The sequence below is a fragment of the Budorcas taxicolor genome, chromosome 18, assembly GCF_023091745.1.
Source record: "Budorcas taxicolor isolate Tak-1 chromosome 18, Takin1.1, whole genome shotgun sequence".
NCBI lineage: Eukaryota > Metazoa > Chordata > Mammalia > Artiodactyla > Bovidae > Budorcas > Budorcas taxicolor.
Genome location: NC_068927.1, coordinates 12,522,657 through 12,593,741, shown reverse-complemented (window position 1 = coordinate 12,593,741; position 71,085 = coordinate 12,522,657). Strand labels below are relative to the sequence as shown.

Sequence of the window (71,085 nt, the reverse complement as noted above, 5' to 3'; positions counted from 1 at the left end):
GACTCTGAAAACAGAAACCCTTTGGCAGTGAGCTGGGTGCCTGGCTAGGGTGGTTGAAGTAGCTTTACTTGTGTATATATGTATGTATTATTTTATTGAAGTATAGTTGACTTACAATGTATTAATTTCTGCTGTACAGCACAGTAGTTCAGTTATATGTGTATGTACATTCTTTTCCATTATGGCTTATCACAGAATATTGAATACAGTTCCCTGTGTCTACTGTAGGACCTTGCCCCTACCCTCTCCCTCTGACCCCCTTGGTGAGCTGGTACCAATACGGCCCTGGCTGGAATGTCCTTCCCCTGCCCCTTTCTTCTGAATCAGTCTCAGAGAATTCTTAACACCATAAAGGAAAAAAGAATTATATCAGTGATGCCAGTTGGCAAGTGGGGTGGGCTCTGGTTGTTACCCATCTGCTTGTGCTCAGATTCATTCTTCACTTTCTCTGTGTCCTAGAAGTCTGACCCTGATGGAAAGCATCACCTGGGCTCCCTCCTCTGTGACTTCCTATTGGGTTCAACCAGGGGGAGGCACCAGATGGAGACTGGAGGGCAGGAGGAGAGAGGTGGGGAACTCCCTATAGTCCCTAGATTCTCTTCAGGGACTTCCCTGCTGGTACAGTGGCTAGGACTCTGCACTCCCAATGCAGGTGCCCCGGGTTAGATCCCCGGTTAGGAAACTAGATCCTACATGCGCAACTAACGGATCCTACATACAGTATGAAGCCACAACTCCTGAGCCCCTGTGCTTAAACTACTGAAGCCCGCACACCCGAGAGTCTGTGTTCCACAAGAAGAGAAGCCATCGAAATGAGAAGCTCACGCACTGCAACTACAGAGTAGCCCCCTGCTCACCGTGACCGAAGCCCGCGTGCTGCAATGAAGACCTTGTGCAACCAAAACTAAAATTAATTAATTTAAAAAGGGACCCTGCATGCTGCAATGAAGACTGAAGACCCTGAGTGTCCCTCCTAAGACCCAGTGCAGCCAAATAAATAAATGTGTTCTCATGCTCAGTCGTGTCCGACTCTTTGCGATTGCGTGGACTGTAGCTCACCAGGCTTCTCTGTCCATGGGATTTTTCAGGCGAGAATACTGGAGTGGGTTGCCATTTCCTCCTCCAGGGGATCTTCCCCACTCAGGGACTGAACCTGCAACTTCTCTGTCTCCTGCATTGCAGGCAGATTCTTTACAGCTGAGATACCCGGGAAGCCCTAATAAGTAAATAAGTACATAGATAAATACATACACACTTATTTCAAAAAATAAATCTCTTCAGAATCCATCTAATGTCCCTTCTGCTTGCTGTCAGCACTCTGACTCCAAACACTGGGAAAATTTGCCTTTCAATCTATTTATCTGTCAGTTTTCCAAAATGGCTTATAGAATAATCTGCTTTCTCCCTCATACTGTCAACATGGAGAACCTGAACTTCTGGTTTAAGGGGAAGAGAAACCTGAACCCTCCACCTTACATGGTAGGAAGTACATGAGGATGTACAACCAAAAGACCTGGCACTTGTCCTTAAATGTGTGTGGCAATGTCAGCTCGCTGAGCCTCAGTCTCCCCACCAATAAAATGGGTATAATAGAGTGACCCTACCAATCAGCCTGTAGCCAGCAATATGTCTAGTATTGTGAGATCACAGAAGGAATATTTATTGAATGAAAGAGCACATGATGACCAAGTAATATGAGCTAATACACACACACAAAAGGCACTTTGAGTTTCAAAGCTTTTAATTTTTTTCAAAGCTTTACTTGAGTTTCAAAGTTTTAATTTTTATAGTTATTTTTTTAAGACACTCTCTTAACTAGCTTTCATTTAACTGACTCACTAGGTTAATGAACTTGTCCTATTTCTTCTGTGAAACACACGTGCACACTGAACTCTCCACCCACATACTTCTTTCTCACCTTTCTCCTCTACCCTTAGGCAGAGTCAGTGTGTTTGCTCCCAAACTTGTGTATGGCAGTTATGTTTATTATCATCAATTATTGATTCCATTAAATGTTACAGAAATCATGGAAACATGAGGGTAAAAAGAAAGAATATTGTCTCTATGAAAACTGAAATGAAACTTGGGAAAACTTGAAGCCACTGATTAAGGAAATTGACACCAAATGAACTGTAGAAACCAGGGAAGAGAAGGTGGAAGGGACTGTGAACTCCAGGTAAAGGGCTTCACTCTGCACATTGATGGTTTTGAAAGATTCTTTAGGTTCTCTAACCACCATAAAGAATGGGAAACAAGAAATCACAGTAGAAAGTTATAGAAGGTCCATGCAAGAAGAAAGATACGGGGCTATAAACAAGGATGAAATAACGCCATTTGCAGCAACATGGATGGACCTAGAGATCATCACACTAACTGAACTAAGTCAGAGAAAGACAAACACCGTGTAATATCACTGATCTGCAATCCAAAAAATAATACAAGTGAGCTTATTACAGAACAAACTCAGGCATAGCAAATGTATAATTACCAAAGGGGGAGGAGGGATAAATTAGGGATTTAGGATTACAGATATGCACTACTATATAAAACAGGTAAACAAGAACCTACTATCTGGTACAGGTAACTATATTGAATATCGTATAATAATCTACGATGGAAAAGAATCTGCAAAAGAGCAGACGCAAATATAACTGAAGTACTTTGCTATACATCTGAAACTAACACAATATTGTAGATCAACTATACTCAATTAAAAAAAAATGCACTAGTGTATTTCAGCCAGCCTGTGCTCAAAGAAGAACGTATACATATACTTGCTGCTGCTGCTGCTGAGTCTTGTCAGTCGTGTCCGACTCTGTGCGACCCCATAGATGGCAGCCCACCAGGCTCCCCCATCCCTGGGATTCTCCAGGCAAGAACACTGGAGTGGGTGGCCATTTCCTTCTCCAATGCTGGAAAGTGAAAAGTGAAAGTGAAGTTGCTCAGTTGTGTCTGACTTTTCGGGACCCCATGGACTGCAGCCTACCAGGCTCCTCTGCCCAAGGGATTTTCCAGGCAAGAGTACCGGAGTGGGTTGCCATTGCCTTCTCTGGCAGGCTGCTGTTACGGGGTGCTAAAAGCCAAAAAGATGCTTATTTTAACAAATACCACAGAAAATTGTGGCTTTTTATTTGCATGTTGTTCACATTAATTTATTCCTCTCTATAGACCTTCTCTGGATAATAGTTGCCCTTAGCCAGCATAAAATAAACACTTCAGGAAAAATTTTATTTGACCCTGAAATTATATTTTAAATGTCCTAGGGAAAATTATTGTTTAAAGGAATTAAATGATAGCTTTTTGTTTGTTTGTTTGTAATGGAACCAAAAACCAAAATTTTCACATATTCTATTTGCTTAAAGTCAGGCGGATCTATATACATGTTCCTGTCTTTGAGAAACTTACAGCCTGTGAACAACTAAACACATCACACCACACCAGGGGAAATAAAACAGGTTTTCACAAAGCAAGTTTAAAAGTTTAACTGATAATACCGGATCCCCTGGGTTACTGAAACTTCTTTGTCATGTCAAAAGTAGAAGCTAGTTCAAAATAGCAACGGTCACTAGATCAAGAATTAACTCTCACAAATCCTTTGCTGTGATGGGGAGCTCACTACCTCCCAGGAAAGCCAAATTCAGTTCCATCAGAAAAGAGTTTTCTTCTCCTTTTTTTTAAAAATCAGTATATTTTGAAAATTGAAGTGTAGTTGATTTACAATGTTGTGTTAATTTCTATGAAGGAAAAAGAGCTTCTTTATATTGACTCCAACTCTGTCTTCGTGTAACTGGGTTAGATCTGCTCCCAGGAGGGTCATATAAGACTACCTTCAGGACTTCCCTGCTGGTTCAGCGGTCAAGAATCCACTTGCCAATGCAAGGGTTGTGGGTTTGATCCCCGATCTGGGAAGATCCCACATGCCACAGAGCAATTAGGTCCAAGTGCCGCAATTACTGAGCCTGACCTCTGGAGCCTGCGAGCCACAGCAAAAGTCACCACAGCGAGAAGCCCATGCACTGCAATTAGACAAAGAGAGGAACCCCTGCTCGCTGCAACTAGACAAAGCCTGTGCGCAGCCACAAAGACCCAGTGCAGCCAAGTCTGTCTTTCTTTCTATTTTTAAAAGAACACTATTATCTGCTGTAAGAGGGACTTCCTCCCAAGTGAAGGGGCAGTTCCCCTATCCTCCACAAAACCGCTCTCCTACAGGATAAACCACATCTGTGGCTTCTCATCCCTCCCAGTGTCTGCTGGGGTCCTCCTTTAAGCACAATCCCCACATTAGAACACAATTCTCAAGGCGTGGTCTGACCAGCTCGACCATGTCTTCTTCCCTGGTTCTGGACATTAGAACGCCTCCTCCTAACTACCCTCCGCCTCCTCCTAACTACCCTCCGCCTCCTCCTAACTACCCTCCTTGACCCTGAAGGGCTAGGGGGATGGTGGTGGAGTGGGAGAAGGGGGTCCCCCTTGCAGGTTGCTGGGTCTGATAGTGGGAGACCCTGGTGAGAGAGTGGAGGGCAGGAGGGAAGAAGCGGCAGGGGTATTTCTACCCCTCTCTGGAGCAGATCTCCAGTAGCCATGCCTTCTCTGAGCTGCAGAATCCCTTGGGTAATCTCAGCTCTACTCTAGTGTCCCCCGACCCTGTCTCTCTGACCCAGGGCTGGTCACCCATCTCTCGGCTGTGGCTGATTTCTTGGAGTGCTTCACCAACCTGCTGGACTTCTCTGCTCTCTGCTGTAGTCAATATCCTGCATTCAATTCTTCCTGCTTATATACTCCTCCACTCGCTGAATGAGAGCTATATATACAGTTTCTGTTTCCCGGTGGAGTTTTGTGCGCTACTTCTAGTAAGGCAATTTAAAGTTTCATACTGATTGGAAAGGGGAGGGGGAGGGTGGCTGGCACTTAAAATATCAGCTGCTTTTTGGGACTTGCCTGGTGGCCCAGTGGTTTAGACTGTACTCCCAATGTAGGGGGCGTGGGTTTGATCCCTAGTCAGGGAAGTAAGATTCTCATGCTGCATGGGTGCGACTAAAAAAAAAAAAATTTTTTTTTAAATAGTTGCTTTTATTGCCTTTGATATGATTTTCCACATGTGGTCCTCACTTCATGGAAGAGGAGACTGAGGCTCAGGAAGGGAATGGCAGAGCCAGGGTTTGGGAGAGAAATTTTCTGAACCTTCAGCCATTAGACCACAGTGCCCCACTCAGAGGCTTGGACCCACCCTGCCCTTACTCACTGGTAGATAAAATCCTAGATCACGTTGCCCTTCCAGTGTCTTCTTGCTGGATTGCTGGAGTCCAAGCGGAGTTCTCTCTGAGTGACTCACAGTTCCTGAGAAAGACCATTTGGGAGGAGATAGGTATTACATTCCCTCTGTCAATAGCTCACCACCTTCACTTCCCAAAAGCTCCAGGGGCCCTCTTTTCAGAGATTTGACAATGAGTGAGCTCAGCACCGATTCTATAAATACCTTTTTCTATAAATATCTGTTCCATGTAAGGCACCTGCTTCAGAATGACAACCACCTTGCTGAGAACAGCAAATTTCAGGCTTATGTTTTATTTCCATCTCTAATTACAGCTGAGATGGGATTTCTTTCTTCCTTTCCTTCTTTTAACGTAGAGCCCCAAGGAAAATGTGGGATCCAGGACACTGACCTTCAAAATTCTGTAGGTTATTATTTGCAATGACAGAAACAAAGTGCACGCAAAAATGATGGTCTTAAAAAGTCAGCACAGTGTTTCTAGCATGGAGCACACATAGCTGAGTTACTCTGGGTTCGTTTCACCGTGTCCAGACTCTGCCTCTTCCCGGGGAGGCTCAGACCCCTGCTGTCACGCCGCCTGGGTTCTAGCAGTGTCTCTGCAAGGTTCTTGCTGTGTGACCTGGGGAGATGGTGCCGCCTCTCGGCGCTTCAGTTCCCTCCTTTATGTTGCGGCGGTCAGTGACACTGTCTTCTTGGGCTGCCGTGAGAATCACTTGATGGTTGTATAGCACTTAGCATGGTGGCCGGCGCGGAGAACACAACCCATAGGGAGCTGTCACTCACTCTGCATGAGTGCTAAGTCTCTTCAGTCGTGTCCGACTCTCTGCAACCCCATCGAAGGTAGCCCACCAGGCTCCTCTGTCCGTGGGATTCTGCAGGCAAGAATACTGGAGTGGGTTGCCATGCCCTCCTCCAGGGGACCTTCCTGACCCAGGGATCGAACCTGTGTCTCTCTTGTCTCCTGCGTTGGCAGGCAGGTTCTTTACCACGGAGCCACCTGGGAAGCCCCCTGATTACTATCCCTAATACTGCATAGTATAGTTACTATATCATGAATAGGGTATATAGGTGCTGTATTAATAATATATCAATATAAATTATATAAGTTGCCCATCTGGCTTAATGGTGGCCCTCAAAAGAGGCAGTACTAGTGAATTGCTGGGGAACCTGCCTGCACTGGTTTCTGACCATTGTCCATTTTCTGGGTCATTAACAGACTTAAAAATTTATTTGTCTACTGTCTCATTCAGAGAAGGCAATGGCACCCCACTCCAGTACTCTTGCCTGGAAAATCCCATGGACGGAGGAGCCTGGTGGGCTGTGTCCATGGGGTCGCTGGGAGTTGGACATGACTGAGCGACTTCACTTTCACTTTTCACTTTCATGCATTGGAGAAGGAAATGGCAACCCACTTCAGTGTTCTTGCCTAGAGAATCCCAGGGACGGGGGAGCCTGGTGGGCTGCCATTTATGGGGTCGCACAGAGTCGGACACGACTAAAGCAACTTAGCAGCAGCAGCAGCAACTGTCTCATTGCCCCTCATCGCTCGCTGTCTCCTTCTTCTCCCCTGCCTAATATCACAGGGCTAGGTCCTAGCTTGTCCCATTTATAAAAATATTTATTTATTTATTTATTTACTTGGCTGCACTGGGGCTTGGTTGACATGTGTGGCATGTGATCTTTAGTTGTAGCATGTAGGATCTAATTCCCCAACCAGGGATCAAATCCGGACCCCTTGCTTTTGGAGTGCAGAGTGTTAGCCACTGGATCACCAGGGAAGTTCCCTTCCTTTGTGTATTTTTATTATTTTAAAAACTAATTTTATTTGTTTATTTTTGGCTGTGCTGGGTCTTCATTGCCGCATGAGTTTTTCTCTAATTGTGGTGAGCGGGCTTCTCCCTGCGGTGGCTTCTCTTGTTGCGGAGCACAGGCTCCAGGGCACAAGGGCTCAGCAGTCTCGGCTCCCGGGTTCCGGAGCACGGGCTCAGTAGTTGTGGCCCACAGGCTTAGTTTCTCTGTGGCATGTGGGAATCTTCTGGGATCAGGGATCGAACCTGTGTCTCCTATACTGGCAGGCGGATTCTCTGCCACTGAGCCACCAGGGAGTCCCCTTTCAATATTTTTAAATTTGGTTACCTTTTATTTTTATTAAAACATGCCTGAATTCTACTAACTCTGGGCTTTCCCAGCACAGAGTCATTGCTTTCTCTCCACTGCCCAGGCCTATTTGAACTGAGTTTTCATTTGGGCTTCCCTGGTGGCTCAGAGGATAAAGAATCCCTCTGTAATACAGACAATGCATACAGGAGAACTGGGTTGCATCCCTGGGGCAGGAAGATCCTCAGAGAAGGGAATGTCTACCCACTCCAGTATTCCTGCCTGGAGGATCCCATGGACAGAGGAGCCTGGTGGGTAGAGTCTGTGGGGTCACGAAGAATCAGACATGACTGAGCGACCAGCACTCACGCGTTAACAAGTAAGAAGACTATCCATGCCGAAGTGGCTTGTCTCCCTCCAAGACGGTGATTCCCATGAGGGCACCGAGCATGTTGTCTAGTTCAAATATGCATGCAGGCAGCTCTTACATGTAACATTGTTACTGCTCAAGTTTAAGAATCTAGAGATGAGATTTCACAAAAAGATTCAGATTTTTTGCTTTTCTTAGACAACTGGAAGGCTTGGCCTCATCATGCCAAGATTCCTGCATAGCAACTGGGACAGATCTGAGAACCAGTGGCCCCCTTTAAAGGGCAGTTCTGAAGATGAAACTGACACCCAGAGGAGAATGACCTTCAGGAAAAAATGTTCTTGGACTCTGTACTTGGCTCATTCACATTACGTGCCTGCCCCCTACAGGCAAGTGTGTTTGTGATCCCTTTACACACAATGGGCCCAGTGCCAGGAATAAGTGAATGAATGGATGGATAGATAAGTGAATGAACAAATGAATGAATTTATACCTGCTCTCAATTTTTTTGTTTTGGTCCCACCATGTGGCAAGTGGGATTTTATTTCCCTGAAGTGAAGTCGCTCAGTCGTGTCCGACTCTTTGCAACCCCGTAGATTGTAGCCTACCAGGCTCCTCTGGCCGTGGGATTTTCCAGGCAATAGTACTGGAGTGGATTGCCATTTCCTTCTCCAGGGGATCTTCCCAACCAGGGCTCGAACCCGGGTCTCCTGCACTGTAGACAGATGCTTTACCGTCTGAGCCACCAGGGAAGTCCTTTATTTCCCGAGCAGGGATCAAATCCAAGCCCCCTGCACTGGAAGTACAGATCTACTGACCACCAGGGAAGCCCCTCTCCCAATTCCTAACAGAGTAGCTAGCATGTTGCTGCTGTTGTTCAGCCCTTAAGTTGCGTCCAGCTCTTTGTGACCCCATAGACTGGACTGCCAAACTCCCCGTCCTTCATTATCTCCCAGAGCTTGCTCGGACGCATGTCCGTTAAATCAGTGATGTCATCCAACCATCTCATCTCTGTACCCTCTTCTCTGGCTGCCCTCAATCTTTCCCAGCATCTGGGTCTTTTCCAATGAGTCAGCTCTTCGAATCAACTGGCCAAAGTATTGGAGCTTCAGCTTGAGCATCAGTCCTTCCAATGAATATGATCTCCTTGCTGTCCAAGGGACTCTCAAGAGTCTTCTCCAGCACCAGAGTTTGAAAGCATCAATTCTTCAGCACTCAGCCGTCATTATGGTCCAACTCTCACATTTTTACATGACTACTGGAAATACCATAGCTTTGACTATATGGATCTTTGTGATGGTTTGGCAAAATGATGTCTCTGCTTTTTATTACACTGTCTAGGTATATCATAGCACATAATATATGTCAAATATTTTGATTTGATTTTTTCTAAAGAAACGTGAGTTTGATTAGATTGATTTTTATATTGTGTGGATCTCAGATTTAAACAAATATTCACACAGCGCATTTATTACTGGTGTGCAGTTTATTGTTCTGCCTTAGCTGGGCATGTTGACCTCACAATGCTCAAAATCAGGTTTTGTTTACACTTTCAGTCCAGTAGAGGGCGACAGCAACTACGAATAGGAGAAACACAGTTAAAGGTGGAACCGTCAAGGCACCCAGGCAGGGTCCCTGAACTCTGGAATCAAATTCAGACTAGAAACCACTTTGTTGTTGTTGCTTAACATTCTTAATATATAGTGCATTCATATGCTCAAAAACAGAACAGAATAGGTAGAGGTAAAATGGTATATGGTGAAATCTCTCTCTTCTCCTCTTCCCTTTGTACCTGGCTTCCTTCCTCATCTCCATCTCAGGTACAACTCTTTTTATTTTTCTTTTGTGTGTTCTTCCAGAGGTATTTATGAATGAACACAAATATCTCTGTACTCCCCCGACTTTAAAAAGGTAGCCGCACAAGAAGGTGTTTTGGGCATACTGTTCTGGACTTTGCTTTGTTCCATCATGATGTAAACTCTCTATCATTAATGTTCTATCATTAATGTAGACTGTAGACCTATCAGTAACAGTGCATAGAGAGAAGCCCCCTACTCTCTTTGTTTTTCCAGCTTCAGATTTCTCCATGGCACACCTGTATCATTATCTCTTCATCCAGCCTCCCATCAATGGGGGACTTCTGCTACTAACAATAAAGCTCAATGATTCAGTTCAGTTCAGTTGCTCAGTCGTATCTGACTCTGCGACCCCATGGACTGCAGCACTCCAGGCTTCCTTGTCCAACTCCCTGGAGCTTGCTCAAACTCATCCATTGAGTCAGTGATTACTTGAATGATGATTACTCAATGATTACTTGACTGTGTCTATAGCAGCAGCCATCAGCTATAGTTGCACATGAAAATGATGAAAGGGGATTTAAAAAATCCCACCCCTTAAGTCATACTTCAGATGAACTACATCAGAATCTCTGAGTGTAGGACCAAGGCACACGGGGCGCCCTATGTCCTGTTGATGTTTCTAGGGGAAACTGGCCAAGAGCACAGAGATTTGCAACTTTGCTAGGTATTGACAAGTGGCTTCCATGCCTGGTTGTGCTAACTTGCACTCCCACCAGCTTGTATGAGATGGCCTGGGTCTTCATGGCTTCATCAACAAAGCATGCTTGTCAAATTTTGCTCTTTGCTAAACTGTTAGTTTTTGTTTTTTGTTTTTTTTAAGTTATCTCAGTTTTGCTTCAATTTGCATTTCTCTTATTAGGGCTTGAGATTGAGCCTCTTCTCATTGTTTAAGAGTCTTCTGATCTGTCTGGTCATATCCTGTGCTCACTTTTCTTTTCTCTCCCTTCTCTCTGGCTGTGCCACAGGGCTTGCAAGATCTTAGTTCCCCAAACCCAACCCTCCTCACCTCCCCAGGAGTGGAAGCATGGAGTCCTAATCGCTGGACTGCCAGGGAATGCCCTCTTTTTTCTAGGTTGGTTAATCTACATGTCAGTGAGATAAATTCTTCCTGATTTGAGTTGCAAATACTTTCTACTGCTCTCCTGCCTTGTTTTGTTTTCTTTTTTTTTCCCCTTGAAGAAGACTTTTTACATATCTGAATGTATCTATCTTTCGTTATGGCTTTTGGATTTTGAGTCATGGTTAGTTTGGTTTCCCATTCCAATCTTATGAAGCAAGCTTCCCATGTGTTCTTATGGCACTTTTGTGGTTTCCTTTATTTACAGGCAAATCTTCGATCCTTTTGGAATTTACCCTTATCTGCAGTGTGAGGTATGGATCCATCTTTGGTTTGATTTCTAATAGCTAATTATCTCAGTATCTTCATCAGGGAGTAAGATAGGAGCTGCTTGGAGCTGTATCCAACTGGAATTGTTTTTGCCTTTTAATTTATAGCAATACCAGCTCCTACTTTTCCCACTCACCTTCCCGCATGTGTCTGTTCAATGCTTGATTGATTTTTGTTTGTTTAGCATTGAGAATTAATTTTATTATTAATTAAACATTGTCCCTGACCTTTGGGGTTTCTATTTACGATTTATTTTAGTTGATAACCACCAACAATGACCTTTTGTTGAATGTCTAACATATTTGTTTACAAGTTTCATTAAACATTAATCATAAAGCAAACCTATGATGTCAGTTGTAGTGTTGTTTAGTCGCTATGTTCGACTCTTATGTTGTTGGTACTATTACTATCCCATTGGAGGAAAGTAATCAGAGAGTTTTTGAGGCTTGTCCAAAGGCCCACAGTTAAAAAGAGGAAACACTGGATGCAATTCAAGAGCCGAGTCTTGGGGGATTGAGCCTTTTTACTTGCCTCAACCCTGTAACTGGTCTTTGTGGAATTATTGCAGGAGGGAATGAATGAGTGAGTCAGTGAGGGAAGGAAGAAGACAGAATGAGTCAGCTCCTGCCCTCAGTGGAACCCAAAGGGGGAGATAAGATGTGAATGCAAATAACCAGAGCACAAATTAAACAGTGATCCCACCAGTGTTTTGGAAGCAGTCCACTTTCTATCCCCTCCTATTTAACAATTTTACTTCTTTCCAATTTCTCCCTACCTAGAAACCACGGAGCCCAACATTGGGGTGGGGCAGTTTGATGCAGTAAGTCACCCATGTGGAGCTTCCCTGTGGAGCTCTGCAGCCCAGGAGCCCTGGTGGGGAGGAGGGAGGTAGAGGAAGGGATAGGGAGGAGGGGGGATGCAAAGTGAGAGAGAGAGGAGGAGAGAGGACAAAAGCTTGAAGACAAGGAATAGGAAGGAGGTAAACGGAGTTGTTGTTTGGGGGGGATAAGGAGGACTAGGGGTAGGAGATGGGGGAAGGGAGGGGAGGTGGGAATAGGGAGGCAGGAGGGAGAAGGGCTTAGGGAAGTGGGAAGAGCAAGGGGAGGAGGTGAGGTGAGGAGCGGGTAGTGAATGAGGAGGGAGACTCAAGGAGGGAGGAAGAAGAGGGACTAGAGAGAGGGAAAGGAGAAACGGGGCTTGGGGAGGAGGAAATGGGGGAGGAGTTAGGGGAGTGGGAGCACAAGAAAGGGTTGCGGGAGGGAGAAGAGAAGAGGAGGAAGGAGAAGAGGGGGGAGGGAGAAGAAGAGGGGAGGAGAGACGGGGAGGAGGGCGAAAAAGCCCCTCTCTCCAGCCCCCTTCGCAGGGTTGCGCAACCCACTCGGGCTGGGATTGGCCGCTGGCGAGTAAAGACGCCACGCCCCCGATACGCGCTACGACCAATAGCAACAGGGGGCGGGGCTTAATGCGTCCTGGATGGCCAATGGGCGAGGGGGGCGGGACTGCGTGGCCTGGGTCTGGCTCGCGCTCCTCGCGCATTCGGAGCCACCGCCGCTCTCGGAGCTCGGAGCTCGGCTTCTCTCGCTGCTGTCGCCAACCGCCCGCCCGCCCGCTTGCCTGCCCGCCTTCCGCGCGTCCCCGCCCCGCTCCGCTCCGATCCCTGCAGCCGGCCCCAAGCGCGCTCATCTGTCGCTGCGAGCACAGTATCCCCACTGCGGCCCCGCGGCAATGGCCACCAAGATCGACAAAGAGGCTTGCCGAACGGCGTACAACCTGGTGCGCGACGACAGCTCGGCCGTCATCTGGTGAGGAACTTTGCATTGCTCTTCGAGCCCCGCTGCCTGAGCTCGCGAGGGGCCTGGTGCGCTGAGCCGTCTTCCAGACGGGACGGATTAAGGGTCATCCCCGTGCGGTCTCCCCGCAGCCTTAACCCGGGACAGCGTGGAAAGCCAGCGCTGGCTTTTCGCTAGCCAGAGCATCTCTTAGATTGTTCTGTGGAAGCTCGGCACCGTTCAGGCACCAACGCTGATGTGTATGTGTATGTGTGTGTTTTTCTCTTCTCCCAATCCAAAGGGTGACTTTTAAATATGACGGCTCCACCATCGTCCCCGGCGAGCAGGGAGCGGAATATCAGGACTTCATCCAACAGTGCACAGGTAGGGAGACACGCCTTCTGGGGGACTCCCGGTCTTTTGGAACAAGGTCAATGCTAGGGAGGAGCCTGAGGCTACCCTGGGCGCCCCCAGCGCTGGAGGAACCAGATGGGAGCGTTCTAAAGCCTCCACACGCCTTCTCTCCTCTGGGCATCCAGAACAACCAGAGGTGACCGGCAGCCTCCTCCCTCGCACAGTAACCTTTTCAGGCGGGACAGCTTCTTTGCCCCCATGGTCACTAGCTTTCCACCGTTAACTCACGGAGTTCCATACTTCAGGGTCCAGCCCTCCCGGGTTTCCCCTTTCATCAGTCAGAGAGCCAAAATAAAAACAATCCTGGTGCTTATTGAAGGAGAAAGGAATGGTTAGCGACAGCCCCCTCCTTTCTCCTGCCATCATTGTCCATGTGCTGGTGATGTGTTTTTGTTTGTAGGATATAGAGCAGAATATGAACACGTACATACCATATGATCCCATTTATGTGAAATTTTAGAAAAGGTGAAGCTAATCTGCAGCGTGAAAAGTCAGAAGAGTGGTCCCGCTTGTGGGTGGCTAGCCACTGACTGGGAGAGGCACATGGAAGGAGGGGTGGGGTCTCAAGGGGTTGGGAATATTCTGTATTTTGAATATTCTGTATTTTGGGAGGCAGTTACACAGGTGTGTACACATAAGAAATCTGTCAAGCAAAATCTTTAGGATTTGTAAACTTTGTGCCTTTCCCTGGGTTGCCTTGAATCATTAAGTGGAAAAAACACATGCATGTACAACCACAACCTCCAATCCTTGCCCCCCAACACACACCACTGAAGCAAAAGGCCCAGCATCACTGGTAATAAGGCCCTTTAAAGCTAAGATTGGAGGACGGACTCTTTTTCTGGGCTCTGGGCTCTAGCTTGGAACTAGATATTTTCAGACAAAGGCAGTACGGCCTGAAAGTTAGGGTGGGGACCTAGAGTCAGCATGGTGGGTTTGAATCCCCTTGTGGCCGCTTTCTAGTTGTGTGGTTTGGGGCAAGTTACTTAACCTCTCGGGGCCTTGGTTTCCTCCCCTGTAATCTTAGAGGGCTGTCGAAAGGATAGGTGAGTCAGTGCCTGTACAAATGACATGGTTGTTTGTGAAATAAAAAAAAAATACAACACTATGCTCAAGATCACGCAACGGCCCCTTTTCTTAATTCAAATGACTATTTTGAATTTATTCTAATTCAAATAATATCTATAAAGTGTCTGCTGTGGGCTGGGTGGTGCTGAGATTTACCATCCCTGCCCCCCCCCCCCCCAAAAAAAATCTCCCAACTAAAACATCTCCCAGAGCTATCTCTAGACCTTCACTTACTGCTTTTGGACAGGATTGTTTAAAATGTTGTTTAGTTCAGTCGTGTCCAACTCTTCTGTGACCCCATGGACTATAGCCTGCCAGGCTCCTCTGTCTCTGCAATTTCTCAGGCAAGAACTGGAGTGGGTTGCCATTTCCTTCTCCAGGGGATCTTCCCGACCCAGGGATGGAACCCAAGTCTCCTGCATTGGCAGGCAGATTCTGTACCACTGAGCCATCTGAGGAACCCTTTGTTTAAAAGCAGATGTGTAAAGTACTATCACAACTCACATCTGCTGAGGTGCACAGGGCCAGGATTGAAAGCCAGGCCCCTGACTCAGGAACCCTGTCTCTCAGCCACCTCTGTCCTTTCACCACCGTGATGCCTGCTTTCACAAGTGGGATAAGTGCAGACTCCTGGGGTTTGGTGTATAACTGGGAGGTTCAGCAGTATTTTTTGCCTTGCCGGCTCTGAGCTTTTCTCACAAGCCAGCTTCCTTCCTCTCTGGACAGTAAAGTAGCAGTTTCCTCCTGCTAGCCATCCATCATCCCCACCCCCAGCCATCAGACTGGGGTCTTCTCCTCTCACCCACCCCCCAGCTTAGGAAGCTATTGTTCTGTCCATTGAATAGGAGAAGGTGACCCCAGGAATAAAGAGCATCCTGTGAGTGGATTCTGAATTGGGGAGGCTGTGGTCAGAGAGCACTTCCTCCCTCCCTGGGGCTTTGTGGTTTGCTACTCCATCCCTTCCCCCAGTGATAGGGATGGCAGTGGGGAGGGCCTGGTGGGAGAACTAAAAATGCTTTCCCTGCTGCTTGTTGAGATTATGAATGGGCCGTGGGATCTGAAGGCTCCGTCTGCTCTGGCTGGAAGTCCGCCTTCCTTCCCCAGCCATCTGTTGGACAAATGTATAGGCGAGCTATGGTTGCCGTGTCTGCTCCTGTTTGTCTTAAGAAAGCCTGTTCCATGCTGCCACTGTGTCCTCCTAACCCAGTGACCAAGGATTCAGAACGCTGACTAGTAACTTTCTACGCGCAAGTCACTGCACTGGGCACACCTTGTCTCCGTTTCTGAGCTTGCTTCCCTTCTGTAGGTGGGGAAACGGAACCCAGAGAGGTTAAGTGACTTGCCTGCAAGTCACAGCAAGGTCGTGGCAGGCCCAGGCCTTGAACCCGGGCAGGGTGGCTTTGAGGCCTGTGCTCTTGACCTCTTCTCACTGAGAAAGTGGTTTAGAGGCTCATTTCTGAGTCGTGGAGCATCTTTGCTGTACAGCAGGTTCTGGTTGGGGCTGGTGGGATTGTTGGCAGTTACAGAAGGCACGTTGGCCCATTCCTGTGATGCGGGGAGGCCTCTCCGTGGCCCTCATCTCTGGCCAGGTGTCCTGACAAGCCAGAGGGTCTAGTGCTCTTGGTCTGGCATAGCTTTCCTATTTCCAAACCTCTCACAAGGTCACAGGGGACCTGGGAGCCTAAAAACAGTGCCTGGTCACTCCTCTGTCTGCCCTGGGGGAACGAGGGGGTTGGAGGGCCCCCCTCCACCCCCACTGTGGGCTTTCTCTCCTCCTTGACATCCTCACCCCCCCCACCCCCGTCCTTGCTCTGAAATACTCTCTTTGGCCCCTCCTTTGCCCTCTGGCTACTATCTTCCTTCTGTCCTTCCCCTGGGTTCTTCGGAATGGAATCTGCCCATTAAGCCTCTCCCTGTCACCCCTCCTCCGCCCCCCAGGCTGGCCTGTCCTTGTCCCCAGGCGCTGGTTCCTGAAGGTCACGAACTGGAAGGTCGCTGGGCCTCCCGTGTCCTCCGGTTTCTTGCTGACAGGATCTGGAGCCCTCTGGGCCCCGCACTGGCTCTTCGGGCGCCGGCCTCACCTGGCCCCTTCCTTCTGTACTGGCTGCTCCATCACCGCCTCTGCTCTTGCTTCTTACCCCAAACTTCAGTCCCTGTGGGATGGTTGGATCTGTCAGGCGCAGTGAGAGGAGCCCAGTGCAGTTAGCTTACCCACTCTCCCAGCCCTGAAGAAAAGAAATCAGTTTTAGCTTCTGTGGTTGGAAAGTCCAGGTAAAGTACTAACTGCAGTTAAGGCTGTCCGAACTCACCCCCCTCTCCCAGCCCTGTTTTCTTCCTTGATTGCTTGTCTTGGGGGCAGGAGGGCAAGTTCTCCCTGAGCGGTGACGTGATAACCTCTAACCAGCCAGCTTCCAGGCTTCGGGGAGGAGAGAGAGACCGACTGCCACCGATTTCCACAGAAGTCTCCAGACTGACACTCTAACTGGGTTCATGTGCGCATGGGAACTAATCCCTGCGATTCTGGCTGACTCTACCTGGATCAGTGCCCATGCCTGGAGTGGGGGAGGGGCACCCCACCAAACCAGGAGACAGTGGGGGAGGGGTAGCCCCACCAAACCAGAGGTAGAGTCGGGGAGGGTGGGTTCCTAAGGGAAGAGTGCAGGCGAGGGCATGCTGCTTGCAGAAGAGGGGCAGACCCAAAAGAGGCCCATGGCCGCCCTTTATCGCAGCAGTCTCTCAGCCCATGGTCTTTCTTGTCTTAAATTCATTCTATCCCCCTCCACCCCCCAAAATGGGAGTGAAAGTGAAATTGCTCAGTCCCGTCTGACTGTTTGCAACCCCATGGACTGTAGCCTACCAGGCTCCTCTGTCCATGGGATTTTCCAGGCAAGGGTACTGGAATGGGTTGCCTTTTCCTTCTGCAGGGGATCTTCCCAACCCAGGGATTGAACCTGTGTCTTTTGAATTGGCGGGTAGACTCTTACCACTGAGCCACCAGTGGTAAGCCTACAAAGTAACTTTTCCTAAATCGTGGGTCTCCTCAAGTTCCTTCTCTGCTCATTAACCATCTGTAGCTCCCATCTGCCCACTAAGTACAGGCTATCTACTTGGCCTTCCAGTCTGTCTGTCCCCAGCTGCATCCCCTGTGCAGTAGCTCCCACAGCCTCCTTTGTGCACCTGCAGCCTGACCCTGTGTAACCTCTCAGCCTGCAGGCCAGTGATTCCCTCTGGGTGGAATTCCTCTCCCTTGTATCTGTCCATCTGAGACTGAGCCAGCAAACCCACCTAGTGCAATCTCTTCTGTATTTCAACAGCCAGGACCTTTGGAATCAGAGAAATTCTAAATTCGCACCCCAACTCTGTCTCTTGCCATGTGACCTCAGGCATTTCTTTGTCTGTGCCACAGTTTTCTGGTCTGTAAAATGGGGGTTCTGATGGTGCCCGCCTCTGATGCTGACTGCGAAGGTTCACTGAAGTTATATGTCTAAATGGAGAGCCCAGACATAGTGATGCAGTTGGCTGTTGTTACTGTTACTTTTCTTTTTTTAACTCTCCTAGTCACATTGGTTGTTGTTACTATTACTGTTTATATCACTATTTCTGTTCTCCTAGCGTTTAGGATGGAGAAGGCGATGGCACCCCACTCCAGTACTCTTGCCTGGAAAATCCCCTGGATGGAGGAGCCTGGTGGGCTGCAGTCCATGGGGTTGTAAAGAGTCAGATACGACTGAGCGACTTCACTTCCACTTTTCACTTTCCTACATTGGAGAAGGAAATGGCAACTCACTCCAGTGTTCGTGCCTGGAGAATCCCAGGGACGGGGGAGCCTGGTGGGCTGCCATTTATGGGGTCGCACAGAGTCCGACACGACTAAAGCGACTTAGCAGCAGCAGCAGCAGCGTTTAGGATGACAGTGTCCTTTCTGCTCTGAAGTTTCTTGTGCATGCCCTAGCTCAGCAGACAGTCAGCACTCAACTCTGAGTTCACTTAGTAGAGGTGCTCAACCCCAGACTGGCACACAGTAGGTGCCATGTGGGCATGCTTGAGACCTTTGACCCAGGTCTGCATGCAGTAGGTGGTCAGTACAGGGTAAGAGGTGGTTAGCACAGTGGTTAAACGTCTAGGCTGCTTTAGATGGTCTGGGTTCAAATGCTTGCCAATCATGTGACCTGAATTATTCACCTGCTCATCCTTTTGCTATATATAATGTGATTATTAGGAGGATTAAGAAAGCAAGCTCATGGTGCCAAGGTCGCAGTCCGTTCTCCATAAATGGTAGTCACTGTGATTGTCATTTCATTGGTGGAATTTAACTGATGTGGAAGTAAAGTATGTGACCAGAGAGATGAGGGGAGGGAAGAGATGATGGGCAATGGGTACTGAGCTGTCTGGAGGGTCTCTGGTTGCCCTGACAGAGCCATGGGGAGTGGGGAGGAGCCAGGGCTAAGCTGGGAAAGGAGAAAGGAGTCATTTGCCAGACTGCCTGGCGGTATGATCTCTCTGATCTCTGTAGGAAGGGCTTACAGATCATGTGTATGTGTTGGGTCAATGGCTCAGGGTGTCTGTGAAATGTTTTTTTCCTTCACCTTACAAGTAGTACAGGTCTGTGGCAGAATATTCAGAAAGCAAGATTAAGCAAAAGGAAGAGAATAAAAACCAGATATAATTCAAATGTAGTTTAACACTCAGAAATTTGTTCCTTCATTCATTCATTTCCTCCTTCCTTCCTTCGATTGACTACTCTGTAGGTTACTGTTCTAGGCACTGAGGGTAAATCTAGAAGCAGAGAAAGCCCCTGTTCTCATGGTGCTGATGTTTTATTGTCATCGTCCAGCCCTTAAAGTGGCTCCTAATCTATCTCTTGTATAAATGTAACATTGTTTAACAGATCTTTGACTGATACACTGACCCCAAAATACTCTGTTGCAAGCATTTTTATTTTAGAAAGAAGCTAGGCATCTGGGAATGAATCCAGTTTTCTGTTGGTACAGATTTTAGAGCCAGTCAGTTACGAGCATCGATGGTAGAGCCAGGGTGTCTTGCTTTGACTCGTAGCCTTGCTGTGCTGTGTGACCTTGAGCAAGTCTCCCAGATTCTCTGTTTCTTCATCTGTAAGATTCAGTTAGTGATTGCACACAGGGTACAGGATTGCTAAAATTGAGGATAAATTGACATGATACACATAAAGCTTATAGGCAATGCCTACTGTACAATGGGTGCTCAATTAATGTGGTTATCAGTAACACAGAACCTTGCAACTGCTGCTCAGGGACTGAGTTTGGCAGCGGGATGGTTAAGGAAAATGGGGGTGTCTTTACTGTTAAAGGCAAAAACATTCATTCTAACGCTTGTTGAAGAACAGTAAGGCAGAGACTTCCCTGATGGTCCAGTGGTGAAGACGCCCACCTTCCAATGCAGAGGGCATGGGTTAAATCCCTTGCCGGGGAATTAAGATCCCATATGGTGCATAGGAGAAGGCAATGGCACCCCACTCCAGTACTCTTGCCTGGAAAATCCCATGGATGGAGGAGCCTGGTAGGCTGCAGTCCATGGGGACACTAAGAGTCGGACACGACTGAGCGACTTCACTTTCACTTTTCACTTTCATGCATTGGAGAAGGAAATGGCAACCCGCTCCAGTATTCTTGCCTGGAGAATCCCAGGGACAGGGGAGTCTGGTGGGCTGCCGTCTATGGGGTCGCACAGAGTCGGACACGACTAAAGCGACTTAGCAGCAGCAGCAGCATGGTGCATAGCGCAGGCAAAAAAAAACCAAGAACAATGAGGCAGACTTTATTCAGAGGACTATTGTGATAGGTGTAGGGACCACTACAAGGGAGAGAGTTCAAATTCAACTCTGAACACCACAAGGAGAAGTGGGAATTTGGAATCAAGGAGCCAGGTAGGGATCAATGGCTGGAAAGTTACCAAGAGGAAGGGTCTGGGGTGAAGGGAGAGCTGGCTAAACTGACTTAACAGGATTCTTGCTGAAGGCATGCTGGGGATCAGACATCACCGGGGAAGAGTGAGAACAAGGAGTCTGATTAGATATTGAGGGGTGATCAGATATGGCGGACAGGGAATTCTGGCTCAGTTGACTTGGTGGGATCCTTGCCAAAATCAGTGAAGGCCGAGACGAACACAGAAGTCCAGAAGTTGAGACCCAGGTGAAAAAGAGTTTAGGAGAGCGTGGTTAGAGTTCAGTCAAAGAGAGACTCTTCGCTATTATTGCAAGAGGGACAGGTTGGGAAAGAGACAAGTTCGGCCTCTGCGTGTGCCGCTGTGCAGCACGCATACGTACGGCGGTCTCTCTATTTTGCTCTTCTGCACTGGACTTTTTTCCCCCAAGCTGCACATATGCATCTTTTTCCCCTCTAGCTTTACTCAAATTTCAAAATTTTAGTGAGAAAGGAAGGAGAGAAATTATCTAGTGAGTCAAAGGGAATATGAGGTCAGAAGAAGCTGTAGAGCTGTGACAGGGCTTTGGACCTTGTAAAGTGCTAAACAGTCCGTCTGTCATGCAATCAACAAACGGGGATTGATTGACACATCATTTCTGTTGCTCCAGAAACAATGCTGGGTGGTGATTCTTCAGTGGTACCTGAAGTGCTCTGGAAACATTATTTTCACAGTTTTCTGCAAAATTCAGTCTCCTGCTGCCTTCTTGGCTCATGCATGTGTTGTTGGGGGATCCTGAGCCGCGTTGTGTGGCTTCTTTGTGTCATAAGATGCGTAGGCTTTGTAACAGCTCTTCTGGGTGATATCTCCATGTGCTGTGGAGTTTGTGGCCATACCTCCGTGGAGAAGGTTGCTAGATATCCCTTTTCCTGCTAAGTAGGGTGTCTCTGCTTCAGCGAAAGTGTTCAGTTAGTTGAAATGAATTGAGTTTTCCCTCCTTGAAAGTCTTTAGACATTAATGCAAACTTTTAGAAATTATTGCTGGTGAATCATGTAGATGTTACATCCATCTCCTCATCTCCCACCGTTTTTTCACCTTGTTACATCCTGGCATCCCACCACCCCACATCTGGAGCCTGGCACCCCGTGCCCAGGTCTTCGGTCACCTCCTGGTGGCCACATGGAGTGGACGTTTCTTTGTATTTGTTCACTTTCTCTCCTTCTAGCCTTCGGCAGTGACGGCTAGTTACTAAAAACGTGGTTTTCCCTTCCGTCTGCTTCTGTAGTGCAAAGCTCACCTACTTCTCTTTTCCTGTTTCTCATCTCCTGCTCTCACTTCCGTCTGCTGGTTCTGCTTCCCTTTCGTGCCCCAGAAGTGTGGGTGTTTCCCGGGCGCCACCCACGACCCTCGCTTTTCCTTCTCCGGAGCTTTTCTTGAGTGCCAGCCCTTTGCCCAGGACTGAGTTGACTTCTTCTGAACCTGGTGAGCTTGCAGTCCAGGTAAGGGTGGGGAGGTGGGGAGAGCTTGTCTCTCCCCTTAACCTTTTGTCGCTTTTGCCCACAAGGTCCAAATGCTTAGAAATGACCCAGAATGCTTGTTAGGATGGGATGCTCAGCAGCTCACCCCTCTCATGCACATCCCAACACATGATTCTGACCCCATGGATGCCAACTGCCCTGCACTAGGTAGGCGCTTTGCATGTATTAGCTCATCTAATTTTTCTTACCCGTGAGTGGTGTGTATGTAATAAGAACAATGACACCAGGGTAGGAGTCATCTCCATTTTACTGATAAGAAATCTAATTGTTTCCTCAGAGAGTCCAAAGTCACTTGTTAGACGCACGTATGACCGAGAACAAACTAGTGGTTGCCAGTGGGGAGAGGGGAGGGAGGAGGGGCAAGTGAGGGGTGTGTCCTAAGTCACTCAGTCGCGTCCAACTCTTTGCAACCCCATGGACTGTGGCCCGCCAGGCTCCTCTGTCCATGGGATTCTCCAAGCAAGAATACTGGAGTGGGTTGCTATTTCCTCCTCCAGGGAATCTTCCCAACCCAGAGATCAAATCCAGGTCTCATGCATTGCACGCAGATCCTTTATCACTGGGGAAGATAGGGGTAGTGGGAGAAAAATGATTATTATGGGATTTTATGACATCATGTGGGAAACTTTTGAAGATTGTAAAGCACTACAGAACTTAAAGAATCTTTCATTCAATAATAAAATAATAAAAATTCACTTGCTTGTGATGGTTCAGTAGGTAGAGAAATTGGACTTTGAATCCAGGTCTGTGTCTGAGGCTGCACCGCCCTGCCCTCCCCCTTCCTTGGAACTTGTGCACAGTTTTCCTTCTTTTGGCGTGTCCTCATCTGTCTTGCTTTCCTGGAGGACTTCTATACATCCTTCAAGGCCCAGTGTAAATATCCCCTCCACTCAGATGGCCTCCTTGCCTTTGTGATGTTCATCCCATTCTGCGGTGATTATGTGTGCATCTGTTTCTTCAATTCAGTGGTGAGATCGTGGAAAGAAGGACTTTTGTCTCTCTGGTGGTGGTAACCTCAGTGAAGCATCCTCACCCCTCACGGTTACCTAGTCCTAATCTCTTTTCCCCCAGTGGTTGTGTCACTCTCTTGTGTGGACCCAAGTCATGGGTAGCAAGCCCTTAGCAACTCCCCAAGCTATATCCAAAACAGGAGCTTTCGGTATCTGGTGTTTGACTCTGCTGCTAGATAGAATCTGAGCTCCTGGGGGTAGAAACCTGGTTGGCCTGGTTCTCTGCTGTACTGTCAGCACCTGGAACAACACCTGATCTCCCCAAGTGTGTGTTGAATAGATGAGTGAACACGGTCCCCTGAGATGTTTGAGAGCTGAGCTCACCCCTGGACAGTCCACCGTGCCCTCTGCCAACGTAACAGCCCAGTGGCCTGTATGGAGAGTCTTTAGGTGCTGAGGCTCTGAAACCCTTGTTCCCCTCTGGCCTCTGGCCCACATTCCTGCCCTGGAGCCCCTAGGTGTTTTCCTCTCCAGCTGAATTTGATGCCTTGGCTTTTCGGATTCTGCTCATGGCCTCAGCAGGGCCAAGTCCCCAGAGGCTTGTGTGTAAGGCAGGGCTGTTAACCTTAGCATTTTGTGTTTTGTTTCATCAGTGCATTTGAAATTAACTTGCCTGACATCCTGTTTTAGTTCTGGGCTTAATTTCCGGTCACCTGTCTCATTTTTCTTCATGCACTTATTCTTTTGTTTAATCATTTGTGCATTTCTGTAACTGTCCTTGCCAATCATAAATTATCATAATCCTTAAAAATAATGACTAACACTGGGCTTTTATTGTGTCAGAAATTGTGCTGAGGTCATTGTATCAGTTTCCTGTGGCTGCTGTAACAAATGACCACAGACTCAGTGGTTTAAAACAACATAATTTCTCGTCTTAGAGTCTGGAGGGCAGAAGTCCAAAATCAACCTCACTGAACTAGCATAAAGGTATGGGCAGGACTGTATTCTTTCCAGAGGTTTGAAGGGAGAATCTGTTTCTTTGCCTTTTTTGGCTTCTACAGGTTCTGCACCCCTTGGCTTGTGGCCCCTTCCTCCATCTTCAAGGCCAGCAGTATCTGGATGAGTCCTTCTTATGAAGTCATCTGATTCTTCTGCTTTCCTCACTTTCATATTTGAGGACCCTTGTGATGACATTGGGCCTACTCTAGTCATCCAGGACAATCTCCCCATGCTGAGACCCTCAATTTAATCACACCTGTAAAGTCCTCTTTGCCATGTCCAGTCACAGAGTCACATGTTCTGGAAATTAGAGTATGGACATCTTTGGGGGCCACTGTCTTGCCAGCCAGAGTCATTTAATCCTCACTTTATTTCGTGACACCATGGGCCCATGTGGTACCAGGGTCCTATTGTCATTCCCATTTCACAGACAGGAAAACTGAGGCTCAGAGCTGAGAAAGCACCGACCCTGGGTTGCGTGGGGGTGGAACCGTGTTCCTTACCCAGTGTCTGCCCTTCTGGCCACCACTCCTGACACCCTGCTGCTTCCCAACACGTGGAGCTGAAATTCTTTTGAAACAAGGAGGGAAGACCATGGGCGAGCTTTTTTCTTTTTACCCCTTCTCCTTCCTCCCCCAGTTTTGTTGAGAAATAATTGGCGTGCACTACTGTATGAGCTTAAGGGGGTACAGCATGATGGTTTGGTTTCCATGTATCATGAAATGATGACCTCAATAGGCTTAGTTAACATTCATCCTTTGATATAGATACAATAAAAAGAACAGAAAAAATATTATTTTTCTCCTTGTAATAAGAACTCTTAGGAGCTATTCTCTGAACAGTTTTCCACAAGCTCTTTTTCTGAAAGCCAAGGGGCAGCCTCTGGCTGGAGGCACATTTCTAACAATACACAGCTCAGAGGTAATTTTTCTGCCTTTGTTCAAGTGGAAAACCTGTGATGGTCTCTGGGGAGCAACACTGCTTAATCAAACGCCTCCATTTTCCCTAGGAAAGATTTCTGACTCTGCTGCTTTTGACTGAAAGGATGGCCCTTGGAGGTCATCTGATCTGACCTGGAAGTAGTTTTCTTCCCTTTTTTGGGCTATAATTCTACCCTGACTCTAGAATGGAGTGTATTGTTTAGGATTTGAAAATAAAGGAAGCTGCTGGCCAGGGGCCCCTCTGGGTCACATGCTGGGGCTTCTGGGGAGGAGGGAAAAGAGTCAGACTTTGTGCAGCCCCTGTGAGCCCCCTGCCTAATCAAGGAGGGCCTGTGTTCACTCTGGTGAGCTCTTATAGCCCTGAACTGGAATGCCACTTGCACTGTTTTTTAAATTTTATTTATTTATTTACTTTTGGCTGTGCTGGGTCTTTGTTGCTGCAGCTACATGCAGGCTTTCTCTAGTTGTGGCGAGGACGGGCTACTCTCTAGCTGGGGTGCGAAGGCTTTTCATTGTGATGGCTTCTCGTTGTGACGCATGGGCTCCAGGTGCATGGGCTTCAGTAGTTATAGCATGTGGGCTCCGTCGCTGTGGCACACGGGCTTAGCTGCTCTGTGGTATGTGGGATCTTCCCGAGCCAAAGATTGAACCCATGCCCACTGCATTGGCAGGTGAATTCTTATCTATTCTTATCTGGACAATCAGGGAAGCACATTAAAAAATATATATAGTGAATATATATATTGAATATATATAAAAATATATTGAAATATAGTTGATTTACATCACTTGCTCTGTTCTTGATTTGGCAAAATCTAACTGCTATGTGTTTGATTTGGGGAAAGTAACTTTTCTTCTTTGGCACTTTGTTACACTCATTATCCAACAAATGTACATTGAGGACCTACTATGTGCCAGGGACTCTGGACACTAGGAAAGTTGAGCGATCCAGATCACAGAGCTTACATTCACAGAAAATGCAAGGGAAGCTAATAAACAATCTAGCAAATGTGATCATTTCAGAATGAGATGAGTGCTAAGAAAATGAAATGAAGCAATGGGCCAGAGACACATTGTGGGGAGGCCGCTGTTAGCCAGGGTGGTCAGGGGAGGCCTGAAATGGAGGGGACACGAAAGCAAGACCTGAATGAAAAGGAACTGGGCATGCAGGTACCTGGGTGAGGAGTGACCTCAGCAAAAGGGGAGGGCCTCAGACCATGCATCCTGTAATGGTCCAGCTTCCAGGATATGTAAAGAACTCATACAACTCAACAAGACCGGTAACGCAAGTGGAAAGTGGGCAAGGGATCTGAATGGACATTTCTCCAAAGGAGACATACCACATGGCCAGTAAACACATGCAGAGATGCTCAGCATCAGTAGTCGTTAGGGGAATGGAAATCAAACCACAGTGAGATGTGACTTCACACACACTAGGGGGCTGTGATAACAGGTGTTGTAAGGTGTCGCGAGTCAGAACCTTCGTGCATCGCTGTGGGGAAAGAGAGCTGGTGCAGGCACCGTGGGAAACAGTTTGGCAGTTCCTGAAAGGCTAAGCCTAGCTCTTTCACGCCTTAGTATCTACCCGAGAGAGATGAAAACACACAAAAACTTGTGCATGAATGTTCACAGCAGCATGATTCACAGTTGCCCCAAAGTGGAAACCACCCAATGTTCATCAACTGATGAAGGGATTCACAAAGTGTGGTCCATCTGTTAGTGGAATATTAATCACCCACAAAAAGGAATGGAGTACTGATTCATGAGACAACATGCTGCTGCTGCTGCTAAGTCGCTTCAGTGGTGTCGGACTCTGTGCGACCCCAGAGACGGCAGCCCACCAGGCTCTGCCGTCCCTGGGATTCTCCAGGCAAGAACACTGGAGTGGGTTGCCATTTCCTTCTCCAGTGCATGAAAATGAAAAGTGGAAGTGAAGTCGCTCAGTCGTGTCCGACTCCATGACCCCATGGACTGCAGCCTACCAGGCTCCTCCATCCATGGGATTTTCCAGGCAAGAGTACTGGAGTGGGGTGCCATTGCCTTCTCCAAGACAACATGGGTGAACCTTGAAAACATATTGCTGAGTGAAACATAATGCTGAGAAGTCAGATGTGAAAGGTCGCATGTCGTGGGATTCCATTTATTTCAAGTTTCCAGAGCAAGCAAGTCCATGGAGATATAAAGCAGGTTTAGTGGTTGCCAGTAGTGAGGATGAGGGACAAAGTGTGACTATTCATGGGCACCAGGTCTCCCTTTGGGGTGATGAAAATGTTCTAAAATAGACAATGGTGATGGTTGCACAACCTCATGGATATACTAAAAACCAGTGAATTTTACACTTAAAAGGGGTGAATTTTATGGTTTGTAAACCTCTCAGTTTTAAAAAGTAAAGAAGAAAAGGGGTGGGAGGAGGGCAGAAATCCAGCAGGGTGATGGCCTCGCAGTGTGCAGGGAATGGGGTCAGAGGTGGGGCTCAGGGCCATGGCCACGACTCTGATTTTGCCTGAACAGCCTGCATTTTATTCCCACAACTTTTGTCCACGACCTTGTGGAATTTCGCCTTTGGCCTTCCTGTGGTTCATTACCAGGTTGGCATCTCTGGTTTTGCCATTTTCCTCTTCATGTCAGACTTGCCTTTCCCCAGGGCGGCTGTGCAGGTCCGTGTGCTCCACATGCGCTCAGCCCCGCCACGTGCTCGCACGTGAACTCGCTCTCCGCGTGAACTTGCTCTCGCACGCTCTCGTTTCCCGCCTCCTCTGTGCGCTCCGCAATTGCCGTCCACATCCTTATCGTCACCCTGTACCATTTTTAGTGCCTCTGGCTGTGTGCCAGGTTCAGTTCTGAGCTTTCCTTTCCACAATTCAGATGAGGATTGATGACGAGACCCGGCACCAGTCCCCACGGCCGGGTTTTCATCTTCGAGTCCAGTGCCTGGCACTGAGCTGGTGTCCAGGGGGGTATTACGTGGCTGGCAACCTTTCCTCAGAAGTGGGTCCTTAAAATGGGAAAGCCTGTCTTGGATATTCATGTGGGTTAGTAGCTATGTGAATCAATGAAAGAGTGGGATGAGTCAGCTGTAAATGTGTGGGCGAACTCAAGGGCTGCAAGTGTCAACAGCCACAGGGGGGTGACACCCACTTGTGTGTTTGTCCCCACCACGCAGGGGGCTCTGAGACAGGGACTGAGAAGCTACCCCTCCCACCCCCAGCTTAGAACATGGAGGATCAGAGAGGGGATGCCATGGGTCCCTGGTCACACAGCAGAGAGAGGCAGAGCCAGGGCTTGAACCCTGGCCTCCTGGCTCTCTGAGCTGCTGAGGGCTGGTGTCTGCTTTGCTCTTGTGGGGCACCATGCTTGGTGATGCGAGCAGGGAAGGGAGAGAAGAAGCCCCACGTGATGCAGGCATTGCTAATCCTGGCAACACTGTGGTGTTGGGCTGCCCTTCCCATGCACTTTTATTTACAGGGCACCTTTGTCCAGATCAGTCAATTGCTACCTGACAGTTCTCATCTGATTATTTCTGCTGGTCTCTTCATTAGAAGGCACACCTTTAAAATCCAGGGAGGGGATTGGTTTTATTCTTACAGGACAGAATCTCCCACTGAAGTGACTCAGCTGAGGACTGGAGACTGAAATGCTTCTAAGCTCCTAAGATAGGTGGGCAGAGGCTCCTCATTTACTCAAGAAATGTTTATTGAGTGTGGGCAGTGTGTCCATTCTTAGGTACCATTCTGGGTCCTGGAGATGTCCTCCTAGGGGACAAAATGCTTGTCCTCCTTGTGTAGGGATGAGCATACTTCAGGAGCCCTAAGGGATGTCATTCTGAGCCATTCAACACTTGTTTTACACCCAGTAATAATAAGCCAATTATATGCCTCTCTAGCCTGTGGCAAGTCACAAAGAGAGCAGCTGGTAGAGGAAGGCGTTTTGAACTTGCCCACTGAAGCTGGTGCTCTTGTCTTTGGAGTTCTGTTAGAATTTAGCCCTTAAGTTGTTAACATAGCCCACTTCTTTCCTCTTTACCCTGTTAGCTAGATGAATTCTAGGTCATCCTTCAAGACTGAGATCAAACATCACGGCCTCTGTGAAGCCTGCCCTGATCACTGCCCCCCAGGCAGAGTTAATTTCTTTATTTCTTTGATGTTCCCCTCTGCCTTGTGATGCCTTGTGGTCATGGTGCTAACTTCACTGTATTCACATGCTTAGTTTTTCTTTTTTGGCCCTGCTAGATTGTGTATTCTTGAAGGGTTCGGATTGTATCTTATTCAGCAGTCTTTGAACCACACATTGTCAACAAGTGTTTGTCAAACGACTAACAGCAACGGAAGAAACAGAAAAACGATACGAGAACGCAGAGCATGTACCCCAGGGCACTTAGTGCTCAGGCAATCAGGCACTGAATCCTTCAGTGTCTCTAGAGTGTCTCCTTGTCAACGAGGCCATGGCCATCGTGTACTCATAGCCTCCAAAAACTGGTTGCAACCACTGGTTCTCTAAGTCAGGAGATGCAGTTGGGTGTAGCACACCGACTTCCATTTAAGGAAGTAAAAGTAATCACTAAAAAAAAAGTTCTGGTGCTTTGTCACTGGGGGAAAACCTTTAGCTGTCCTGATCGGTTCAGTCTCCAGATCGGGTCCTTCCCTGAGGGTTCTACTGAAGTAATCATCTTTCTTTTCCTCTGGCTATCCTGTACTGCATTTTCTTGTGTTCTGTGTCAGACTAGGAAAGCGGGGTCATTCATTTCACAAAAATCCAGTGGGAAAGGAGTCATTTGAGATATCTCCTGCTTTGAGGAAAGGTGGGACAAAGAGTCAGTGTGCATGGGCTGTGAGAGCTCATATGCAAGGACTGTGTACACATCCATGGAGCCCTTGTCCTCTGTGTCAGAGAGGGGCCGTTTCCCCCGCTTCCAGGTCCTCATCTGTGGCTGCCTGGGCTCCCCTGTCAGCAGCCCACTGGAAATGATGCAGCTGTGGCTTCTGTCCAGCTGTCCCTCCGCCCCAGGCAGCAGGATGTTTGAATTCTTTCCTGTTTCCTTTCATGCCCACTCTGGGGAGCTTGCTTGGTGGAAGCTGACAGCTCAGCTTTTTTGGTGTGTGGGTTGTTTTCTTCCTTACTGAACCTTGTTTGCATAACTTCTTAGGGAGTCTATATAAGGTAAGGGCAGCTTCAGCCCGACTCTGGGGCAATTTCCTGCTGTCTCCTTCCCCCTTTCTTTTGTCTTGCTCTGAACTTCAGTGTTGGCTGGAAATTATGAGATGGTTACTTCTCTCCTTCTTTTTTCTTTCTGTTGACCGGTAGATGTTTTGTTGGGTGCCTGCTATGTGCTTGGCACTGGAGATGTGACACGAATTGGACAGGTATGGGAGCAGCTAAAAATATCAAAGGACGTGCCCCCAACCTTTTGCTTAGGTTCCATAGGGAGTTTACTAGGCTATTTTGGTGGTGGAGCAGTTTTGTTTTTTGCTTGTTTGTATTTCTAGTTATTCTACACCTCATATGTGCTTTGTGTGTAATGAAAAAAAGTTGCTCAAAACATTTGCAGAAGTGTGAGAGCGTCACACTGCTTGGCGCGTGGCAGCATCTCAGTCTCCTTGAGGATTTGTCCTCTGGCCAGTGCCAGCTGTGGGAAGAGGCAGAGGGCAAGACAGGTCTTTTGGGGAGGAAGATGAGGGCCCTGGACCCATGTGGATGCTACGTCAGGGTCGCCATGGCGAGAATATTGAGTGTGACGAGGCAGACTCTGCCCCTCAGTGATTGCGAACCTTAGGAGATTTCCAGTGTGGCTGGGAGGTGTGGAGGAGGGCAGGGAGTCCTCGAGAGCTCGGTGGGGATTGTGTGTCGTTCGTGGTTTGGGGGACGATTTTTAGAGCAGCTCATCCCTGAGGCCTTGATGATTCCAGAGACAGCTGACCTCCCTTTTTTCTTCACTCTTCCCATGCCCTCTGTGGTCACGTCTCTCTCTTTGTATCATTCTGTGTCCTTCATATCCCCTTGCAGGATCGAGGAGGGAGACAGAGGAGGGAGGGGGAGGAAGGGGCTGCAGAGGAGAGAGCACCTAGCGACCACTGCTGGCGTTTCTGAGCACAGTTCTGCCAGGCAGCGTCCCAAGAACTTTACATGCAGTGACTTTATGCTGCAGATTAATGTATTTAATATGGGATGACGAGAAGCCTTGAGAAGAGGAACAGGACTTTGAACCAAGTGGGCCCTGTGTGGGGTCTCTAGGTCCTGGGGGTCCTTAGGGCTGTGGGATTGGCTGGTGCAGGAGATGTTTCACACTGATAACCCATCCTTGACCTGTGGTGAGGCTACGTAGACCAATGAAAGGGTCAAGTTCTTTTGAGAGGGGGCTTCTGTTAACACCCTATAAGGACCATCTCTTCATGGACAAGACTCTTCCTGGGCGGGAAGGGGAGAGTGTCCACAGCCCTGAATTGAGGCCACCACAGTGAGGGCCCAGAGGCATTGCCCACAGGGCATTGACAGTCCTCAGGGATGGGGGTCCCGACCTTGTTTTGTCATTGGTTGATGGCTCCCCTGAGATGGGGCTCTATGTGGTTTTGTGATGCATTTGGGAATCCTTGTTAGTGATGGCTTATGTCAGTAGACACGCAGAGGTCACCGAAAAGCTCTGTTACTAGTGCCGTGATTCAGCAGCCCTTTTTCTAGAGACCACTCTTCTTTGTCTCGGGCTGTGGGGTTCGAGGGGAGGGAGAGTCTCTGGGGGACAGTCCCGGTGGTCTTTGATGGTGAGATGCTCAAGGAACCATGCCTCGAATTCTATAAATTACAACATTGAGAAGACAGACCATACAGGAAGCTCCTTTGTATGATCACTTCCTTAAAATGAAAGGGTGTGGGTGGGGAGGATGGCGGTGGGGCTGAACCCTGGGCATTTCAGCTTTTCCGCCCACAAGACCCTTGTCTCACCCTCTTTCCCAGTCAGGGGAGAGCAGGTCCTCCGAGTTGAAAACCCCATCTTCTAGTCTCCTCACCTCATCCTCTAGGTCAGTGGTTCTCAGGCTATGGAGGCATAAGAATCTCCCCCAGGGTCTCTTTGAAACTCACTTCTGTTTAAAAATGGCCCCATTCCTAGAGTTTCAGAATTCAAGTCTAACGAGTTCCTGGGAAATGATGTTGCTGCTGGTCCGAGGAACACACTTTGAGAGCTGCTGTTCTAGATGGAGCCAGGGAAAAGAGATGTCTGGTTTCTTGTCACTTCACCTCTCTGAGCCTCAGTTTCTCTATCTGTGAAGTAGGATTGTGGGCAGTGCTGACCAGACGGAGAGGCTGGGATGAGAAAATGTGCAGTCACACATAAATGCTTAGGATGGCACCTGCCACACAGTAAGCTCTCAGTGAACAGCTTCTGTTATCTTTAGGACCCTCGTTGGTCTTATCTGTGCCCCCTAATGCTTGGCACTGTGCTTGGCATACAGTAGGCCCTCAAGAAATCTTCATGAGACGAGCGGTTCCATGACCATGTGCCTAGGAGGGCCCCTACTTTGAGACCCAGCAGAGTGAACGTTAATTGGTGGAGGCAGAAGGCCAGCTCAGAGGCTGGAAGGCAAGGAGGCTATCCCCTAGGATTTGGCAGCGAAGGCCACTGTGGACCTCATTTCACCAGACAGGTGGGGAGAGAAATATAGTCACCAGCCCCATCAGCCAAGCCTTTCACGCTCTTTCTTTTTCATTTAACCCTCAATATGCCTTATGAGATATATGTGACCCATTTTGCAAATGAGGAAATTGAGGCTTAGAGGCATTCAGGAATCTGGTCTTATCACAGAGCTGGGACTGAATGGGGATGAGTTTCCAGTGGATTCCAAAACTTGGACTCAACCCGATGCTGTAGACCAGAATGTTGAAACTGAATGGTTTAGGGGGCAAGCAGGTGTAGACAGCTGTTCTGGGACCTCTCTCAGAGGGGGCTCAGGGTGTGTCCTCTGATGTGAATTCAGGGCCTGGGTCCCCCCATTGGGGTTATCCAGAGCTGTACCTCAACTCCCCTACCCCTTCAACCCCAGACTGGAAAGATGTGCCACTGAATCCCCCGAGTGCCACCCCGGGGGTGGCAGTAACCTCAGGACCAATCTTCTAGCCAAGTTTGCTGTCCTAGTGTGTAGGCGCCATCACATACATTCACACTCATCTCATGCATGAGCATGCACACACACACAGACGGGTGCACACAGACACGCTTCATATACATGTATGTGATGAGGTCAAGCTCTCCCTTCCAGGTGATACACCCATGCGCACATCCGTGTTTGATCTGCCCAGTTTGTTCAGAGGAGGGAAGTTAGTGACTAAATGAGAACTTCCTCCTGCGTTGACTAGCTGGAGGTCAGATGGGCTGAGAACCTCCTTCAGGAGGCTTGGGGGCTGGAGGTCTGTGTGGGCAGCTGTGCAGAGGTCTCGCAGACCAACAGGTTTTTCACGTCAGACTTTCCGCTGACTTTTCAGTGTCATGCCACATCCCGAGCAGCGGACATTTGTAAGCAAAATGTGACCCTCGGATTTTCAAAAATGTCAGCAATCTTCTCGGCCAGACCATTGTCAGATAAGCACCAAACAGCCATCCAGGAAAGTGGTCTCTCCTGCTGTGATAATTTAAATGACATTGGCCTGCAGTCCTGGAAGATCTTACGGCTGGCCGTGTCCTCGGGGGTGGGGGTAAGGTGTCCGTCCTGTGACAGGTCCTAGGCTGGTACTTGGGACACACGATTTGTAACTTTCTCAGTGGCTTTGGCCAGGGACGGAGCAGCTGGGATCCAAGTGTGGTCACGGGATCCCAAACATCCAGACTGACCAATGAGGTAAAGGGAAATAGAGTGGTTGCTGTGGAAACAGGCTGCAAGTTCTTTTGCTGGTGTTGTCTTGGCATTAGCAAGTCAGGAGGCATCAGATGTGTGGTCCGCCTCCCCTTCAAGTCAACGCTGCAATTTAATTAAACACTTTGGAACTGCTTCTCCTGTTCCTCCAGCAACACTACTCAGAAGAGCGTGCTGGCTTCCCAAACGCAGCCTCTAGTGCCGGGAAATACCGGGGAACGAAAGGGCTCCTGTACTAGCCGTGCGTGGCTGTGTGAGTTTCAGTTCCTCAGCCCCACCAGCCCTATTTCCTGTGCTCACACCTCACCCACAGCTCCACTCCAGGGAGAAGGTTCTACCAGGTCGGGCCAGACAGGTTTCGCAGCATCCCATTTTATCCTCATGGCTGATGTAGAAGAGAGGTATAAAATCACCTAATTTGGAAACATCCCAGAAGTCCATCAGTGGATGCATGGATGAATAGAACAGAATGTGGTCCATCCATACAATGGAGTATTATTCAGCCATAAAAGGAATGAAGTACCAGAATTCCCTGGTGGTGCAGTGGATAGGAATCTGCCTGTCAATTCAGGGGCGTTCAATCCCTGGTCTGGGAAGATCCCACATGCTGTGGACTGACATGCCGTGTGCCACAGCTGCAGAGCCGGCGCTCTAGCACCTGTGAGCTGCAACTACTGAAGCCGGCAAGCCCTGGAGTCAGCACACTGCAACTGCTGAATTCTGTGCACCTAGAATCTGCTCCACAACAGGCGAACCCACCGTGATGAGAAACCTGCACACCACGATAAAGAGTAGCTCCTGCTTGCCGTTACTGGAGAAAGCCCTTGCAAAGCCATGAAGACCCAGTGAAGCCAATAAATAAATAAAACCTTCAAGCTATTAAAAAAAAAAAAGGAATGAAGTGCCGATCATGCTGCCACATGGATGAACTTTGCCAACATGCTGAGCTGAAAGAAGGCAGACACAAAGACCACATAGTGTAGGGTTCCTTCCATCTGTGAAATGTCCAGAGAAGGCAAATCCAGGGACAGAAAGCAGCTGAGTGGTTGCTTAGGACTGGGGGGATGGGGGAATGCTGAGGAGTGATGGCTGGTGGGTAGGGGGTTCTTTTGGGGGGCGATGCAGATGTTCTGGAATTAGACTGTGGTGATGATGGCACCATATTGCGTATGTCCTAAGTGCCACTGACTTGTATGCTTTAAAATAGTTAAAATGGTGAATTTTTTGTGGTGTGACGTTTACTTCCATAAAAGAAAAAATGGGGAGGACCAAAAAAATCACCTCATTTTTCACATGAGGCCAACTGAGGCTCAGATGTTTGGGGATTAAGTCAGGTTCCTCAGGGAGTTAGAGATGGCACTCATGTTGTCTCCTGTTCCCAGACTTCTCCTTCCTCATTTCTCACAACCAGTTGGTCACTTGTTGTTTGGTTGCTAAGTCATAGCTGACTCTTTGTGACCCCATGGACTGCAGCACAGCAGGCTTCCCTGTCTTTCACTATCTCCCTGAGTTTGCTCAAACTCATGTCCATCAAGTCAGTGATACCATCCAACCATCACATCATCTGTCACCCTGTTCTCCTCTTGCCCTTAGTTTTTCCCAGCATCAGGGTCTTTTCCAGTGAGTCAGCTCTTTGCATCAGGTGGCAAAGTATTGGAGCTTCAGCTTCCACATCAGTCCTTCCAATGAATATTCAAGGTTGATTTCCTTTAGGATTGACTGGTTTGATCTCCTTGCTGTCCAAGGGACTCTCAAGAGTCTTCTCCAGCACTACAGTTTGAAAGTGTCAATTCTACAGTGCTCAGCCTTCCTTATGGTCCAGCTTTCACATGCATACATATGGACGTATATCGGTCACTAAGCTGTGTTAATTTGGCCCATGAAGGGTCCCTGAGACCCATCTCTCTTCTCTGTCCTCACCGCTTTGTCACCCACCGACCCCTGTGGTCAGGTCCTGGGATGGGCTCCCACCAGCCTCCCAAGGCCAGGTGGGGAGGGGCAGTTCCCTAAAGGAGGAGGGCTGGGCAGACACACCTGAGACACACCTTGGCTCCAGGCTGGCTTGTCCTTGGTGCATTACCTTGGGCATGTCACATGACCTCCTGGCTTCATCTCCCAAACGGTGGTTTGGATGTAGATGATGGTGACCATGATGCCCCCCGTGGCCCACCTCCCCGCATCCTTATGAAGACCTGGTGAATACTAACCCGTAAACTGAAGGGTGCTGTGTCAGTGTGAATGGCGATTATGATCTGTTTCCTCTAAGAAAAGCCTGGATATAGAGTTTGAATCTGGAGTCCATGCCCTGTCAAGCGCTGTGTCTTAGCTTCCCTGGGTCAGATGGTTCCCTGCTAGACTGGCTGGCTTGTTGTCTAGGATGAACTTGGGCTTTGAGGTACTAACCAGCCAGTGTGGACTGTCTCCATCACACCCAGAGGGTTGGTGGTCTTGGTGGCTCAGACAGTAAAGCGTCTGACTACAATGCAGGAGACCTGGGTTCAGCCCCTGGGTTGGGAAGATCTCCTGGAAAAGGAAATGGCAACCTACTCCAGTATTTTTGCCTAGAAAATCCCATGGATGAAGGAACCTGGTAGGCTACAGTCCATGGGGTCGCAGAGTCGGACACGACTGAGCGACTTCACTTTCACTTTATACTTGGTGTGGGATTCCACATGGAAGCACCTGGAATGATTCTAGGATCAAGGCGCCTTGGTTTTTGTTTGTTTATTTATTTATTGGCTGCGCTGGGTCTTTTTTGCTGCTTGAGGGCTTCCTCTAGTTTGAGAGCGGGGGCCACTCTTTAGTTGCAGTGCTCCGGCTTCTCACTGCGGTGGCTTCTCTTGTTGGAGAGCACAGGCTCTAGGCCACGAGGGCTTCAGTAATTGTGGCACAGGGGCTCCAGAGTGCAGGCTCAGTAGTTGTGGTGAAGAGGCTTAGTTGCATCTTGGCATGTGGAATCTTCCCAGAGCAGGATTAAACCTGTGTCCCCTGCATTGGCAGGTGGATTCTTAACCACTGGACCACCAGGGAAGCCCAAGATGCCTTGGTTTTAAGAAAGTAAAGTCGTGAAACCCCAAAGCGTGATCCTTTGACTAACAGCATCAGTATGACCTCGGAGCTAGTTAGGAATGCAGACCCCAGGGTCCCGTCCTAGACCTGCCGAATTGGAATCTGCGTTTAAGCAAGATGTCAGGTGATTCAGATACACACAGTGCTTGGGAAACGTAGCTCCACGAGTCATTGGGTCCCTGAGAAATCCTAAAGCCAGCAAGGAAAAGCCGTTTGAGAGCATGACCTGAGTCAAGGGCCAGGTACAGGATGATTAACCCCAAACCAGCAGCATCGTCTTGATGGACACGAGTTAGTGATGGACAGGGAAGCCTGGCGTGCAGAAGTCCATGGGGTCGCGAAGAGTCGGACATGACTGAGTGACTGAACTGACTGAGCAGCAACCTGCGTCCCGGCCATCACCAGGGAGGGGCTGAGTCGAGACTTCAGTGATAACTGCAGTTGACATGTGAACTGTTTAGGGATTAATCTGAGTAAGGGTATGTGATGCCCTCAACTAAAAGGGCTGGATTTTGGTGCAAAACTGAAAGGGGTCCTGATTAAATGGGGACATAAAGTATGTCTGGAAATTGGTGCTCACCCGGCTGTGGCTGGGGGTGGTCTGTTCCCCAGGGAACACGGTGACGGCTGGAGACGTTGTTGGTTGTCATCCTGGGCTGAGAGGTGTGATACTGGCATGGAGGGAGCGGAGGGCAGGGTTGCTGCCCAGTCCTCCAATGCACGAGATGACCCCACCAGGAAGACCCATCCAGCCCCAAATGACCGGCGTGCCGAGGTGGAGATATACACATGCACGCGTGCGCACACACACACACACACCCCATGTAACAAGCATAACACACCTAGTGGAAAAATGCTCAGAATTCTTTATTGGCCTAATTGTCTGGCCACAATCTAAGAATGCCCAGAGGGCCCCAAGCTGAATCCCAGGCCAGAAGCAGGACCACTGTCTTTGTTCCCTGCCCCCTGACCCCAGCTTAGTTCCTGTCTCTCTACTGTGTGGCTTTCCTGTTCCAAATAGGGCCTCAAAGATTTGGGATAAAACAGTTGACAACCTTTTGCTCCTTGAATCAGATTCAGAATTTGAGGCATGACTATCTGAGGGGAGGGCAGGGTGGTGGGTGTGGCAGCCAGAGAGGCCTGGGCTCCCTCTGGCTGTGCAGCCTCGGGAGCATCCTGGGGCCCTTCTGCGCCTCCACCCTCCGTCTGTGAAGTGGGCATCTCCGCCTGCAGCACTGTTGTTGGGATCGAAGGAGGGAACGGTGGCTCCTTCTGTGTCACTCTGGGTGCCCTTAAGGTTCAGAGCCATGTCTGGAGGGTGTGGATCTGGGTATTCTAACCGAGCCCCATGCCCTCCTTTTGCTGTTGGTGCAGATGACGTCCGATTGTTTGCCTTCGTGCGCTTCACCACGGGGGATGCGATGAGCAAGAGGTCCAAGTTCGCCCTCATCACATGGATCGGCGAGAACGTCAGTGGGCTGCAGCGCGCTAAGACCGGCACCGACAAGACCCTGGTGAAGGAGGTGGTGCAGGTAACCGCCTTTGTGTTCTCTTAGGGTCTGGGGGGTGGGAGTCACATTCCGCAAAGCGTCACCATCCAGTAGGGACACAAGGGGCAGGCTTGGCTCCTTGGTCCGTGACTTTGAACGTGGCGTGCTAAGCCCTTGGACCACTAGCGACACTGGTGGGAGATACCCCAAACTGCCTTCTGGGTACGGTAGCCGCATTTGTGACCCTGACCATCGAATACTAGAGACGTGGTGGCTGGTGTCTACCTTTCCGGGTGGGGCAGGCAGCTCATGGAGAAGGAGGCTGGAGGAATGACCAAAATGGCGCCACTTCCTGTGGCTGACGGAGGGCTTCCGGCGTGGCCGTGAGGTCGCAAAGGGAGAGTTCACGAGTGCCCGCTGAATGGTGTCTAGCACACAGTAGGAGCGCAATGACACTTGGTGAATGAATAAATGTCAATCACATGGGCACCAGCAGGGGTTTAAAGGTGACTTTGATGAACCTAGAATGACAAAGGCTGCATCAGTGCGTCAGCAATGGCAAAGATCCCTAGACTGAGTAGCTGGGCGCTGGTGGTAGCTGATTTACTCCTGTGTCCCTATTAGACTAGAGGAAGAGGGGGAAATAGTGTACCCTTGGTTTTGTCCCTGGAGTTCTAGACAGCTCTACCTGTAGAGCTTCCCATTTTAAAGTTTTTTATTTCTGCATTTTGGACATAACAAAAATTGACACTATTGGAAATTTCCAGAGCAGATCATTTGAAGCTAGGGCATGGGGTCATGCTGAGAAAAAAAAAATCCAAATTCTAGGGCTTCCTTGGTGGCTTAGTGGTAAGGAATCTGCCTGCCAGTGCAGGAGACGTGAATGCAATCCCTGGGCCGGGAAGATCTCACATGTTGTGGAGCAACTAAGCCTGTGCACGGAAGCTGTGTCTCCTGGGCTCTAGAGCCGGGAGGCCACGACTACCGAAGCCTGTGTGTCCCAGAGCCCGTGCTCCTCAACAAGAGAAGCCCTCGCACCCCAACTAGAGAGTAGCCCTGGCTCCCCGCAGCTAGAGAAGAGCCCCCGCAGCAGTGAAGACCCAGCATGGCCTGAAGGAGCAAGTCAAAAAATCATAGAAAAAATCCAAATTCCAGAACGATAGACTGGGGCAAGGAGGTGGAGGGGAGAGGGTTTTCTCCCCACCAAAGGGATCTCCATCTTGCAGGAGGATTTCCCAAAACCCATGATAGGGGGTGGATGGCTAACTGGTACAGGGCTTCCTTAGAGGGGATGAAAATATTCTAAACTGTTCTAAAACCTGTGGTGTTGGTTGCTCATATCTGAGAATATACAAAAAGCCATTGCATCCTAAAAAATAAAAAACGCACACACACAAAAATCTGCCGAGTGCAGTGTGGTGTCCTGGTTTAGATCCAGGACAAACTGGTGAAATCTAGAAAAACTGGTGAAATCGGAATGAAGTCTGGGGTTTAGTTAGTAGTCACGTTCCAGTGTTGGCTTCCTGGCTGTGATAAACATACCACAGTAACTTAAGACGTTCACAGTTGTCAAAATGGCCGTGGGGTGCATGGGAACTCTTGGTGCTGTCTCTTGCAACTTTCCTCTAAATCCACAACTATCCCCAAATAAAACTTCTGTTTGAAAAGTAATAATAGGAGAGAACTCCTATCATTCCATTATTACGGCCGATTTTTCCTTCTCTCCTCCCAGTCCTGTGGGTGAGCACACTCCCCTCTGCATTGCTACAGTCACAGCCTATGAATCACACCTAATCAGCTTCTTTTTCCTAACATAACGTAATTACATAAATTATGTGTCTGTAGAGTCTTTGTAATGAACGTTTTTCTGGCTGCCGACCGTCCGGTTTCACAAGGGTATTGTGATGGATTCAAAATCCCCTTGGTATTGGCCTCTTGAGTTGCTTCCCATTTTTATTGTTATAAATAATACGTTCCAACCAACATTTTAATACGTGCAGCTCCTTCCTGCCCTACACTGAATCGTTTCTTTAGCGTGCCGTTTCAGGAGGGGGAGTGTTCCAGAGTTAACAGGGGTGAGAGTCCCTTTAAAAAGGAATAGGCTAGGACTTTCCTGGTGGCCCAGTGGTTAAGACTCTTCACTTCCAATGCACGGGGCACAGTTTCAATTCCTGGCCAGAGAACTAAGTTCCCACATGTGCTGGTGTGGCCAAAAGTAAATAAAATGAAATTTTAAAATATTCGAGCCAAAAATTAAAAAATACCTATATATTGCACATTAAAAAAGAAAAGGTATAGGCTGTCAAATTACCTTCTAAAGGGCTAGCACCGTGCCTGGGATGTGGTAAACGTTCCATAAATGTCATTCACTTCCTAGCCTAGTCAGCATTACCAGAGAATACTGCAGCTGGCACCCTGTCCAGCCCTGGCACCCTTTCTTTGGGCAGCCGCCTACTCAACCCCTCGGGCTGTTTTTCTCCTGGACAGTTGGAGGCTTTAATGGTTAACCAGCTTTCAAGGGTCTCCTTTGTGGCAACAGAATGGAAAATGCAGAAGAATGCATGTCCATGATCAGAGGTCTCCCGCTGGACTCCACCATCCACGCTTAGCCCTCTCATCAGCCAGCCCGGCATGGCCGGAAGAACAGCACAGACTGGGAGAGGGTGTTTGCTGGGGCGTGTCCAGTGGGGGTGGTCTTTGAATCTTGCAGAACCCCTGTTTTCTTTCCATTTTTAAGACTGTGGTAAAATGGAATAACATAAGATGTTAGCCCTTTTAGTGTGCCGTTCAGTGGTGTGACATACATTTAGTGTTGGGCGGTCACTGCCATTGTCCAAAAATTCCAGAGCTTTTAAAATCACCCCCAAAGGAAACTCTGTCCCTAGTAGCAGTCTGCAGAGTTCCTGTTACATCTAAAACTCTTCTCAGTTTGGTGAAATGGGTAGAGAGTGGTTTAGGGAAATATGATTCTTTGGTGGAAAGACTTCAGTTGGGAGTACTGGTTATAATTCATTTGTTTGTAAACTCTAACATATTGCAGCAAAATGGGAATTGCTTGGCTCTCTGAACTAGGAAATTCAGGGGTTGCCAGCTTACGATGTGGCTTGATCTGGAGCTGAAGCCGTAGCTTCTTTTCTTTTCTCTTTTCTCTTTCCTCTTTGTGTGGCCCCAGGTGGCTTCTGTGCAGCAGGAGAAATGGTCCAGGCCTGGTGGCTGTTCTGGGTCTTGATCCCAGGGGAAGAGAGAGTCCTCCTCCCTTAGTGTCAATCATTCCCTTAAAGTGATCCAGTTGGCCCAGCTGAGGCCACATGCATGTCCTGTGGGGCTGGGAGGTGTGGAGCCTCATGACTGACAGCTCTGAACTGATTCCAGTTGTTGAAAGAAAAGGACGCTGGTATATGAAGAGCATAGCGGATGCTTGCTTCATCTTGAACTGCAGGTGCAATGTGATATTTTGACCATTACCTTTTGCATTTCCCACCTCTTCATTTAAAAAGGTTTATTACCTGAAGCTGTTACAAGACCTCACATTTATACTACAGTTGTAAATACAGCCATTTATGTTACAAAGGGTCGATTTTACTGGTGTAATGGTATCTTCCGACAGTCATTAAAATCATGCTGATGCTGGCAGGTCAGTTTTCCCCTCTGCTTAGTGGGGACTCAGAGCAGGTGTTCTTTAAGGGGTCTCCAGATGGCCCTTCTGGATTCCTTGTCTTGGGGACAGGATCACATCCCCAGCTGCCTTTTACCACCATTTTCATGTGAAGAATAAATGGATTTTTAATTTAAGATTTAATTTAAGCCTTTTTTTGGTAATAATAAAAATACTCCACATCCTTATGCTTTGTATGAAATGTTCAGTTCAGTTCAGTCGCTCAGTAGTGTCCGACTCTTTGAGACCCCATGGACTGCAGCATGCCAGGCCTCCCTGTCTGTAGAGAATGTAAATGAATGTTGTTCAGTTGATACGTCGAGTCCGACTCTTTGCAACCCTGTGAACTGTAGCCCACCAGGCTCCTCTGTCCATGGGATTCTCCAGGCAAGAATATTGGAGTAGGTTGCCGTTTCCTTCTCCAGAGGATCTTCCTGACACAGGGATCAAACCTGTATCTCCTGCATTGGCAGGTGAATTCTTTACCACTGCACACCAGGGAAGCCCATAAATGAATGTAGAGCCACTGAAATCAAGAAGCGTGGGTCTTTATGCCACCTGCCTGCGCATGGGCAAGTCTCTCTCCCTTCCTGGGCCTCTGTTTCCTCATTTAAAGATAAGTTGGATTGGGACTTCCCTGGTAGTTGACTTTGCCTTCCAGTGCAGAAGGTGTTGGTTCGGTCCTTGATTGGAGAGCTAAGATCCCACATGCCTCCTGGCCAAAACACCAAAACAAAAAACAGAAACAATCTTGTAACAAATTCAATAAAGACTTTAAAAATGGTCCACAGCAAAAAATTTTTTTTCTTAAAAAAAAAAAAAAAAGAATTGGATGAGTTGACCTGCTGTGTCCTATTCTGTTTGTATATATTCTGAAATTGTTTCATTTGTTTAGGGGGTACTTTGTTTATCACAGTGTATTACTTTTAAAGGAACCTTTACTTTGTCAGTAGAAGAGACAGTGTGCAGTGCAGTGGTCTGGGGGTGTAGCCTTTGGAGCCAGATGGAGTGAGCTCAGGTTTCAGGCCTGCCATTCAGTGTGCAGCCCCGGGCAAGTTGCTCTCCTCTGGGCCTGATGTCTGAAGCAGGGCTGGTATAGAATCTGACTCCTGGGGTTGTTGTGGGGATTGAATGAGCGACTATCAGGAATCGCGGTTAGAACAGTGTCTGGTAGCATCCTGGGAGTGTAGTTGCGATTACTTCCAGCTTTCCTGGTTCGACACCACTGCGATACACAGCTTTCTGGTTTCCCTGGGGGCTGACAGGTCCACATGCTGAGTCCCTAACCTGGGGCATGACTCTTGATTTTGAACCATCCTGCCTAACTATCTTACAAATGGCTTGGACCAAAGTCACATCCGTCAGCAACACAGGAAGGTTCCAGCCTCACTCACCGTTGCTGGTGCTGACTTCAAAACAATCCAGACCTCACCTGGGGCCTGTGCCTGGGTTCATCAGCTAGGAGAGTAACCCTAAGCGTAGCCCTGAGCAATAAGACTTGCATCAAGCCATGGCTAACAAGCAGCCGGCCCGGGGCTGGAGCCCCATGGAATCAAAAGTCAGGAGGTTTAATGGCGGGTCCCTAGTCTGTGTTCAGAGCCAGGCTGGCCTCTGAGGCTGCTGGAGAACAGGACGAGGCCAGCAAGGCTGGGGGCAGCAGCAGGGTGCCAGACTGGGCGATGATGACACCCAGACTTGGGCCTGGAATGTGCTGAGTGGACAGGGTGCGTGGCTGCCTTGTCACAGCCGTCGTCTGCTGCACAGAAATGCCTGGCTGGTGCCTGCGACACAGCACCCAGCCCATTGTCCCGGCGCCGCTCCGGGGTGAGAGGGACAATGCAGCGGCCCCGCCAGAGACCAGCCCGCGCCGGGCCAGGCTGTCTCGGTTTAGAAACAGACTCGGTCGATGGAGCATTGTGCTGGCCTTGCAGAAGCTCTGTACTCACGTGGTCCTTTCATCTCTTTTTTTATTTTTGAACATCATATGAATGCTCACGGAACCAATTACCCGCAGGTACATCTCAGCTTTCAGCTCTGAGAAGAGAACAGCAGGGAGTATTTCCTCTAAGGGGAAGTGGAGGTGGGAAGGACGGGCCTGTCAGTGACAGCATGGAGCCATCAGTGTAACGTGTATCCTGAAGGCTTCTGAACCCCAGGAGCAGGGGCAGTTTACATGCTGGACCCGTCCACCCACAGGGCCAGGACCAGATGTCCTAACTCTCTTCCAGGGGGGTCATGTTTATGTACAAGTGTGGTAGTTATGTTAATAACAAGAGTTTTACTGTGCCCTTGCCTTATGCCTGGCACTTTGAAGGACTTTCCACATATTGAAATTATTTCTTCTTCACTAGGCCAGTTCTGCCATCATCTGCGTTTTATAAATGAGGAGTCTGAGGACCAGGGAAAGTTGGGGAATTTGCTCAAGGTCCCCTGTGCTTGCAGACTGGCCAGGAACCCCGACTCTGTCACTTCAGCCCACTACACATCTCCCAAAGTCTTCTAGCACCAGGAAGAATGTTCTGAGGCCAACATACCTTTTGGAAACTACTTTTATAGGCTCGCATGACACATGAAAGGCTCTGAGAAAATCTGCAGGAAACAAACATCTTACATTTATTTTTAAAAATACTGACCTGGTTCTCAATCTTCCTTGATGTTAGAACTTTTTTTTTTTTTGAAACTGGAAACTGAACATCATTTTACAGTGTTTCTTTCTTTTTTAAATACTGCTGTGTCAAATGGAAGAGATCATGGGCCTAATGGGAGTGAGATCCAAGTTGATATTCCAGCTTTACTAACCTTTCGCCCTAGTGAAAGTGAAAGTCGCTCAGTTGTGTCCGACTCTTTGCGATCCCATGGACTATAACAGTCCACGGAATTCTCTAGGCCAGAATACTGGAGTGGGTAGCCTTTCCCTTCTCCAGAGGATCTTCCCAACACAGGGATTGAACCCAGGTCTCCTGCATTGCAGGCGGATTCTTTACCAGCTAAGCCACAAGGGAAGCCCCTTCCCCCTAGGACCTCGGGCAAGTAACTTTATCTCTAGAAGCTGTTCTCACTTAAAGAGAATGTAGATTCTCACAGAGCTGTTGGAAGGATGAAAGAAAAACAAAGTGAAAGTTTTCTCCTTTTAGTGACTGATGAACTCCTATTCATCCTTCACAACCCTGATTTTTTATCCCATTCTCCTACCAGCCTCAATCAGAATTGATTGCTCCTGTGTTTGTACTGTAGCTCAAATTCCTTGAATTATAATTAAGTGGCCCTAGAAAGTAATCTCGAGGGCAGGGACCATGGCTGCTTTATTTGCATTTCTCATACCTAGAAAAGTACTAAAACATGATAAAATGTGAAGAAATAGATCTGTTCATGTAGGCTCTAGTCTGTGACTTATTCTGGACAAAAGCTAGTAAATGTTCAACAACTGCTCTTCGGGCTGAATTAAGCTGTGGAAGCCATTTACACTCAGGGAGGGGCTTGAGGGTGGATTGGGATTTCCACAGGCTCCTCTTTTGTTTCAGGGGAAAGCAGAGGTGAGAGCTGTTTGGATCAGCGGGGAGAACCCCTGTACCTCGGTGTCGGGAGATTTATGGGGCTGCTGCCCCTGCTTGCAGAGCATCAGTGCTGCGCGCCAGCTTAGATGCCTCATCCCTCTTTGAAAGGGCTGTTTTTATGGGGAGCTTTATGCTTCTTCAAGCCTGTGGTTTGGCCGTTTATTCTTCTCAGAACCAGAAAGGGCTTTTTGTGCTCATGTGTTTCACCTGGGCCTGGACTCAGACAAGGGGGCTTTCTGGTGATCGAATCCTGTATTGAAAGCACAGGGACTTGCCGGGTGGTTCAGTGGCTAAGACTCCATGTTGCCAATGTAGGGGCTTGGGTTTGATCCTTGGCTGGGAAACTAGATCCTATATGCCACAACCAAGATCTGGCACAACCATATATATATATATATAAAACACACAGACAGACACACACACACACACAAACACTAAAGTCCCAAGCTGCTTGTGAATGGTCGTGCCGGGATCCTGTGTGGAGGGCCAGGTGCCATTATGTGTCCAACATACAGATGAGGAAACTGAGGCTTGGAGGGGTGCCGCCTCGAGCCAAGGATGAGTGTCAAGACAGAAGCCAGATGATGGGGCTCAGAGGCCATTTTAGTCCTGGGGAGGGCAGTGGGGAACGTGGTTCTATGCTCTTGCTACCAAGAGGTTAAAAGCTCATGGGAGAAAGAGGAAGATGCCCACACCCTGAGCCTGGCATGTAAATGCAAGTCGCTTTCACAAGTTGAGAGCTCTGCCAGCTCTCAACGGGTTTAGTGACGGGCTGGGTGCCCGTCACTAAAACCCTAGATGGGTCCCAGCCCTGGGCCAGCCGGCCTTGGCATGGTGCCTGCCTGCCGCCACTCCCCACCCCTGCAGTGGTCGGCCTCCTGGTGTCCACACAGTGGTTCCTGACACTCACAGCAGACGGTTTCCACGGACTGGGGACATCAGACTAGAGCCGTGCAGGTCTCTACTGAAGGAGCCCAAGCGCTGAGTCCAGACAGGTCCCCAAGTGTTCCCCGCACACCCAGTGCTGCTGTTGAGACGGCTGCCTGTGCCCTCGGCCGCTGAGCCTTTCAGACCTTCGCTCCCTCAGTCTCTTGCCTTGCGGGACCACCCCTACCTCTGTCCTTCTCTTGTCGTAGCTTATCCCCGGCACCCTGCCTTTTGAGAGTCCCTCCTAGAACAAGCTCCAGGCTCTCTGTTCTTTCCCCTATGATGGTTTATCCCCAGGCGGTGAAAAAATGGTTAGGACAAAATGAAGGACTTCCCTGGTGGCTCAGACAGTAAAGCCTCTGTCTACAATGCAGGAGACCTGGGTTCGATCCCTGGGTCGGGAAGATTCCCTGGAGAAGGAAATGGCAACCCACTCCAGGACTCTTGCCTGGAAAATCCCATGGATGGAGGAGTGTGGTAGGCTACAATCCGTGGGGTCGCAAAGAGTTGGACACGACTGAGCGACTTCACTTTGCTTCACTTCAAGTGATGGTTAGTCACACAGCTAAGTCTGCTAATTCCCCTGGAGCCCTGGATGGGTGATATGTGTTATTACAAAGCATTGCAGAGGTGCAGGGTGTGTCCTTTCATGTAACATTTCATAGATGCTTTTGGTTTTTGTAATTTTAATGGCTGAATACTATTCTGTTCAGTGGATGTGGGATTGTGTGCGTGTGTGTGTGTGGTTTTCATCTTCCTGATGAAGACCTTGGTGTGGAGTTAGACATGGGTTTGGGCCTCAGCCCCACCCCATGATGTGTTTGGCCTTGTGCCAGCTGTTTCACTTCCCTGAGCTTCAGCTTCCTCTGAAAATTGGGGATGATAATATCTAACTCATAGAATTGTAAAAATTAAATACTGTGTATCCTAAGTGCCTGCCGTGTAGGAACTGTTCAACGTAGGTGCTATTTACTTATTTACTCAACTTTTGTTGAAAAGTGGAAGCAGTCTGGTAGTTACTGACAGTGAACATCTGTGAGTATACATGTCATTTTTTTTTAATTCTGTTGAATTTTTTCCTTTGGGAAAAATTCCCAAAAGTGAGTATTGCTGAGGAGCAAGAAATACTAACCACTTTTTATGGTTGAGCAATATTCCATTGCATGGATGTACCACAGCTTCTTTATGCATGCATCTGTTAATGGGCATTTACATTGTTCCCATGTCCTGGCTATTGTGTAAATGGTGCTGCAATGAACATTGGGGTACATTTGTCATTTTGAACTATGGTTTTCTCAAGCAGTTATACTCCAAGTTAAAAGAAGAAAGAAATGTTAGCCACAGCTTCAACCAGGCAGAAATTGAAGTCCTAAACTGGGTTAATATTTCTTGTCAGTTGATTGATAGCAGGGGCTATTTGGAGGTATGGATTAAGAAGGATTCTGAGGTTAAGTCTGGACTCAGTGGGAAAAGTGCCATGACTGATTTGTGATGTCTGCCGTGGGCACCAGAGGAGAGAGTGGAGCTTGTTCCTCCCTTCTTTTTATGTATATGTATTTATTTATCTGGCTGTGTCAGCTGTTACTTGCACTTGGGGTCTTGTTGTGTCATGCACATCTTCCATTGCAGTGCTTGGGTTTAGTTGCCCCGTGGATTGAACTCATGTCCTCTGCACTGAACCACCAGGGAAGCCCCCAGTTCCCACATTCTTACCATCCTTGATCTAGATGGAGCCTTGTCAGAAATCAGGCAAAGTGGAGTCGGGGCTCTTGTAAATATCCACGGTCAGTGTTGGACTGTTACCTTGAGCCCACTCGGAATGCCACCGCATGCTCCTCTCTCGTCCTTTGCCCCCTCCTGAGAGAAATAGGGTCGTGTCATTCCTGACCTGTGACAATGATGCAGGTGCCTTCGTTCCCAAATTCTGTCAATCACTGGACCATGCCCTTTCAACCGACTTGTTTTTCCCTTGTCTTTGATGACTCATGCCAGTTACAGGAACCTTTTCTTTTTTAGTAAATATACCCCACTAGAAGGACTTTTAAAACCTTGGTCTCTGAGACTCTGTAGAATAGTTGTAGGAGGGAAGATGTAGGGGGCCCAGGAGGGGTTGGCAGGTTTGAAGCTGTGCATTTTCATCTGGCCCATGTTCCTTGGAAGGGTGCCTTTTCTCTTAGCAAGATGCAGGCTGCTGGGGACCAATTGCTTTTCTTCAGCACGCCAGGGTCGTTGGTTTATAATTAATCTTTGCCCACTTGGGGAAAAGATACATTATTGTGGCCAGCATGTGTCTCATCCACCCTCTGCCCCATCTCACTACCTACACACACTGCCCCACCTCACACAGGTGGCAGGGGAGGTTCCATCCCCCCCATTTTTGCAAGAGTTTGGGATGGGCCTGAAGCCAGCACACAACCTTCTTTCTGAAAGTCATACTCAAATCCCAAAATTGACATTTCTGTGCTGGTTTCTCTCACTGCTCCTTGGATTCTGGTGTCCAAGGTGGAACTTTGTCCCATGGGCTCTGGAGGCTCAGGTGCAAATCCGAGGATGGCTGGTGGGGAAAGAGACAGCAGACCCACCATCCAGACCGCTTCTTTCATGGAGATGGAGACCAGGGCCTAGAGCCATTGACTGCTTCCTGCAGGGCTTTTTAGAGCCCTCCTGGTTCTTTTTCTCTGCTCTGAGACTGTCAGAGGGACCTGTTAGTATCAGATTTAGACTTCCCAGGGCCTCAGAGAGTGTCTGGCATATAGTAGATGTTCAGTAGGCAGGTGTTAATTGGAAGAATGATTTGCATTAACTCTCGTTATCTTAGGATATGATGAAGGTCACCTCTCCTCCCTGGCGCCACCTTGTAGAAATGGGCATTGCTGGCATCACAGACTGAACTCACTTTTTCTCCCCAGACTTTCCTGGCATCTGTGTTCTCTGTGTAGGGTGGCAACTCATCATGGTCCTTATGTTCTGGGTAGAAGACCAGACACACTTCTGCCCCCACAGACCTCCTCTCTGTCTTCCCATGGCTAATTCTGTCCCCAGCTTTTGAGTGAGCAGCTGGACTTGCTGTCTTCCTTCTGCAAGGGTGAAGAGAACCTTGGTCTCTATCTTGGTTATTCTGAGAAATTCCCCAGACTTCCCTTCATTAAAAAGTAAACAGTGAGGATGGAGAAGTTAGTGTGGGTGAGGGAAAGGGAACTTAGCCTCACCCTATACATTTGCTCCTGAGAAGGCAATGGCACCCCACTGCACTCCTCTTGCCTGGGAAATTTCATGGACAGAGGAGCCTAGTGGGCTGCAGTCCATGGGGTCGCTAAGAGTCGGACACAACTGAGCGACTTCACTTTCACTTTTCACTTTCATGCGTTGGAGAAGGAAATGGCAACCCACTCCAGTGTTCTTGCCTGGAGAATCCCAGGGATTGGGGAGCCTGGTGGGCTGCCGTCTATGGGGTCGCACAGAGTTGGGCACGACTGAAGCGACTTAGCAGCAGCAGCAGCACCATACATTTGCTCTGAGCATTTCAGAAAACTTCTTTAGAGCTCACAGACTGCCCTAACAATCTTGAGAATAAAGAAAATCCATGATCTTGTGAAATATTACCTAATCCTTCTTGAGCACTTGCTCTGCACTAGGCACACTCATCAGATCCTTACAGGATGTAAGTCCTCTTACTGCCCCCACCTGAGAGAGGAAACTGAGGGTCAGGTGGGTAAGTTTCTTTTTTTTTTTTAGCATTCGTTAATATTTTTATTTTGAGTTGTAATCTATTACTTCAAAAAGATTCACTTCAAAAGACATCCAATGGATGTTGACTTACCAGTAAAAAAGTAAGTCATCACTATATGAGTTATAATACAGGATACACAATAAATTATATTTACATGCAATGACTAGACTATCACACACATGGTAAAAAAATACAGTATTTTATGTACATTTTTTAAGATTTATACTTTCATATACAGTTTATAAAGTTTAAAAAAGTTCTCTGTACAAAATCTCATGTGTACAGAGTTTATAAATCCCTTTTCTTATGGCTGTACCACCACACAAATATGCTTAAAACTATACTACTACAAACACTTAGGTTTCTTTTTTACAGTTCATATTCTTGGCACCCATATACAATACCATTATTTTTGAAATGTGAATTACAAAGGAAATAAAACGTAAACATGCAGACTCCTCTAATAGAAGAAAATGAGATAAAATGTGCTACCAGATCAACATTTATCCATTCCACAGTCACCTAGTTCTGTTCAACCTGCTGCACTGCTTTCATACAAGTACATGCAAAACTAGCAGATTATGGAGTGCTTTAAAAACATTAAAATGATACTACAGTCTGACAATACTTAAGCATTAGGAATGCAGCTACCCAACTACTCTAGTCTGCTGCTTATTCTGCTTTGGCAGAAACCTCAAAGCAATGAAGATACTACACACACTAAAATCACAGAAACGTCAATATTCTAACTCCTACTATATTTCTAAAGTCTGCATCAGAGTACACTGATCATTTAAAAGACAAAAACAACCGAAAAGGTGTTTGACAATTAAGAGTATATTCTCTGCTCTGAGAACGGGGCGGGGGGGAGGGAGAGACCTAAGATAAACCATTAAAGGATCAGCCATCGTATCTGCTAAGGCAGCACTTTCACACTCCCAATCTGTTTCCATAAAGACACCTGAAAGCTTTATAAAAAGTGGATGCTACACTACTCATTTTTTAAAAATCATCTTGAAAAGTAGTAAATTGAAGGTATCAGCACCTTCCCTCCTCCCCCAAGTAGCTAAAGATCAGTGAGAAAAATAAAGTGCCAATGTATTGTCAGGCTGCTGGAAATGCACAGGGCAGCCGTCTCAGTATGTGGCCCAGGCCACTCCCAGTACATTTAGGACCAAAGCGGGGACTTAAACCCAGGCAGTTGGGGGCCATTTAAAACCGAGATGGTTTTGGGACTTCTCCGGCAGTGCAGTGGCTAAGATTCCACCCTCCCCATGCAGAGGGGCTGGGCTCAATCCCTGGTCGGGGAACTAGATCCCACATACAACTAAGAGCTTGCATGCCGCAGCTAAAGAACCCACGTGCCACAAAGAAGATCCAAAGATCCCGGCTGCTGCAACTAAGACCCAGCACAGCCAAATAAATAGTATTTTAAAAGTAATAAGAGTGAGATGATTTAAAACCAAGGATGGGAAACTATAATATGCCCTTTTTAGACCAGCCTTGCAAATAGATTCTTGACTGTGTATAGAGCACCACTTCCTAATCCTTGTCCTTCTCTAGAGTTGCCCTCCTTGGAAGCAGACCAATGTCCATCCTCTGTCTTTGAAGTATGAGCTTAAATGCTCTTGAGAAACATCCTGGGGACAGAATGTGTCCTGAATTTGCTCAGTGTGTGTCTCCAAGCCATCTAGGAGTCCTGGTTAGTTGGATGAAGTGTCTTCCTTTGAGAAGTCCTGCCCTGGCAGAAAAGGGAGAGACCCTGTCTGCAGGCTGTCAGCCAGGGACACTGAGTTCCCAGACATGACAAAGATCTTTCTAGAACTCTAGGTGACAGTGCCCCCAGGCCAGCCCATGTTGCTTTGAAGTCCTTGGCATGTGGCTTCGGCAGCCTGAAGGATGTGATGGCTGCTGGCATGGGAGGGGCGCACAGCCCACCTAGTAGTATGTCGGGGCAAGAGGGCCTGTCCCCGGGGCCCTAGTGTGATGCTGCTGTGTTCCCTGGGACAAATCACTCCCCCCTCTGGATCTTTTCCTTGCTGCTGCTGCTAAGTCGCTTCAGTCGTGTCTGACTCTGTGCGACCCCATAGACGGCAGTCCACCAGGCTCCCCCGTCCCTGGGATTCTCCAGGCAAAAACACTGGAGTGGGTTGCTATTTCCTTCTCCAATGCATGAAAGTGAAAAGTGAAAGCGAAGTCGCTCAGTCGTGTCTGACTCTTAGCGACCCCATGGACTGCAGCCTACCAGGCTCCTCTGCCCATGGGATTTTCCAGGCAAGAGTACTGGAGTGGGGTGCCATTGCCTTCTCTAGGGTCTCTTCCTTATTCTCTATCCAATGAGGGAGTGAATGTCAGGGTGTCAAAGGCTCTTTCAGCTCAATGCCTCCTCACCCTGACTTTCTTTGGTTAACCAAGGTACACATAAAGGAAAACACATATATCTTAGGTGTACAGTTTGATGAATTTATGAATTCTAAAATTTGCAATTTTTGTACACACCCGTGTAACTACCGCCCAGATCAAGACATGGATCCAGCACCCACCCACTCCTGCCCCAGAAGGCTCTCCTCCCCCTGAGCCAGTAGCTCTAATATTTTATGATTAATGTGTCTGCTTGACTGAGCACATTATTCTTTTATTTATTTTTTAACCTTTTATTTTATATTGAAAGATAGCCGATTAACAATGTTGTGATAGTTTCAGGTGCACGGCAAAGGGACTCAGCCATACATATTTTATTTTTCATTCATTCAGCTGCTCTGGGTCTTAGTTGCAGCTCACGAGATCTTAAGTCACAACACTCGAACTCTTAGTTGCGGCATATGGGATCTAGTTTCCTGACCAGGGAACGAACCCAGGTCCCCTGTATTGGGAGCGTGTAGTCTTAGCCACTGGACTACCAGGGAAGTCCCTGAGCACGTTATTCCTTCAGGGTCTTTCCTGTTCTCTCTGGATCTGGACTGCCATTGGCCATGTGTGGCTGCAGAGCATGTGAAGCCTGGCTTGTCACACTGCTGTGTGCTGAGTGCACTGGCTTTTTGAGATTCAGTATGGAGAACAAAATTACTTGTTCTGGTGTGGCTTCTAGCAAATTTACGATTCCCTATGTGTTAGCGTTGCTCTGGGCCGCGCTGGTCTCCTTTCTGCAAGGACTTGCACCCCGCAGCTTGCAGCCTTCGTGTGGCCTGCCTCTTCTCCGGGAGGTGTTGGTGGTACCTGGAGGGTGCCAGGGACTGTGGCTGAGAGTCCAGGGTGTGTGCGTGGTGGGGGGGGGCCCGCTTTCTGTAGATGTGTTCTTTGTGGTTTTCAGTGTGGGCGAGTCCTTGCAGACCGCTTAGGTCGTGGCCTTTGCTCCTACATTGAGGTCTGGCTGTCCACAGAATCATTTTTGCTGTTTCTGCCTGGTTTTGAAAGCTGACATTTAAGCCCACTCCCCAGAGGTGGTGGCGCCTCCCTTGCCATGTTGAATGCCCGCTCTGTGAGGACCCTGGAAGGAACGGAGGTGGAGAAGTGTACAGTCATTTGGGGTTGGCTTAGGTTGACTCAGACCTTTGGGGGACTTTCTGCAGAGTCCACACCCTGAGGCGAAATCACCTTTTTGAAGCCTCTGCCCTCCACAAACTCCACCCCAACATCCTGTGGTGGGGGAGCCCCTCCAGGCCCGCCAGGACCACCTCTATGTGGCCGGCCACTTCCTGTCTGCCCTCCGGAGGGAGGGGGCTGATTCCAATAGTAGGGATCGATGAGGCTGCTTGTCTCTGTACTTTCGTTCGAAAGAATCAGTTTTGGCAAACGTGTCAAAAATTTTTGGTTTTAAGCATGTCTCAAATTCTTAAATGTATAGGGTTTGAGTTTTATTTTTGCAGTTTGAGACATAGATTTTTTTTTAAACATAATTTTGTTCATTTATATTTATTGTTATGCTGTATTTCACTGGGTTCTGCTACCGTGGTTTGCTTCTTTAGCTATGATTCGATTTCCCATATGCTTGTGGTTTTAAGGGGGACTGTGCTGTGTGCACTGTGACTGTGGATTTCTTAGACCTTATCAAACCTCTTCTTAATCTACATTGTCTAATGGCTAACAGACACAAGCGCAAGTGTTCTTGTTTCTCTAGATAGCCGTATATAGCTATCACGGGCAGAGGAACTTTGGAACTTCCTTCTATAGCATCTTGAGCTGTGGGGCTTCCTCCTCCTGGTTTGCTCTTCGCCCCTCCCCCAGCTGCTGGGGCTCAGGTTGAGAAACACCTCATTTCTGGGTTCCCTTTTCCAGCTCTGCCGTTCCGCTGTGTTCACTCTATGCTGAGGACTTACACAGACCCTTAGCAGCACAGTATGGCGGACTGGGAGTAGAAAAGGATGTTGAGTCATCTGGGCTGATTACACAATCTCTCCAAGTCCAGCCCGTGGAACTTATCTTTAAAAACAACAAAAAAAGCTAATATACTGAAGGAGGATAAGCGAGAAAATGTGTGAGACTGCACCTGGCACCTATTAGTTGCCTGATAAATATTAGCCTCCCCTTTCCTCCTTCCTGTTCGTATTCTTGGTGGCTTGGCATGTTTTGTGAAACTTGACCTTGAGGTTGCTTCTGGTTTAGTCATTCTTTTTTGTTTCTTTCTCCCTCTTTTAAAAATTGAGGTGAAACTCCCATAACATAAAATTAACCACCATTAAAAAATACACAATTCAGCGGCATTTGGTACCTTCACAGTGTTGTACAGACACTGCCTGTATCCAGTTCCAAAATATGTTCATCACTCCTAAAGGAGATGGTGACGCTTTTAAGAAGGCCAGCTTTAGGACGTCCATCATGGTGCAGGGGATAGGAATCCGTCCGCCAATGTGGGGGACATGGGTTTGCTCCCTGGTCCAGGAAGGTTCCACGTGCTCTGGAGCAACTGAGTCCATGCGCCCCAGCTGCTGAGCCCGTGTGCCTAGATCCTGTGCTCTGCAACAAGAGAAGCCACCGCCGTGAGAAGCCCGTGCACAGCAACAAGGACCCAGTGCAGCCCAAAGTAAAAATAATAATAAAAAAAATAAAAAGAAGGCCAGCTTTAGAGTCAGCTGTACCTGCTAGCCATGTGACTTTGGCAACTGTCATTATCTCCAGCCTTTGTTTTGTCATCTTCACAATGGAAATAATATTGATTATTAATATGTTACAGGATTTTTTAAAAAGCAGCTTTATTATGATATAATTTACACACCACAAAATTAACTCACCCTAAGTCTGCAGTTCAGTTATTTTTAGTAAATTTACAGGGTTGTGCAACTATTATTGCAATTCAATTTTCGAGCATTTCCATCTTTTTCTGTTCCAATCTCTAGCTCCTTTTGTCTCTCTGGATTAACGGAATCATACAATATGTGGTCTTTCACGTCTGGCTTCTCTCACTGAGTGTAATGGTTTGTTCTTTTTTTTTGAGCATAATGGTTTTAAGGTTCATCCCTGTTGTAGCCTGAATCAGCACCTCACTCCTTTTTACAACTGAGTAATATTCCGTCGTATGGATAGACCCTATTTTGTTTGCCCTTTCATGTGTTGATGGGCATTTGAGTTGTTTCCACTTTTTGACTGTTATGAATAGTGTTTCCATGAATGTTTGTGATTACAAGTGTTTGTGTGGACATATGCTTTCATTTCTGTTGGGTAGCTATCTGGGAGTAGAATTGCTGAGTCATGCTAAAGGTTTTAAGAATTAAGTTTGCTAATGTGTGGCACTGTCTGGTCACTTAGGCCCTTTGTATACAGTGCTCATTGTTTACATTATTTCCTCACGGACTCTTTTTTTTAATGTGGACGATGTTCTGACCTTCAGACTTGTTATTCATATATTGGTAACTTCTCCATATTCTTACCTGTCACCATCCTGACATTTTCCTTATGGCAGTTTTATAATGCATGTATTCAAATACCTGTTGACTCTTCATGGCTTAGAACACCTGCTTCACTCATTCAAGCCTCACACATTTGCGAGAGCCTCGTGTGTGCTGGGTCTGTGGGGTTTTATGGTGGACACATGTATACCACAGCAGCTACAGCCATTTGGCTCATCACTACAGCCCCATCTCATGGCACCATGTTTGTTGAGTGAATGCACACAATTCTTCCACCTTCAAATAACTGAGTGTGGCTGGAGAGCCCTGTACAGCTTTCACTGCATCCAGTGTCTGGGCTGATCACTCAGACCTAGGACCAGAGGCCCCACTTCACAGGAGTGTCTGAAGCTATCTTGTACCAGCTGATGACAGCCAGTCATGCGTCTCTTCCCAGCTCCACTTACAAGCCCCTATTGATAGTTTGTAATCAGCCAATGTGGGGAGATTTATGCCAGCCATGGAAATGGGTAGAAGGCTACCATCCACCCCTAACCCCTTTTGTGAGACAGCCTGGTGTTAAACATTGACCAGCAGACCGGCCTGCCTTTCCAACCTCCTCTTCAGTTATTCTCCTAACAAGATGGGTTTTCAGATGAGGAAACGGAGGCACGGAGCGTTGAAGGAACTTGCTCAAGGCCGCACAGTTGGAAAATGACAGAGCCAGAATCTGAACCCAGACCTGACCCTTGCCTTTCTGCGTGGTCTCGGGATCTCTGATTTCCTGATCTCTGGCCACGTTTTTGTTTTTTCCTCCTGCAGAACCGTTCTGCCCCTAGATTTTCGTTCTGATCATTTCTTAGCATTTTAGTTGCCAAGACTTCCTGGTGTGTTGCCTGAGCAACACTCACATCCCGTCCCCTCTCTTTTAACGGGAACTCTGTGTTTTATTTTGTTCCTGCAGAATTTCGCCAAAGAGTTTGTGATCAGCGATCGGAAGGAGCTGGAGGAAGATTTCATCAAGAATGAGCTCAAGAAGGCGGGTGGAGCCAATTACGACGCCCAGACGGAGTAACCCCTCACACACCCCGCCCCTTGCCAAAGTCATCTGCCTGCTCCCCAGGGGAGGGGACCGCGGCCTCAGCTACCAGCCCACCAGCCCACCAGGGAGAAGAGACGCAATGAGAGGCGACGTCCACCACCCCGTCCAAAATCCAGCTCCCCTCCCCACTCCCTTGTGCACCTGCTGTGTCCTAGCCCCTGAAGCTCATTGAACATCTTTCTTTTCTCTTTTGTTCTTTCTCCCCGCCCTTCTTTCTTATTCTAAAAAAAAATCATTTTGATGCTAAGGTCACGCACATCATCAGATCAGAGGCGCCTCCTGTGGTGACCCTTTCCTGATATTTCTCTGACGCACAAGCAGCCTGCCCGGCTTCACCCACCAACCTCGTGTCGCTTCTGGCACCTGGGTCATGCTGCTATCTCGGTTTTCCTTGGCGCCTGCCTGCTTCCCGCTGAGGTGACGGCTGTGCCAGGAGCCGTGCCCTCAACAGCAGCCTTTACAAGCACACATGCATCCCGCTGGCCAGGCTCACACCCCTGAGAGTCGCTCCAGAGTCCCCCCTTATCCCCCCCATTCCAAGTTGCCTAAGCTCCATGCCCATCCGAGACGGTGCTCGGTGGAGAGAAGTGCAGGCCTGACTCAGACCAGACGAGAAGAGAGAAAATTTGCCTTAAAAGTTGCCTGGCTTTGCCATCGGTCTGAAGTGGCCCGTTCCCACCCTCTTGATCGAAATCTCACGACGTCGTAGAGTAGGGGCAAAGGTCTAAGTCCAGATTCAACAAGAGGAGTCTTTCAGGGGTCACCTCCTGGGCTCCCCAAGTGATGAGGACGTTAGGGAGAGAGGCCGGGGTGTGGGATGGGAACTGAGGTCCAGCCAGTCAGCAAGCACAGCAGGGGACAGAGCTGGTGCAGCGGGAGCCCCGCCCTCGCGGGACCAGAGTCTGTGGGTTTAATCCTCGGTGGCGGCCCAAGGATTTCCTTTTTTGTCAAAGAAAGATGCGATTGGCTTGGTTGTTCATGAGCACGTTTGGTAGCGTTCTTTTTCTCTTTTCCTTGCTCATTTCTCTGGGGGAAGTCTGTGCTGCGTTGGGGTCGTCAAGAGCATCTGCACTCAAAACGGTTTACAGAAATAAACAGTTTTTTTGTTTTTCAAAAAACAAAGCTATCTGATTGGTGTTATAAAGCTTCTCTCTTTCCTGGAAAGACGAAGGCGGTTGTTGTTTCAGATTTTAATTGGTCTTCACAGAGCTCTTGGGGGCTGGTTGTATTCATATTCCACAGCTTGTTCAATTTTAGCAATAACCGTAAGAAACTGGTGCTGTTTGGGGTTTCCCTGGCAGTCCAGTGGTTAGGACTCTTGAGCTCGTAGTGCAGGGGGCATGGGTTTGAGTCCTGGTTGGGGAACTAAGACCCCACATGCCATATATGGCGTGGCCAAAAAAAATAAAAAGTGCTGTTTGCATCCCCATTTTATGGAAATCGAGGCTCAGAGAGACTCAGTGATTCACCTGTGGCCTCCCAGCTGGCAGGTGGGAGAGCTGGGATTCGAACCTGAGTCTCCAGGTGGCTCTGGTGCTGTGGCTCAGGACCGGAAGCGGGGGAGGCCCAGCCCCGAAATAGTGATGAGATGGTGGGATTGTGACATGTCTTGTGTGGTCAGACCCCTCCACTCTGTGCATTCAGGGAAAGCTGTGAGAAGGTGTCCCCTTTCAGCTGGGCTATGACATGCTTTCTGAGATTGAGCTTCAAAACGAGATTTCCAGCACGCCAGCCCTGCTGGGAGCGCAGAATCAGGCCAGAGGAGTTTCAGATGCACAGCCGGCTTGGGAGGAGCTGTGAGTGGGGCGGGGAGGGTGCGGGGAGACCAGGAAGGAATCCTGCAAGATGTGGGCAAGGGCTGAGGCGGCCCGGGGCCCGTCCTCAGCCAGGCTCCTCTGCTCACGGCTGCGCGACATTGGGCAGGTTGGTTAACCTCTCTGAGCCTCAGCTTCCTCATCCGTGAAATCCTTAAGGAGCAGTGAGGATTATGAGGATGTGTGGCAGGGCTCGGTCGTCATTCTGTCAGGCCTGCCACTCAGTCTTGACAGCTCTGGGTGCCCCAGTTTTTCCTAAACATAGAACAGAGGGAGCCAAAGTAGGCCTCTGGCTTCCTGGCTTTTAGCGCTGGTCGGAGAGCTTAGATAATTACACATGTAGATAAGCCCCCTCAGGAAAAAAATTATACAGGCACTGGGGCTGGTTAGGGGCATCAAGGAGGGCTTCTCCGAGGAGGTAACACCTGAGGTGTGAAGGGGAGGAGGGAAGCCGGCTAAGGGGTCTAGGGAAAAGGAGACCAGGGACAAAGGCTCCGGGGGTATGTTTGCCGAGCAGGGCAGAGAGGGTGGAGCTGGGTTTATGTGTCAGGGAGCTGGGGTTCTAGTTAATGACTGCAGCTCAGGCCTTTGCTGGGATTTCAGAACTTGGCTGATGGGATCTTGATGTCCTCAAGGGCAGAGAGACCTTGCCTTTATGTCGTCGAGAGTGAAGGTGTTGTTCACTCAGTCGTGTCTGACTGTTTGCGACCCCATGGAGTGTAGCCCACCAGGCTCCTCTGTCCGTGGGATTCTCCAGACAAGAATGCTGGAGTGGGTTGCCATTCCCTTCTCCAGGGGATCTTCCCAATCCAGGAATAGAAACTGGGTTTCCTGCATCCCAGGCAGATTCTTTGCCTTCTGAGCCACCAGGGAAGCCCCCCACTCCACCGCCGCCCCCACCCCAACCACCATAACCAGCATCCAGAAGGCATCTGGTAGTGCTGCCTGGAGCTGATTCCATCCAGCTGCTCCCAATGCTGCCCAGGGCATGGGCGCCCTAGTCTGGCCTTCCTCAGGGTCTGGCAGGTCTTGGGGTGAAGCTCTGGGTACTCGAACCTCCTTGCTTACAGACTCTTAATTACTTGACACACTGGACATTCAGTAGCTATTCCGGGTTCCCCCAAACTGAATGGTGTAAACCAACCACTGTGTTGTTTGGCCCTTGAATTTGTAGAACTGGATTTAGGAAGGGTTCAGCAGGGCGATTTTCACTAGCAGGGTCTCTCCTTTGGCTGTTGTCGGATCAACTGGCCTGGATGCTCAAACTGGCTGTCTCACGTGGCCCCCGGCCAGCAGCCAAGGCCAGTCTGTGGCTGAGTGCACCCAGCACATCCTCGTGCCACAGTGTATCAGACTGTGACCTTTTAAAAAATGTTTTAAATGTATTTTATTGAAATATAGTAGATTTACAACGTTGTGGTAATTTCTACTATAGAGAAAAATGATTGTCACACATACATTCTTTTTCGTATTCTTTCCCATTATGGTTTAACACAGGACATCGCATTTAGTTCCCTGTGCTATGAGCAGGACCTTGTTGTTAATCTGTTCTATGTGTAACAGTTTGCCTCTGCTCACCCCAGACTCCCACTCCATCCCTCCCTCCCCTGCCCTTGGCAACCACAAGTCTGTTCTCTGTGTCTGTGAGTCTGTTTCTGTTTCATAAATAAGTTCACTGGTGTCATAATCTAGATTCCACAGAATGATAGTTGTCTCTCTCTGTCTGGCTCACTTCACTTAGTACGATAACCTCTGGGTCCATCCGTGTTGCTGCAGATGGCATTATTTCATTCCCTGGGATGGCTGCGTAGCATTTCATTGTGCATACGGACCTTAACTTCATTAAGGGCTGTGGGCTTGCACGGCAGCCAGTATTCCCCAGAGGGAGCATCCCAGGGCACCCGGGTGCGGCTGTGTGTCCTTTTCTGACCAAGTCTCCAGGGTTACATGGCAGCATTTCCACTGGACTTTAGGGGGAGGTGGTCATGAGCATCACCCCCCTCACATTCAAGGGAAGGGGTCTTGACCCCACCTCTCAGCAGGAGGAGTGCCAAGACCCGTGCCCCCTTTCCTGAAAAAGCACCTCTCCTGCTGTGACCAGGCCCCATGCTAGGCCCATGCCTCGTGCTCTGGGGACTTGCACGGGGCTGGTGGAGGGCAGAGGAGATCTACATGGAAACCAGCCAATAGCTGCTGTGTTAGTGACGGCTGTGCCCTCCAGGGGCGTGGGGGGAGGGAGGTGGTGAAAGGGTGGGAGGTGGGGGGTGTTAGTGCTCTTTGCTGATTGATCCCTAAGGGGAGGCTTCGGCTTCTCAACTTTGCCAGCCTCCCCACGGACCTTTACTCTCCAGGGGGCTATCTGAGGCTGGCAAGGGGGTTGCCCAGCCCCAGGTGCTGCCATGGTGGGGGTAGGGGACCTCCCGCTGCCCCCACCCCCAGGATGTGCTGTCCCTGTTCTCATCTCCCTGCTGCTTCCTGTTCCCCGCTTTTTAGTGAGTCACAGAAGAGAGGTGCCTACAGAGCCAAAAAAGGTCGGCTGCCAGGACATGACTCAAGAGAGACTGAGAGACGGGAGGGAGCTCTGCCCTCAGGCTGAGTGGGGTCGGGGGTGGCCGGCCAGGAAGGCTGCACCTCAGCTTGCTTCTCATGGCTCGTCTAGCCCATCAGAAAAGCCCACCCTAAACTTAGAAGGGAATTTCGCTTGCCAGTTACAGCTACATCCTAGTCCTTTGCTAATCCCCGCCCCTCAGCGCCTCACCGCTCTGGGATCAAGTGGAAATTTCCCAATGGTTGAGGGGGGGGGTTTGCCAGGAGCCCTGCTTGTCCCTCCACTCGGGACTCTGTCCACTTCCTCCTCGGACCCCTGATCCCTATCCGGCACCCTTCCTCCTCTCTGTCTGAACACCCACCCTCTCCCTCTAGAAAGATGGGCTCCTGCTCTGACCTGCTTCTTCAAGAAGGTCCCCATATCCTGTGGGGTTGGTTGAGTAGTGGTCCACCGAAGATATTAATACACTTGTGCCCCAGAACCTGTGCATGTGTGCAAAGTAGCTCAGTCGTGTCTGACTTTTTGGATCCCCTTGGACTGGAGCCTGCCAGGCTCCTCTGTCCCTGGGATTCTCCAGGCAAGAATACTGGAATGGGTTTTCATGCCCTCCTCCAGGGGAATCTTCCCGACCCAGGATTGAACCCATGTCTCTTACATCTCTTGCAGTGGCAGGTGGGTTCTTTAGCCCTAGAGTCACCTGGGAAGCCCTCAGAACCTGTGTGCAGGACCTTATTTGGAAATAGGCTCACTGAAGGGGTAGCTATGACCTACCTAGACAGCACATTAAAAAGTAGAGACATTACTTTGCCAACAAAGGCCCATCTAGCCAAAGCTATGGTTTTTCCAGTAGTCATATATGGATGTGAATGATGGACTCTAAAGAAAGCTGAGCACCAAAGAATTGATGCTTTTGTCATGTTGGAGAAGACTCTTGAGAACCTGTCGGACTGCAAGGAGATCCAACCAGTCCATCCTAAAGGAAATCAGTCCTGAGTATTTATTGGATGTTGAAACTGAAACTCCAATACATTGGCCACCTGATGTGAAGAACGGACTCATTGGAAAAGACCCTGATGCTGGGAAAGATTGAAGGCAGGAAGAGAAGGGGACGACAGAGGATAAGATGGCTGGATGGTATCACTGACTCGATGGACGTGAGTTTGAATAGGCTCTGGGAGTTGTGATGGACAGGAAAGCCTGGCGTGCTGCAGTCCATGGGGTCGCAAAGAGTCAGACATGACTGAGCAACCGAACTGAGCTGTAATTAGTTAAGGATCTCCAGGTGAACCATCCTGGATTTAGGGTGGGCTTTGAAGCCGAGGCCAGGCATCCCTTATGAGAGAAAGCAGAGGGAGGCTGTGAGAAGCGGAGGGAGACAGTCACAGGCCGAGGACGCGTGGAGCCGCGGGAGCTGAAAGGGGCAGGAAGGACTCTCCCAGAGCTGCTGATTTCTGGAGGGAGCCTGGTCCCGCTGACACCTCCATTTCAGACTTCTGGCCTCCAGACGGCAAGAGCCTAGATTTCTGTTGTTTGAAGCCCCAGTCGTGATCGTTTGTTCCAGGAGGCTTAGGAAACTCTGCTCTCATTTACTCCTCCCCTCCCCCACTCACTGTGACCCTCTCAAGGGCAGGGCGCTGTCCCCAGGCCCTTGCACATAGGGGGTGCTCAGCCAATGGTACACGAGTGGGGCTCCCCTGGGGCAGGTGTGCCTCTGCCTGCCCTCCGAGCCCCACACAGAACCCGAGCCTGCTTAGAGTAGGGTCAGACTTGGCTCACGCTCAACCAGGCAGAGGGCCCACGGGCTTCCTCCCCTCCTCCAGCTCCTACCTCTGGCTCTGCCAAAGGGCAGGGATGTACCTCATCTTCCTGTCTACCAGTCCCTCCCACCTGTCCAGCTACTCCACCTCTGGGGGCTCAAACCCACACCCTGATCTCTTCTCTCTTATCATTGCCTCTGGAAGATTTTTAAGATATCTCTGGGAGGCTGCTGCAGAGGCTGGAGTGTGCCCCCAGGCTGGGCTGCCTAGGGGACCCCGCGGCTCCCTCGGGATGGGGCAGGAGAGGGCAGGTTGGCCCTGAGGCTGAGAGCTGCACCAGAGAGTCGAAGCTCAGGTGAGGACTCGGCCTTCCGAGACTTGCACGTCCCTCAAAGTCTTCGCTGCAAGCCCGGGGAAGGGGCAGTTCTGCCTGTCTTTGCCCAGGATCTGGAAGGGGGGCCCAGAGCCAGCCAAATCTGGTTTGGGGGAGCTGCCCGGCAGCTGGGGGATGAGGGAGAAACCGAGGACTAACAGCCTGCTATGGGTTATGTCTGGTAAAGCCAAGAGAAGTAGCGCAGACGTTATACGCCCTGGGCTCACCCCCGCAGGCCTGTGTCTGATGGCACCGCTGAGGACATGCAGAGCCGTGGACAGCATGCACAGGCAAGACAAACTGGTCTTTCTGATAAGCCTCCAAACGTAAAGGTGGGCGCGAAAGGCAACTTGCAAAGCAATGAAGGTACAGAGTGGTAACATCAGAGGTAAATTTTCAGGCTAAATAACACGATCTGTTGGTTATGCATACACACCCATGAGCAAAAATACATCAAATGCTGTGAGAATGGGTAAGCCAGGGGGAGGGGGGCCTCAGGGAAACAGAGGGTCAGAGCGAGGCTCGGGCTGTGTCTGTTTGGTTCATTTATTCCAAAAAGAGCTGAAGAAAATCCACGCAATGGGCCCACCTGCGTTACGGGCACCTGGGAATTCGTCAGGTGGTTTTCTCTGATCTCCTGTCTGTTTTGGAGTATAGAAGTTTCAAAACATTTTAAAAACAAAGACACAAAAGAATTCACCAAGCAAGGGCAGGGAGGAGAGACAGAGAGGGTCCTCCTGGACAGGTGGACTTTGAAGTATGACGAAGGGACGGGGCTGTGGAAGCTGGGAAGAGCTGTGAGCAGATGCTCAGAGGCCCTGCCCAGGACGGACAGCCAGGCTGCTGCCTAACAGCGTGTTTTTTTTTTTAATTGAAATATAGTTGATTTACAATGTTGTATTCTTTTCCGCTGTGCAGCAGAACGACTCAGTTATACCTGTACATACATTCTTTTTCATATTCTTTTTCCATTACAGTTTACACAGATGTTAAATATAGTTCCCTGTGCTCAAACAGTGGGACTTTGTTTATCCGCTCTGTGTGTAATGGTTTGCATCTGCTAACCCCCGACTCCCGCTCCCTCCGTCCCCGACTCCCCCTGGCAGCCGGCTGCTCTCTGTGTCTGAGTCTGTTTCTGTTTTGTAGATAAGCTCATTTGTGGCATATTTTAGACTCCATGTGAAAGCGCTGCCATAGGGCGTTTGTCTTCCTGCTTCTGACGTGTTTCCCTTAGCATGATCGTCTCTAGTTGCACCCATGTTGCTGCAAACGGCATTGTTTTGTTCGTTTTCACGGCTGAGCACCATTCCATTGTGTATATACACCACGTCTTCATCTCTTCATCCACTGATGGACAATTAGGTTGCTTCCATGTCTTGGCTGTTGTGAATAGTGCTACTATGAACATAGGGGTGCACGTATCTTTTCAGATTATGGTTCTCTCCAGATATATCTCAGGAATGGGATTGCTGGGTCATATGGTAGTTTTATTTGTAGTTTTTTGGGGAACTTCTATACTGTTCTCCATAGTGGCTGGATCAGTTTACATTCCTGCCCACAGTGTAGGAGGGTTCCCTTTTCTCCACACCCTCTCCAGCATTTGTTATTTGTAGGCTTTTTGATGGTGGCCATTCTGACTGGTCGGAGAAGGCGATGGCAACCCACTCCAGTCCTCTTGCCTGGAAAATCCCATGGATGGAGGAGCCTGGTAGGGTGCAGTCCACGGGGTCGCGAAGAGTTGGACATGCCTGAGCGACTTCACTTTCACTTTTCACTTTCATGCATTGGAGAAGGAAATGGCAACCCACTCCAGTGTTCTTGCCTGGAGAATCCCAGGGACGGGGGAGCCTGGTGGGCTGCCGTCTATGGGGTCGCGCAGAGTTGGACACGACTGAAGCGACTTAGCAGCAGCATTCTGACTGGTATGAGGGGATATCTTGCAGCTTTTATTTGTGTTTCTCTAATAATAATTAGCAGTGTTGAACGCCTTTTCATGTGCCCCAACAGCACATATTTTGAGTTTGATGATCAAACACTAACTGAAGTGGAGCTGGTTGCTGTTGAGAACGAATCGTTGGTTTGAAAGATCATGAGAAGGAATGTCCCCACACACTCCCAGTGCCCAGCTCCAGGCTGCCTCCCTCTAGACCCAGGACACTCGCTGCCCAGGGGCCTGCCTCATGTCTCCCGACACCCCAGCTAATCAGCCTCAGCAGAAGGCTTCCACTGGGTGCTTGTTCCTTCCACCCCCAGGACCGCCCCTGGAGGGAGGGGTGTGGCATATGGGTCTGTCCAGTTTCTGCCACAGTGCTGGGCACACAGCAGGAACGCACTGCATACCGGTAAATGGGTATCACCCAAATGAGCTGGCACTGCAGAAGAGTGCTGTGCTTCTCAAGGGTGTCCCCTGGCACCCACAGCAGAACCATCTAGCATATTTGCTAAAATGCAGATTCCCAGGCCCCAGCTCAGACCCCCCCACCAGGAGTCACTGTCTTTGAGGATCATCCCAGAATCTGCATTTTTAGCAGGTTGATGGAGGGATTCTTAGATACCCTGATAAGGAGGTCTTTTCAGAGGGTAGAGCCTAGTCTTGCTCTTTCCCACTGGTTCTTGGTGGGTGTGGTCCAGGCCCTGCGTGAGCTTGTGAACTTGAGCATCACCTGGGAATTGGTGAAAGGCGGACTCCACAGCCCAGTCATTGGCCTATTGAGTCCTAGTACCCCCAGGGTGGGTAAGTGGGGTCTGTATTTAAACATGCCCTTAGGTCAATGCTGACACATGTTTGAGGTTGGGAACCCCTGTATTTGACCACATGTTTGGAGACGGAAATGGCACCCCACTCCAGTATTCTTGCCTGGAAAATCCCATGGATGGAGGAGGCTGGTAGGCTACAGTCCATGGGGTTGCAAAGAGTCGGACACAACTAAGCGACTTCACTTTCACTTTCACTTTGAGTTTGGGAACCCCTGTTTTTGACCACAACCCCACTTTCCACCGTTTTGCTAGGAAAAAAGCTTTGATGCCATTTAAAAACAAATTTTGAAATGAACTTAAACTTTTTCATTGTGTAAGGATTACTCGCCATCATGTCTGTCTGTCTGTGTTCAGTCACTTTAGTCGTGTCCAACTCTTTGCAGCCCTGTGGACTGCAGCCTACCAGGCTCCTCTGTCCATGGAATTTTTCAAGCTAGAATACTGGAATGGATTGCCATTTCCTCCTCCAGGGGATCTTCCTGACCCAGGGATTGAACTGCGGATTCTTTACTGCTGAGCTACTGGGGAAGTCTGAAGGTACATACTCACCATCATAAAAGAATTTAAAAAGCAGAGATAAAGAAGATGAGGATAAAAATGATCCAGTACTACACCTCAAGATAGAATTTTTATTCCAGCTGGGGGTGTGTCATTCCAGATTTTCTAAAGCAGCATATACATTTTTATTTTCAGAAATTGAGCTTGTACTCTGTCCATGGTTTTGTCACTTGCTTTTTCCATTCATCAATATATGGTGAACACTCTTCCATATCACTGGATACTACTGTGAGTGCATGTGTGCGTGCTCAATCATGTTCCGACTCTTTGCAACCCCATGGGCTGCAGCCCGCCAGGCTTCTCTGTCCATGGGATTCTCCAAGCAGGAATACTGGAAGGGGTTGCCACTTCCTCCTTCAGGGGATCTTCCTGACCCAGGGATTGAACCTGCGTCTCCTGCATTGGAAGATGAATTCTTTACCACTAAGCCACCTGGAAAGCTCCCAAATACTACTATCATCGTCATTTTTTTGTGGCTTATACTGGATAGTTGGACAATCATTAACTTAGCCAAACCTCTAAAGTGGGATTAGAGAGTTGGAATTGGCAAGTTGTGACCCACAAGCTAGATTTGGCTCCTTGATGTGATGGGATTACACATATATAGCTGTACAGTTTGCCCTGAATTTACATAAGACTAGTGAGCCCAAATAGCTTACTCCTTGGAAGGAAAGTTATGACCAACCTAGATAGCATATTCAAAAGCAGAGACACTACTTTGCCAACAAAGGTCCATCTAGTCAAGGCTATAGTTTTTCCAGTGGTCATGTATGGATGTGAGAGTTGGACTGTGAAGAAAGCTGAGCGCCGAAGAATTGATTCTTTTGAACTGTGGTGTTGGAGAAGACTCTTGAGAGTCTCTTGGACTTCAGGGAGATCCAACCAGTCCATTCTGAAGGAGATCAGCCCTGGGTGTTCTTTGGAAGGAATGATGCTAAAGCTGAAACTCCAGTGCTTTGGCCACCTCATGTGAAGAGCTGACTCATTGGAAAAGACTCTGATGCTGGGAGGGATTGGGGGCAGGAGGAGAAGGGGACGACAGAGGATGAGATGGCTGCATGGCATCACTGACTCGATGGACGTGAGTCTGAGTGAACTCTGGGAATTGGTGATGGACAGGGAGGCCTGGTGTGTTGCAATTCATGGAGTCGCAAAGAGTCGGACATGACTGAGCGACTGAACTGAACTGAACTGAACTGAACTGAACTGAGTGAGCCCAGAGTTCTGCAGCATATGACCTGCACAACAGTACTCAGAAGCCGAACTCCAAATCTTGAATTGGTTGCCAGTGTTTCAAAATGGAAAGATTTCACATAAAAATCCAACTCTCAACTTTCAACAAATCTGAAGATCCAATAACAGTGGGATTACATTCCAGCAGAGAGATGAGAGGCTGGACTGAAATGGCTGCTCTTACAGATGGGGACGTGTGCATGCTCTCCAGGGCCTTACTGCTCCTAACTCTCTGATTAAACCCCTGGCCAGCCTTTTAAACGAACTCCTTTATATTATCAGTCTGATCCTATAAGCATTTGAATTTGCCACCCCTGGATGACACTTTTAAATACTTGTTGATTGAACGAATCACTTTTCAAACCACAATAGCCTAGAGATGGAAGATGCTTCTTCTGTTTCATTGAAATAATGCAGATGGGAGTTGCTATAGCAACACTGGGACTGTAGATTGCTTCAGGGATGGTCACAGAGCATCTTCCAAGAAGCAGTATCCCTCCCTCCCCCAGACCCTGACCTGGTGGGAGTCACTCCCAGCAAGACTATGGTTACAGTGGCTTTTTAGCGGGGGGAAGTAGGTGTGCTTATAGAGCGGAATGTTAGCTTTGACAGGAGCACAGGCGCTGTTTAGTCCTGTAGATTCCAGCTCCTCCCCCATGAAGGATTCCTTTTATTATTTATGTCCCCATGCATCCCATATTTGGGAACAGTTGTCTTCCAAACAAACAGCATTTGGGGTGTACAGATCTGTTTTCTTATTTAAAAAGAACATCAAAGAGGAATTGTGGTAGCCAATGTCATACCGTGGTTCAATATATGGGTTCTAATCCTGGTTCTGTCATTCACTTGCTGTGTGACCTTGGCCAAGTTACAAAACCCCTCTGAGTCTCAGTTTCATCACCTCTTAAATAATACCAACAGGGGCTTCCATGGAGGCTCAGTGATAAAGAATCCGCCCTCCAGTGCAGAAGACATGGCTCCGATCTCCGAGCTGGGACGATCCTGCAGGCTCCAGAGCAGCTTAGCCTGTGTGCCACAACTATGCAGCCTGGGCTTGAGAGCCCTCGAGCCGCAACACATGAGCCTGTGGGCCTCAGTTACTGAAGCCCACGTGCCTAGAGCCTGTGCACCACAACTAGAGAGTGGCCCCCGGGCAGCAGTGAAGACCCAGGTCTCCTGCATTGAGGGCAGATCCTTCACCATCTGAGCTGACAGGGAAGCCCAGTGAAGACCCAGCACAGCCAAAAAAAGAAAAAGATCGTAACTAACAATAACCACAGCAGTAACAGTCTCCATCTTACAGGGTTGCTGCAAAATATCTGATACAGGGCAATGCGTGAAGCACTCAGCACGGTGCATAGCTAATAATGGCAGCCACTTGATACACAATAGTCATTAAAATTTTTTTTCTCTTTCCTTCTTTCTTTGTTTTTGTATTTTAATTGGAGGATAATTGCTTTACAATATTGTGTTGGTTTCTGCCATACATCAACATGAATCAGCCACAGGTATACGTATGTCCCCTCCCTCCTGAACCCCCCTTCCTTCTCCCACCCCATCCCACCCCTCTAGGTTGTCACAGAGCCCCAGTTTGAGTTCCCTGAGTCATACAGCAAATTCCCGCTGGCTGTCTACTTTACATTTAGTAATGTGTATGTTTCCATACTATTCTCTCGACTTGTCCACACCCTCCTTCCCGCACTGTGTCCACAGGTCTGTTCCCTATGTCTGTGTTTTCATTGCTGCCCTGCAAATAGGCTCATCAATACCATCTTTCTAGATTCCATACATATGCGTTAATATACAATATTTGTCTTTTTCTTTCTGATTTACTTCACTCTGTGTAATAGGCTCTAGATTCATCCACCTCATTAGGACTGACTAGAAAGCATTCTTTTTAATAGCTGAGTAATAGTCCATTGTATATAAGTACCACAATTCCTGTATCCATTCATCTGTTGATGGGCATGTAAGTTACTTCCATGTCCTAGCTATTGTAAAAAGTGCTGCAATGAATACTAGGGTACATGTGTCTCTTTCAGTTATGGTTTTCTCAGGACATGTACCCAGAAGTGGGATTATTGGATCATATGGTAGTTCTATTCCTAGTTTGTTTGTTTGCTTTTTAAGGACTCTCCATCCTGTTCTCCATAATGGCTGTAACAATTTTCATTCCCATCAACAGTGCAACAGGGTTCCCTTTTCTCTACACCCTCTCCAGCCCTGTGTAAGCTTAGCTGAAGTTAATCTGTGCAGCCACACTGAGGTTAGAACAGAGAAACCTGATCCTTATTTCTTCGTTTAAGGGCCACAGGGTTCATCCAAGAAATGACTAGAGGCCATGTCAGGGCTCTCCTCGCTGCCTTGCTAGTGTGTGGTTGGCCGCTGGCGCTGGGCTCTGCCCTGTCTCCCAGGCCCCCACTGGGATCCTTGCCCTCCTGTACTGTAGTCTCTCTCTTGGGTAATGACCCTGGGTACTTGGGGTTCGTTCTAACTTTTTTGAAAAGTTAAAAATGAATTTCCCAAACTCTTGGAGCTCCAGTTCCGGATGTGAGTTTGGCTGTTGCAGTTCGGCGTTCTCGGGAGATTTGTGAGATGGGAAGAAGATGGGCGCTGTCTCGCTGGCCTGTTTTCCCCTGACCGGCAAGGTCGCGGGGACGCTGGCGCCCAGTCTCCAGCTCTGGGGTGTCTAGCAGCAGGTGCAGGGCGGCGGTGGGGGCTCTCACTCCGGGGCTGCAGCACTGAAGGTGTGCTCTGACTCCACGGTCCCCTCACAGCTTTGTGTTTCTCAGTCCTCCTGAGTGTGGCAGCTCCTGTTCGGACCTGTTGAGGGCTCACAGCTGCAGTGGAGCCTGGGGCTACTCCTTCAGGCCGCCATCGGCTTTGTACGCACCCAGTGCATCATGTGAAACTGTTTTCTGCTGGAAAGACTTCGGATTGTTTCTACTTTCTTCTTGGAGCCTGACTCATGACACCCCTCTTCCCGGTACCCCAGTCCTGCTGACTGCCTGACCTGTGTGGCTGTCCTGCCCTTCCATCAGTAGCCAGCTCTGATTCTAAGCCTGACTCAGATCTCATGGGCTGCTGCTTACCTTCAGTGTAGACAACCCACTTCAAACTCTGACCTGCCTGCCCTGGGGCGTTTTCTCCCGTCCCCCAGCCTTGTACAAGGTGTGGCTCTGAATTTTCACTACTCTGATTGCTGGGAGCGCTCCCTTAGCAATGAGTAACTTCAAGAGTCACTAAGGAATATTTCAAAACGAGAAATAATGAGAAAATGAGTCTGGCCTGAGAAT

At 48.6% G+C, this 71,085-nt stretch overlaps 1 protein-coding gene across 1 annotated transcript; it reads left to right on the top strand.

Moving 5' to 3' along the window:
- The first annotated feature begins 12,534 nt into the window (after nucleotides 1-12,534).
- On the top strand, nucleotides 12,535-57,824 carry COTL1 (coactosin like F-actin binding protein 1). The gene is made up of 4 exons (XM_052656296.1): nucleotides 12,535-12,787; nucleotides 13,056-13,138; nucleotides 37,844-38,001; nucleotides 56,612-57,824. Exons 1-4 carry the CDS (start codon nucleotides 12,711-12,713, stop codon nucleotides 56,720-56,722), a joined length of 429 nt encoding a protein of 142 aa, XP_052512256.1. The 5' UTR covers nucleotides 12,535-12,710; the 3' UTR covers nucleotides 56,723-57,824.
- The last annotated feature ends 13,261 nt before the right edge of the window (nucleotides 57,825-71,085 follow it).

What these genes read in the sequence shown, in the direction of transcription:
- COTL1 (XM_052656296.1), top strand. Translation starts at nt 12,711, where the DNA reads ATGGCCACCAAGATCGACAAAGAGGCTTGCCGAACGGCGTACAACCTG. An exon ending in GACAGCTCGGCCGTCATCTG is followed by an intron (nt 12,788 to 13,055) that starts GTGAGGAACTTT and finishes CCCAATCCAAAG; the next exon opens with GGTGACTTTTAAATATGACG. An exon ending in TGGTGAAGGAGGTGGTGCAG is followed by an intron (nt 38,002 to 56,611) that starts GTAACCGCCTTT and finishes TTGTTCCTGCAG; the next exon opens with AATTTCGCCAAAGAGTTTGT.